The 72,089-nt window shown below is 35.1% G+C and overlaps 1 protein-coding gene across 3 annotated transcripts; it reads right to left on the bottom strand.

Annotated features, from left to right (window-relative positions):
* Window positions 1-26,074: 26,074 nt before the first annotated feature.
* On the bottom strand, window positions 26,075-34,736 carry LOC122293274. Of its 3 annotated transcripts, XM_043101795.1 has the most exons (7): window positions 34,504-34,735; window positions 32,832-33,358; window positions 32,423-32,572; window positions 29,251-29,355; window positions 28,191-28,232; window positions 27,627-28,066; window positions 26,075-26,796 (listed from the first exon to the last, which is right to left on the bottom strand). In XM_043101795.1, the coding sequence occupies exons 2-7, from the start codon at window positions 33,340-33,342 to the stop codon at window positions 26,212-26,214; spliced, it is 1,833 nt and encodes a 610-aa protein (XP_042957729.1). In that variant the 5' UTR covers window positions 33,343-33,358; window positions 34,504-34,735; the 3' UTR covers window positions 26,075-26,211. The 3 variants fall into 3 exon arrangements, with proteins under 3 accessions (XP_042957729.1, XP_042957730.1, XP_042957731.1); XM_043101796.1 differs by lacking the exon at window positions 29,251-29,355 and having other exon boundaries at window positions 34,504-34,736; XM_043101797.1 differs by lacking the exons at window positions 29,251-29,355; window positions 32,423-32,572.
* Window positions 34,737-72,089: the final 37,353 nt, after the last annotated feature.

The raw sequence follows: 72,089 nt of genomic DNA on the forward strand, positions 1-72,089 counted from the left end.
CTACTAAATCCAAGTTTAGATTGGATTTGATTTCAATCCTCGTCTTTGTAGCCATGTATATACTACAATTGGACTGAAAGATTTTGAGTGAATATATCAATGATTTCCATGCAATGTATGAATGTTGTGGATTTACCTATTTTATGGAGGGCTATGAAAGTAGTGGTACAATTGGATGCCAAGAATGTGTTGTTTTAGAGGAATTGGATGCTAACATTATTGTCAAATTAGAGGAATTTAAGATGATTGGCTTGTATTTAGGTGGTTTAAGATTATTGTGGTAAATGTTTAGGCAAAGTTTTTATTCTAACAGATTTATAGATCTATTATACTGGGCTTTATATACCTATATTTTAACCTTGAAAAAATGGAAGTTGGCGAGAGAATGGAAAGGAGGTTGAGGAAGTTGTTTTTTGAATTTTACCTCTTTGTTGGTTTTCATATTAAAATTGGATTAATATGAAATAGGACATAATTATATGACATTGTATATGGGGAGATATTGCACATAGCAAAAGATATGCGGATTACTATTAGTTGGGGAAAATATTTTGGAATGAACATCTAATAATAAAAAGTATAATATTTAAATGATATGGAGATATTATAGATAAGATGATACAAGGGTGTTATGTAAAAGTTACATATGTAAAAAAGAATCAGTGAGTTTTGCTAATGTATTTTGGAGGAAGGGAAATGAGAAACCATTACGAGTGCTCTAAGTGCATATACTCCAGGGAATGAACACAGTCTATCTCTTTAGACTGAGACTGAAGAGATGCTTGAGTGATTGGGCATACCTGCCAACATTCAGGTCATGTTCAAAGTATAATGACACCTAGGTATTGAAATTTAAACACACAAATCTCCTTACATTACATGACAAGAAAAACCAGCTTGAAGTCAAGGCAAGGAGAAAATTTCATGATATAGTCTATGACACACACCCTCAATCATAACTTAGCAAGGAATTAAACTTTTAATTAGGTAAGGTGGGGATCATAGACATAAATGGTATTGTTATTATTAGCTGTTGAGGTTTCCAAATAAGTAATAGGGGATAAATCAATGATAGGACACAATTAGCTTCATGAAAAAAACAAATAATAAAAATCCCATAAGCTCAATTGATGAAATCGGACACCGGAAGTGGAAGGATGTCAGCAAATAAAACTATGTTATTACTAGTACTGCTGCAGTTGAATGATCATGTATGTACTCCTAGTGTGTTTACTTATTCCTAATGATACTAGACCTAATTAATTCTGGACATACTAGTGTTTAATATATAAATGGGGCTTGCCTAGAGTATAGTATCACAGGCCGATTCTTCATCCACAAAAAAAAAATGGTATACAAAGAAGCAAAGTAGAATTGTGATCATCACTTTAAAAGATGATGAATTGCAGTCAATAGTATTGGTAAGCTCTAATATTATAGGAGGAAGAAGGTTGTAATATGCAAGTCTAGTTCAAAGATATTTGGGTGTTGATCTTTGAATCTATTTTTGTGGCAGTCGAGACTGCTCAAGATATTGGTGTATATATATACACATATATCTTGTTTTTATATATAAGTAAAGGGTAGAAGTAGCTATGAGAAATCATTTGTTAATGATGTATCAGAGTGGGTAAAATACTTTACAATTGCAGATGTAGTAGTTCTATATATAATCCTTTACAATAGAAATTGTTGATAGCTAAGGCTTTAAAGTAGTAATTTTATAATAAACTGTTAACTTAAACAGATATTTGATATATTAAATGAATTTTCTGACGAAGCCAGGCTGCATGCATGCATGATGTTCAAAGAAAGGATTTCAAGTAAACCTAACAAAATTTTATATAAATTTAAATCAAAGTATCTACATATCAAAGCTCCAGTACATATCAAAGCTCCAGTGCATGAGGGAAAGCATCAAAGCAAAATATATCAATAGTTATGCTCAATTTGCATACAGGTAAATACTTGTTATTGCCCCTACATGTATGGTTGTTAGAGTTGCTTAATTGCTAGATATGGCTTAGAAAAGTTTTGCTAAAAAAAATAACCAAACATATATAAGGTCAAAACACGTGTCCATGGTCTAATATATATTTAATTAAGGTAGTGTGACACAAGAATCTCAAAAGTATGGTTTCGGCCAGTGAAAAATCAGATCAAACTCGATCAAGGAGGTCAGGAAAAAGCCTTTAAGGACATGACATGAGACACTGACACCAAAATAGTATTAAACATTTTCATATGATAGGCTGAAATTAGCACTAAGCATTTTTTTGGTAATTCGCATATTCCTGTATTTTTTTCCCTTCTTTCTGTCGACATATATATATAGATCTATATATATAGCTATAGGAATATATGGCTAGAGATGGAGCTAGTGAGAGGTTTGGGGAGGGAATTTTGACATATATATAGCTAGCTATCTATAGGTGGTAGATTAGGCATATCCCAGGTCTGATTATATTTAACCTAAATTGCTCAATTATGTGTAGGTTAGTACTTCACTTTGAATTCTTGTTAGGTGGTTATATACATTAAGTAGGTTGCTTTCATCAAGAACACCTATGCAGCAACATAAGCTAGAAGGAGATGAAATTCATTCATTCCTACCGCTGAGACACATTAAGGAGGTTCATATACAGACTGTTGGGACCAGATTTTAGCAAGAAATTAACATACAGATAGTTGATAACCAAACTACTTAATTATCAGCTAGGCGGGAGATGAGCTGCAATTCCATCTATACCAGATCAGAATGCAAACCCTATCTGATCATGGGGTGGATAAAATTAACTCTCTCTCTCTCTATCGATCTCAAAATATTTACATATTATATACACACAAGTAGTACATGCATATACCTTTATGTATCATGGATGCATGCATGGATGTCATAATATAATAGAAGATATATACTTGATTGTCTCGTGTGAATCCAATTTTTTTACTCGTCAACTTAAGTAGAAGAGAAACTCTAGTGTAGACAACCCCTTCACCGAGGGGGAAAAAATATAACATGTTGCAACCAATCCCCACACTAAACTATTAACATAAATAATATATAATGTAATTATTCACACGAGTACATTTCTCTATGTCTGTTTGTGAATAAAATGGATCACCCTTCTCTTGTGTGATTTGGTAGCAGAGACACTTTATCCAATGCATATTCCGATCCATCAATGTAATGCTTTCACAACAATTGGCTAATGATTAATGTTGCATGAACAAATATATAATGAATCCAACCACATACAGGATATATGTTTGCCTAAATGGAAAGGAGATGATACGATACCTCATCACATGCCAACTGGATAAATATATTCAAATTTGCATTTATTATGTTATTCATGAATGAATTCCTAAAGGCAATAAGTTATTTTGAATTTCAAGTCTACATTAAAAAATGCAAAGCCTCAGCCATTGGATTGTTAGCTCATTAAACTTACTAGATTTATGAAGTTTATCTCATATTAGGGGGAACAGGAACAAATTCTCGAGACCTCCCTTTCCTAGAAAAGGAAGAGCAAAATAACTAAAGTTCCATAATTGAAGTTAATTTGGATTTACTCAGTATTCAGTACATTATACTTTGGGTGTGTATGCATGCATGTCTGTTTGAGAAAACAAATATGGGACTTCAGGCTCAATAAGAATTAGCATCACTCTCGGATCCACCTTATCATGAGCCAGCTGGTTAGATGGTTGAGGAGTGTGTGCGGGTATGTGACTCTTTGTCAGTATTTACGCTTCAGACCCAAAGTACTTAAAAAATATAAGAATGAGATTGCCAATCGTTGGGAAACACGGGGTTTGTTCCTCCTCAAGGATTTTATAGGTTCGGGGCTGCTCACTCACGTCATCTTCTTACCTAGGGTTATTTTGTCACCAAGCTCATCAAGTTCTCCCTCTGTTTTTCTTTTCATAAAAAGAAAGGAAAGAAAAAACATGTAGAGTTTTATTTTATTATATGTTTTTTGAAATGATAAGTATTTTCATTGCTGTAAACAAGTCCTTACAACATATTAGAACTTACAACATGTTGAACACAAAAAGGAATTTCTTCAAAATCATACACATCCTCACTAAGAGATAAAGCATTATGTGCTAACACATGGGCTGCTTTGTTGCCTTCCCTTTTGGTATGGACCGCATGCCACTCTGCAAAGTTGTTCAACAGCATCTTGGCCTCCTCAATTATAAGTCCACTGTAGCTCCAATCCTACTGTGTTTCATTTAGTGACTTCACAACCCGCATGCATCACCCTCAAGGATAAACTGATTCACCCCCACATCTTTGCAGAAACTTATACTCATCATCATAGCATGGGCTTCACCATTGAAGGCCTCCAATTTCAATTGTCTCTTGGCTTGTATGGTACCCAGCACCTGTCCATCACTGTTTCTGAGGATGCCCCCAATTCCAAGTTGGCCCTTAGCATCATTTATAGCTGCATCCCAATTCATCTTATACCAACCTATGAGGTTTCTAAGCCATTTAACAGTTACCTGGTCCTTGGTCCTCTGCAAACCATCTTCGTGTTGTCTCTAAACATGGTTGAACAACTCAAGCTCCCTCTTGGCTTTGTTGATGAGTTGATTAGGGTGCATGAAACCTTTGCCAAATATAAATTCATTTCTTCTAGTCCAGATTAACTTAGCAATCATAGCCACTTCCTCAAGGCTACTGTCCTGCAAATGCTTACACAAGTTTTCCCATACCTCTTTGAAGGATGAACAAAGGGTGCTCATCTTCTAGACTTGTTGACTGCCTTAGCTCCATATATCTTTGGCAGCCCACAACTCCATAGAACATGTTCTCATATTTCAAGTTCAATTAGATAGACAGGACATTTGCTGTTTTCAACTACCTTCCTTTTCATCAGGTTCACCATTGTTGGCAATGCTTCATTACATGCTCTCCATAGGAAGCTTCTAACTGCATTAGTGACGCCGAACAGAATAGCGATTATCTTGTAGGCTAGTTCCAACAGATGATTCACAAGAGAAAAATCACCCAAAACCAGAGAGAAACGTCTCTAGGGTTTAACTGAATATTATCAAATCAAGCAATCATGAAAATCAGTCCACAAGCCGGACTGTTATAGCCAAAAATCGTGTTTATCCGAATTTTGCCAAAAATAGCAAAATCTCGGAAATCACTCCAAATTGAAATTCTAAATAAAATAAGCAATATGCAAAAAATCCGGCCCAAATCAGGTTTAAAATGACTTCCTAACTGACAAGCGAAATATTACCATAAATAGAAAAGAATAACTAAAACTAGTGATTCAGAGGGGAAAACAGCAGAATTTGAGGTCAAAAAAAGGGCACATGGAGCTATGTGGACAGCGTGTGCGCCGAAAAGAGCTTTCCGAATTGGGGTCTTATGTGCGATTCCGACACCTGTAGCCAAAGTTATGGCCAAAAGACTGAAACGCACTCAAAACGGCCCCAATGAGGAACATATCACAATCAATTCCCGCCTTTGCGCTGATTTGCCAACTCATGGTATCTCAGCGCCATCAAGGTGCAATCTGACAGCTCAGCATCATCTGTCTCGGATCCCCCTGCATCAATTAGGCACTGGAAGCTTCCATATACCTTTCCAAGAGCCATCTTCCCGTTTGTCATTGGATGTTTCTCCTGTGGATCTTGCTATCATAGCCCTGTGTAGAAAATATGCACTTCTAACAGAGAAAATGCTATTTTTTGTGTGATGCCAAACAAGCTGATTCTCTCTACCCCCTATGCTAACTAGAATTGATTTGATTATATCAACTTCCTAGGCTGAAAAAAGGCTAACCAGAAGTGGTTCATTCCAGATTCTCAAATCATTATCAATGAGTTCAGACACCATCACTTGTGTTGCATGTTCCCCTTTAGTGGATTGGATTCTGAATGTGTGTGGCTTAGGAATCCACTTGTCCTCCCAAATTTTGACTTGCCTACCATTCCCAATTCTCCAAACTAGGCCTTCTTTCAGTAACTCAAGACCACTCATAATACTCCTCTAGACATAGGATGGCCTGTATCCCAGTTTGGCTCCTAGAAAGGCTCCATTTGGGAAATATTTATGTTTTAGTATTTGAGCTGGAAGGGATTGTGGTGATTGAAGTATCCGCCACCCTTGCTTGGCTAGCACGGCTATATTAAAGCTTTTGAAGTCTCTTAAGCCCAAGCCCCCTTTAGTCTTACCTTGGTTTAGCTGATCCCATTTCAACCATTGCATTTTGGAGTGATCCTCATTAAAGCCCCACCAAAATTTCTTCATGAGCTTGTTGAGTTTGTTTGAAATGGACATAGGAAGAAGGAATATGCTCATTGAGTAGGTTGGAATGGCTTGTAGCACAGCCTTAAGGAGGACTTCTTTGCCTGCAGCTGAAAGGCATTTGGTCTTCCAGTTTGTGATCCTGGACCATATTCTATCTAGTAAGGAGTGGAAAGCAGCAACTTTTGATCTACCAAGTAGGGTTGGTAGGCCCAAATATATTTCAAAAGAGCTTGAGGACTTGATCCCAGAAATCTGTAGAATGTTCCTTTGGATGTTCTTGGGCGTATTCCTACTGAAAAAGATTGAGGTTTTATCTTTGTTAAGCATCTATCCTGAGGCAATTTCATAGGTTTCCAAAATATGAAGCACTCTACACCATTCTAGTGAGTTTGCCTTGCAAAAAAGGAGACTATCATCTGCAAAGAACAGATGATTCACTAGGATTTGACCATCTCCAATGTGGATGCTAGATAAAATACCCTTGATTTCAGCTTCGTTCAATAGGTTAGAGAGAGCTTCAACACACATAATAAATAGACAAGGGGACAGGGGGTCCCCTTGTCTGATACCTCTTGTGGGAGTGAAAGAGGGGTCTGCCTCTCTATTAATTAAAATAGAGTATGTGACTGAGGTAATACAGTTCATGATAAGAGAGATCCATTGAGGTGCAAAATCCATCTTTTCCATCACTGCCTTTAGAAAGCTCCACTCCACTCTATCATAAGCTTTACTCATGTCAAGCTTGAGAGCCATTAATCTAGCTTTGCCTTTGATCTTAGAATTCATTGTGTGGAGGGTCTTGCATGCTGCAACTACATTGTCAGTTATGAGTCTTCCTGGAACAAAAGCACTTTGGTTCAAAGAGATGATGTCAGGCAGAATTAATTTCAACCGATTGTCAAAAACTTTAGCTACAATTTTATAGCTAACATTACACAAGCTAATTGGCCTAAACTCAGAAACTGTTTTGGGGTCCTTAACTTTTGGAATCAGTGTGATAAAAGTATCATTAACCCCTTTTAATGAGCCTCCTTGGTTTAGGATTTTAAGGGCAAAGTTACTAGTCTCCTTCCCAATGCTTTCCCAGTGATTTTGGTAAAAGTGGGTGGGAAACCATCAGGGCCTGGAGATCCAACAGGGTTCATTTGTGAGACAGCATCATGGACCTCCTTCTCAGTAAACTTGAGCAGGAGTTTGTTGTTCATTGCAGTGGTGACTTTTTGGTCCATACCTTGGAGGCATGTAGTGAAATCAGAGGGGTTAGAGGTGGAAAATAACTGTGTATAGAAGTCAGAGAAGAAACAAAGTGTTGTTCAAAAGTAGATCACTGAGGTAGTGGATTTTTTCCAGTTATGGGAAAGATTGCAGCAAAGGTTCGAGCAGAATAAGTTAGAGAAAATTGCTATGATTTTTGAAGGCATTTGGTTTAGAATAAACAGATATCTATTTGAGCAAAGATTTGATAGCCCGAGTAAAGTTATACAAAGTGCCTTATCTAATGTTAAAATTTTTTAAGAATCTAAAGGGGGAACAAGGGGTAGCAGATTAGAACTAGTTAGAGGAGGGATGAACTCAGATGATTCCCACAAATTGATGGCTCTACAAAGATCAACTTTGATGCTACCATGAATAAGAAAAATTAGAAAATGGGCATTGAAGTAATAGCTAGAGACCCCAAGAGAAGAGATTCTAATTTCTTTTTGTGCTCCAAAGGATTTCATTTGAGAACCTCATGACTTAGCAGAAGCTTATGCGCAGAAAGTCATTAAGAAGGAGATTAAGGCTGTGTTTGGGTGTTGAAGTATCTTCAACACTTCTCACTACTATTCATTACTTTATTATTACTTTTCACATGCTTTTTTTACTATTCATTACTTTTTACCTATTTTTTAGTACTATTCATTACTTTATTATTACTTTTCACCTACTTTTTATTACTATTCACATCTCTCCTCAACACTTCTCAACACCCAAACCCACCCTAAGAAAGTCATCTTTAAAGGTGATGCGCAGAAACTAATAAAGGAGATAAAGGCAAAGAGGTTACATATGCATGGATGGGACAATTGAAGAAAGATATAAGACACAGTTTCGCCCAAATACTAGAATAGGAAGTGAGATTTACCTATAGAGAAGAGAATAGTATAGCTCATGAGCTAGCTAAGAGGGCACTACATGTGGATGGAAAGACTTGCTGGATTGAAGAGGGTCCAATTGAGATTAGTTCTATTGTAGAGAAAGAGATGTCTTGTAACTGATTTTCATATGATGAATGAAATAAGAAGTATTTTGATGTGTCAAAAAAAAAAAAAATCTGCTAAACCCAAAATACCTTATAACCTCAAACATGTACAAATTAGGACAAAACTCCCATTCCATCTATCAATTCACTCACTAACCTCTGTTGTTTCTAGATTAAAGTAAAATGTTAAAAGACTATTTAGAACATTAGCAATATTGGTTCTAAATCATAAGTTAAAGTTTGTCTCACTTTGTTGCTTTTGACTATTCATTCAAAAATTGAACCTCACTTACATTACTCTTATTCCTAAAAAGCAATATCCTACTGTTGTTGCTAATTATAGGCCCATTAGTTTGTGTAATGTGGCCTATAATTTGATTTCAAAAGTTATTTCCAATCGGTTGAACGCGGTTTTACCTAGAATTATTGGAGAGAGTCAGAGTGCCTTTTTTCCTGGTCGTCTTATTACAGATAATGTACTAATTGCTTATGAGTTGGTGCATTTTTTAAAGCATAAGAAGATAGGAAAACATGGGTATATGTCTTTGAAACTGGACATAAGTAAGGCTTTCGATAGGGTTGAGTGGTGTTTTGTCAAGAAGGTGATGGAGGTGATGGGATTTTCCGTTGAGTTTATTTTGTTGGTTATGTTTTGTGTCCAATCAGTGTCTTTTTCTATGTTAGTTAATGGAGTCTCTAAAGGGCCTATCCTTCCAAGTAGGGGATTAAGACAAGGGGGCCCTTTATCCCCTGATCTATTTCTCCTTTGCACTGAAGGCCTCATTTCTTTACTAAATGCAGCAGGTTTAAGGAAGGAAATTTCTAGTATTAAAATTTGTAGAAGGGCTCCTAACATCAATCATCTTCTCTTCACAGATGATTGTGTTATTTTTTGCAAGGCTAAAGTGGAGGAGAATAGGGGGGTTCAAGCTTTATTAGATCTATATGAGAGTGTGTTAGGTCAGAAAATAAACAAGGAGAAAACTTTCTTGGTGTTTAGTTGCAATGTGCAGCAAGAATTAAGGGAAGAGATTCATTTGTTACGGGGTAATGGGGAAATTCATCAATATGAGAAGTATCTTGGGTTACCCTCTATAGTTGGTAGATCTAAAGTTAGAGCTTTTCAAGCTATCAAGCAAAACGTTTGGCAGAAACTTCAAAGTTGGAAAGAAAAGCTTTTTTCTCAAGGGGGTAAGGAGGTCTTATTAAAAGCTGTTGTATTGTCTATTCCTACTTATTCAATGAGTTGTTTTTTGTTGCCTATGAGTCTTTGTTTTGAATTGGAGGGTTTGATGGCAAAGTTTTGGTGGGGACAAAAACAAGAGGAGAAAAGAATTCATTGAGTTAGTTGGAGTAATATGTGTGAAGGGAAGTCTTGAGGAGGGTTGGGATTCAAGAATCTTAGAAATTTTAACATTGCCCTTCTTGCAAAGCAAGGTTGGCATTTATTGCAAAATGAAGACTCTATTTCATTTAAGTTGCTCAAAGCTAGATATTTTTCACAGTCCTCGTTTATGGATTCTAGCTTGGGTCACTGCCCTTCTTTCACTTGGAGGAGCATTTGGGAGGCTAGAAAATGGTTAAGGGAGGGACGTAGATGGCAGATTGGGGATGGAAGGATGGTGAACTTATGGAATGATCAATGGATTCCAGGTCATAAATACCTGGTCCAAGAACTCGGGCTAGAGAGGAATGATAGTGAAGATGTTGTGGCTACTGTTATTGATGAGGCAACAGGGTGGTGGGATATTCCAAAGCTTAGATCTCTCTTCAATCCAATTATAGTGGCTGATATTATGAAAGTGATGGTTTTTCCAGTAGGTACAGTTGATAAAATGATTTGGGGACAAGAAAGAAATGGAATTTTCTCTGTGTCTAGTTGAGCAGAGTCATCTTTAGCGGGCAGACAGCAGAAACTATAGACAGCCTTTTGGAGAATGCCAGTATCTAACAAGATAAAAGTTTTCACATGGCGTGCATGCAAAGATAGTCTACCTTCTAAGGACAAATTGACTAAAAAACATGTGATTACATAACCATCTTGCAAGTTTTGTTTACATCCAGTGGAGGACCTTCTTCATGCTGTCTATAGTTGTAACCAGATCTAAGATTTGTGGCTCCTGTTTATTCCATCTTTAGCTGCTCATAATTCTATTACCATTACTAATTTGGTTCTTCCATTTGTTGAGGGAAAAGATATGAATAACTTGGCACTATTTTTCTGTCTTGCATGGGGTTTTTGGTATAGGAGAAACAAGTGGGAGTTTAAAAATATCATGCTGAGTGTGCGGCACATTTCTAATCATTCTTTGGGGCTTATGCAGAATTTTAAGGCTGTTTCTATTAAATCCCATGTTCAACTCTGGGACCATCTCAGCTGGAAGCCCCCTTCTCCGGGTATATTCTAGCTCAACACAGATGGAGCAATGTTTTCAGATTTACAAAAGGATAGAGTAGGGGCTATTTTACGTGATTCCTTAGGGAAGATGATTATGGCTGTTTCAAAACTTGAATCAGAGATGGAAGAGCCAGAAGCAATCGAACTACTGGCTGTTTTCAGAGGCCTTCAATTGTGCTCCACTATGGGGATCTCTCGTATTCAAGTAGAGTGACTACTTGCCTTTAATTCAATCATTGCAGAATAATAATATGATGAATTCTCTGTTTGGGAATCTATTTACCATAGTGCATGCAGCTGTTGTCAAATTGTTTTGCTAACTGTTCTTTTTCCCATGTGAATTGGGAGGGTAATAGTGTAGCACATAAGCTAGCTCGTTACGCTTGGCGTGTCAAAAACATTGATATGTGGTGGGATATTATTCCAGACTTTCTTTCTCAAACCTTATGGTTTGACAAATGTCTGTAATTATTTTTATCCAATGAAGATGTCTATTTTTATCAACAAAAAAAAAAATTGAACCTCATATTAGATTAACCATCTTCCTGTATGTAATAATTTTTTAATATTTTTTCTACTTTTGAAATACCTATTTTTTTATTTGTTTTATTAAATAAATCTTTATCTTCATTTTCATAATTTTCAACAACCTATACATAAAAAGATATAAAATCCGTTGAGCAACCTAAATTAACTCCATTCTCAAACACAATGGATCAAAATATGTATGAAATTAGCTCATGATACTTATATCACACAACGTTCTAGAAATTAAAATATATAAAGACCCAAGAATTGTGAGATCATGAAGAGTTGTAGTGAAAATGATACTACTTATCCCGTGAGGAAGTGAGAAAATAACATGATTTAGATGACTAAGTTAACATTTACTTACGTGTATGAACAATTATTACATATAGCTCAACTCCGTTGGCCTGCTTATATATACTTGGCTATTCCAATATAAATTTACCAACATTTCCACATCTTAAACAAAATTTAGATAACACAGATATATGGCTAATTATAGCCTATCCTATTAATACTCTTAAGACTCATAAAGAACAAAATATCCAACAAATTTTATTGTTTTGTCTTTTATGTCTGGGATTAATAAAGTTTTGGTTTGGATCTTCCATCCCGCATTTGCTTATATATACACTTAGATTTAATTTAATGTGATTGCAGATTAAAAAATTGGAGCCTAAACTCATTAAATAGGAACTAGAAAACTATGGATTTATGTAACACCCGGGCCTAGCCATGCCAGCTTTCCAAAAATTTTGGGTTTTTAGGCATGAAAATATGCGAGTAAAATACTTTTTAAGAGACTAGGGTCTAAGTTTTTAATTTTGGTAGATATCCAACTTTATTGGGCTTGCCATTTTATTTAAAATCATTAAATATTTTGGTTTAGATAAAATCTTGGTATGAGCCGAGGAATTTATGAACCAACTATATTTCTTTTAAGGATTAGTTGAGACCCAAAATTCGGAGAAAAAGCCTAAGCCCGTGAGATCTTGCATTAGTCGCCATGCTCTACACGATTCACGTCCATTTGTCACTGCATGTAGGGCTTCATAGTGTCCGTCTCCTTCGCATGCAAGTTTGTATCTCTAGTGTTTTTATGTCAGTCACCTAAACACCTCTTGCACAGTCCTCGTGCATGCGCTACATTCTCGCACCCTAAGTTTTCTTTTTAGAGCCAACTGCACCACCTTCAAGTAACCACAACCCAACCACTGCGTAAAGCCACAGCAGTCCTAACTCTACACCATTGTTCAACCCCACACGGCCATCATCCCCACAAGAAGGCCTACCCAGATCTCACCGCCGTAGCCAACCATGAACACATGCACGGCAACACCACCACATGCAAGCTGCCAGCCCGTTTGGCCCCTATTTTTAGCCCCTGAAACATAGCATTTTGATTCAAATACCCACTACCCTTAAGCCACTACCCCGCCAGTTGCCACGGCAGCAAATGATGCCACTGACAACAGAAGACACCAGATGACAAGCTCTCACCTTCCGATGCTACCTTGGGTGAACCCAGTCCATAGCTCCCGATGTGCTTGGTGCTTAAGTCCTCCCTCTCACCGTGGTCTCTCTCTCTCTTTCTACGTTAACCCTCTCTCTCATCACTTCTCATCTCTTTCTCTCTCTTGATAAGCCTCTATAGCGTTCTCTTCCCTCTCGATAAGCCTCTGCCACTGTCTCTTCCCTCTTCTATTAAACTGGAGGTATTTGGTTAGCTTTTTCCTAATTATTCAACGTAAAGTATAGTAAAGCTTTTGCTAGGAAAATTACAGTTATGCCCTTGTAGTCACAAGTCAGAACAAATTTTTTTTTTTTTTTTTTTTTTTGTTTATACAGGTAATTTTGGTGGGGCATATTTTTTAAAATAAGCTTTAGTATTACAGAAAATTTTTATATTATTTTATGTGGGTTTTGACTCACTTTTTATTTATCCAAAAGGTTTGTTTGATAGAACATAGTTAAGGTTTTTAAATTACAGATGATATTAAGATCTAAAGAATTTAGAGTTGATGAGTTAGTTGAAGATATTAAGTGAGAATCGATATTTTCTAGAATATATGATACTATAGGGTTATGAGAGTTTTAGATTATTTTTAAGGTAAAATAGGTTACTTAGGCCTCGTTTGTTTTCAAATATGAGATAAGTTGAATAAAATATTATTAAAATATATTATATTTGTATTGAGATTTCAAAAAGTTGTATTGGGATTTGAAAAAGTTGAATTATTTATTTTATTTTGTATGAAAATTTGAAAAGGTTGTAATGATTAAGATGAGATGAGATAAAATGAGATGAGATGAAAGTTTTGTGAAAGTGAACAAGGCCTTAGTGATTTAGGTTTAAGCACTTGATGAAATACATGTTCGATTGAAAATTTATGGGAGTACATGACTATTTTATAGGTGACGATTGATTTTCATTCAATACTGTTGTGAAGAAATTCTGAAAAACTAAGAAGTTTAGGTAAGCAGGGTTTCTATGCTAGACTGTGCATAAAAAATAAAATGGTCTGAGGCTAATTTTAAAAAATATGCATGTTTTGTTATGAAAAGAATTGTGAAACAACCTTAGTTATTTGTTTTGTATTATTCATGAAATTATGTATAAAAATAAAGTATTTTCTTGCATGACTGGTGTAAACATAGCCATTTTGGCATTTTGTTTAGGAACTATCCAAAATAAAGCGAATATGAAATTTTGTGCATAAATTATATTTTTGTAATATGATTTTGTTCTATTCTGAAGATGTTCTGTACTCTAATATGATATGATGTGATTTCTAAAACTTTTGACATGACATTCTGTTTTTGTTTCTGTTCCATTCTGACCTTAGCATGGATATAAAATTGTGGCTTTTGATAGGATTGGTACCAACTTTTCTATTTCCGGTGCACCCACTTTGGAAGTAAAGTGGTTTTTTGCGTGGTCTTGCCTATGTGCATACTCGAGGCTCCAAGAATAATAAGGAAAAGATTCACATTCTGTTTCTGCTCGGTTAGCTATCGGGGTTTGCACAACCCTACCACGAGGGTTAAACATGGTCTATGCTATGATATGATATGATAAAATGAAGATATTTAGTTATGCCACGCCAAATGAACTTAAAAATATTTTCTAAAACTTTCGCTCTAATATTTTTGATAACATGTTTTGATTCTGCAATCTGAAAGTAAAAATATTTTGTTCTACATTCTAAATTCAGTAAATGCTCATATTTACACAATAGTATATGTTCTCTTCTTACTAACTTGTTGATAACTCACCATTTATCTCTACAACATTTTTCAAATAATCTTGATAGTTTAGCTGGAAAGCAAGAATAGACAATGTTAGAGAGGTTGATGATAATAAAGGAATAAATACTCAAGGGTAAGTACTTATTTGAGAGTCATAGTTAGTAAATTTTTTATTTTCGGTTATTTTGATATGTTGAGTTAAAGATATTTTCAAGTCTTTAGGAGTTTCTAATTTATTTTATTGAAAATTTCTTTGTTGTTCCTATAAAAGAGCATGGATATTTAGGTTGAGCAGATGAATTAATATTTTATAGAGTTTTTCAGATTTTATAATTATGATATTAGAGTTAATATTAAGTAATAAGAACTAACTCTCTGGATCTCCGAGATCAAGGCGTTACAATTTATATATTTAATTTCAATGTTTTCATCTTCCTCCAGCTCCTAATGAACTGACAAGTACAGCTTCATCACTCTCATGTAAAAAGATATATAATTAGCACTTCCGACGCTGGAGGGGAGGGAGGGAGGGACTTTCTCCAAAATTAACTGTCGGCTTCTAAGTCTGATCATGTAGTCTGCGGAAGATCACGACGATTGGTCTTGTAGAAATGATGACCTGTTCACGACTCAAATATGTTTTGGAAATCCTTTTTATCGCTACTTCAGAAGAAGACATGATCATTACGCAAATAATTTAATTAATCCTGTAGCATTCTATTCACTTCTTTTTTCTTGACTAAAGTAGATGTATTTGGAGTTTGGAATAGAAATTGTAACACTTGTCGAGCACCAAGCCTGCTTTCTCTAAACTTAATTTTTAGGTTCATATGTGTGGGAAGCTCATTTGAATTTTAGCTAGTAATTTTGTGTAGGCTGCGGACTCCAATAATTTGTTTTGGTGGGATATGAATTTTTGAGTATAAAATACGTTTAGCAGGCCAATATTTCGACAACTTCAATTGTGATATATTGGACAATTTTAGTTAAGCACATGAGCCATAATTTTAAGTTGTAGTTAATGATTTTAGAGAATATCAATGGGCCAATACTTTTTTGGAAGCCCAAATTATGGTAGTAGATTATAGGGGTATTATTGGGCTCAATATTTGGACAAAAGTCTATTAAATATTTATGGACTTAAGTGAGCCCTAAGTATTTAGCAAGGAGATATTATTGGACGATGACCTCAATACAAAACTCCTATGTCTATAGCAGCTCTTCTCACATCAAAATTTCACTTTTCAACAGACTTTCTTTCTGTCCATCTCTCTCTCTCTCTCCCTCCTTGCGATTCCTCAGTCGGCATTACTCAACGGCCAATGCTATTACCATCCGTGAAGCCCATCACCGACAAACTCCACTGCCTGAGTAGTGCCAAACACTCCCTTCGCCAACCACATCCTGTCATGTAATGGGCTTGGGCCTAAGGATAGGAATTGGCCTTATTGGTAGTGGCATTGTTATGTTTACCCATTCGAGTAGATTTCATTTTTCCAGTTGGAAATTAGTTGGTTATCTTATCCTCAAGTGTTATTCTGTTAGTCTGTAATGGGTTTGTAGGTTGGCTTTGTCCAAGTCTTGTGCTGCAAATCTGGATTCACGATTATTTTATTCCAGTATGTTGGTGGGTGTTATGGGGTAGTTAACTATTGTTAGTGGTCCAATTATTTAGGTGGTTGTTATGATTTCCAGTTGTATTTATTCTGTCATTATCAATGAAATTTGTCAAGTTGAATTTGGCAAACTATTAGTGGAGGATTTGGTTCCCTCAAGGAACCAAGTATTCTCAATTCTATTATGAATTACTTATCAGAAATGCTTTGAGACCGAATTTGGGTCCCGAATGCTCATTTTTTTTAACTTAGTGATTAAGTAAGTGTTTTTTAATAATGTTGTGAATTTTTTTTTATTTTTTAAAAAATATTTAAGAATATAAAAAAATAAAAGAAAAAAAATTAAAAATTAAAAATAAGAACCTTTTTATGCCTGACTCGGTAGGTCCTCAAGCGCACTACTCATCACTTATACGTAATAGAGCCACTCCGTGTCCTCAAATAAAAAACCTGGCCCACACACACAACCAAGCCTTCCTGCACCCAAAGCCACGGCAACCACCAGGCGGCACAACCATGCTCACGTCCAAACCCACCCCTGTTTTTCTACTCCAAAGGAGAGCAACCTCCCAATTGCCCAATGATAGTCACAGCACCATCTAAGACCACCACTGCCCAGTTGCATCATGTGTTGGAAACAAGATGGAGACAAAACAACAAAGAAAAAATAGAAGAGGAATATACCACTCTGTTTACATTCAACGAAACATAGTTCCAGTACATGACTACATAAATTCAAAAGAAAATTTTGGAGTCTAATTTAATGACATTTAATGTTATTCAAGTCCTCTATGTTTTACACAATTTCTTAATTGATCATAACATTCTCAATAAAAATCCAATTGATAAACTGTAGCCCCTTCAAATTCTGATAAAAATTATCCCTTCAGTTTCAGCAATAAAACTATGTTTAATTTTCAACACTCCCCCTTAAACTTGACATCTTTCCAACGCCGATCATCATCCTCAACTTTTGAAATGTATCATATTTGAGAGGCTTTGTTAAAATATCAACAACTTGATCAAGTGACTTCACAGACTTTGCCTCTACGTGCATGTTCTCAATGCATTGTCAAATAAAATGATACTTTGTCTCATTATGCTTGCTTTGATCATGAAACACCAGGTTCTTTGCTAGAGCAATGGCTAACTTAGTGTCCATCATTATCTTGGTAGCTTCACTTTGCTCAAAATGGAGTTCCTTTAGCAATATCTTTAACCAAATTGCATGACAAGCACAAGCAGTAGCAACAACATACTCAGCTTCATAGGTTGAAAGAGTAACTATGGGTTGTTTCTTAGAACACCAGGAAATTGCATTAGTTCCCAAGAAGAAAGCAAACCCAGTAGTACTCTTCCTATCATCAATATCTCCAACATAATCACTATCGCAATAGCCCATTAACTTGAACTTATTTGAAGCTGAATAAGAAATTTCATAATCAAGAGTACCTTTAAGATAACGAAGAATTCTCTTGGCTGCCTTCATGTGTGTCTCAGACGGATTTTCCATAAATACAATTTCAGGTCTGGTACAAGTCAAATATCTTAAGCTTCCCACATGGCTTCTGAACAATGTTGAATCAACCTTTTGTACCCCTTCCTCTTGTTTTGAAAGTTTAACTCCACACTCCATGGGTGTGTTGACATGATTGCAATCCAACATGTTGAACTTCTTTAGCACTTCCTTTGTATAGGCTTCTTGCGAGATGAAAATCCCATCCTTTATTTGCTTAACTTTAATTCCCAAATAATAGGACATGAGTCCCATATCACTCATCTCAAACTCTTGAGCCATAGCCTTCTTAAAACCTTCAAACATCATTTGATTGTTTCCTGTGAATATAAGATCATTCACATAGACACAAACAAATAATAGATCTTCATGTTCCTTTTTCACATAGAGTGCATATTCATGAATGCATCTAGTGAAGCCATTCTCTTTAAAATACTTATCAAGACGGCTATTCCAAGCTCTTGGAGCTTGCTTTAATCCATATAAGGCCTTTTTTAGCTTAAGTACATTGTCTTCATATCCTTCAACAGCAAAAGCTGAAGGCAATTCAATATAAACCTCTTCCTCAAGATGACCGTTTAGAAAAGCGGACTTAACATCCATTTGATGGATCTTCCATTGATTTTGCACTGCGAGTGATAGTAGTAGTCGAATTGTCTCCAAACGGGCAACAGGAGCAAAAACATCTTCATGGTCAATGCCTTGTTTTTGCTTGTAGCCCTTTGCAACGAGTCTTGCCTTGTATCTTTCTACTTCACCCTTGGAATTCTTCTTGACTTTATACACCCATTTGACTCCAATTGCTTGATTGCCACTTGGAAGCAAAGCAACCTCCCAAGTGCCATTCTTTTTAATGGCTTGAATTTCCTCCTCCATGGCTTGTATCCATTTTTTATCTTTCATAGCTTCTTCAAAACTCAAAGGTTCATCACTAGAATATAAACATAATAAATTCACATCTTCTAACCTTTCAATTTCTTCATAGAGATCCATGAGGCTTTGATATCTACGAGGGCCTTCACTTGAGCTAAATGAAGTAGAAGATGATAATGATGCTATAGAGGACGAGGTTGGTGCTGTTGGAGATACACTTTCGCCTTGGGCTTCTTGTATTGGAGTTTCATCTTCATCAAAATAGGGACGAAAATCAAAGTTGTTTCATTATGTGTACTCCAATCCCACGTTGTATCTTCTTCAAATTCAACATCTCTACTAATCATGACTTTGTTGTTGCTTGGATTGAAGAACTTGTAGCCTTTTGAGTTTTCATCGTAGCCAATAATTAAACACAACCTTCTTACTCCTATCATCAAGTTTTGATCGCTCTTGCTCCAGAACTTGAACATAGGCAACAAACCTAAAGACTCGCAAGTGTGACACATTTGGCTTCCATCCACTCCATGCTTCTTGGAGCGTCACATCCTTCAAACTTTTTGTAGGTGAACTGTTAGAGAGATAAACTACACATGCAACCACTTCAGCCCAAAACTCTTTTGGTATCGACTTGCTTTTCAACATGGTTCTTGCCATATTAAGGATTGTTTGTTCTTCCTTTCAATAACTCCATTTTGTTGTGGTGATCTCAGAACGGTCAAGGGACGACGAATTCCATGTGTATCACAAAAGGCCTTGAATTCATTGGAAGTGAACTCTCCACCTCTATCAGTTCTTAGAGATTTGATCTCGTAGCCACTTTCTTTTTCAACATGAGCTTTGAATTTTTTGAATGCCTCAAAAGCCTCACTCTTTTGCATCAAAAAATAAACCTATGTTTTTCGTGAATAGTCATCAATAAAAAGCAAAAATAAGAGCTTTTACCAAGAGATGAGGGCTTGATTGGGCCACAAACATCTACATGAATAAGTTGAAGTGGCTCAGTGGCTCTTGAATTGGATTGCTTGGGAAAACTCTTTCTTGAATGCTTTCTGTTGTACCTAAACTTTGACTCAAACTAATGAATAAAAAATTTAGTGCAGTTTTACCTGCAAGTATACAGATGTCGTAGTACTTCACAGGGTCGAATCCACAAGGATTGACTTTTGTGATAAAGAAAATAAATTCAAACAATGAACAGAAATTACTAAAAGAAACATGCAATCGAATATAAAATAAAATTACTGAGTTGAAGATTTGTAAAATAACTGAATAAAACTAAAATGATAAAATGAATTGATATAGAGAAAGACTAAGGTTTCAAGGATCCATCTAATAATTTATAATATTGTTTCCGATCGATTTACTTCAATTAAACTAGAATAATGATTCCGTTTAATTGGAAGATTTAGTATTTAAGGTCAAGAAAAATAGTCGCTAATGATTGAGCATGAACGATTGATGATTAAAACATTTACAAATCTATTTGAATATCACAGGGATTCCTCAAGCATTCACTGTATTCAGAAATTACAATCAATCGAGATAAATATATAGATAATCAAAATATTCAATAACAAAATCCTTCAATCGATCAAGCTCATAAAATAAATTTTACGTTGATCCAAAAACAATATTTAAATCATTAAACTTCACCTCTAAACTTAGAATGAAAATTTAGCCAACCATATTCATCACAAGTATTATAGAAATCACATAAATATTCTCTATTAGAAAACTAAAATAAAACACAAGAAATATTAGAAAACAACTTAGAAGTATTAAAATCTGGAAACGCAGCCGAAAACCAAATCCCGTCAAACAAAAACGTAAGTATAACAAAAGCAAAACAAATAACTAGCTGCCGAACGAAAACTGAAACAAAATAAAACAAACTGCGAAAATGAAAAATAAAATGATCACGCCGAGAGAGCTTCACGCTAACTCCCCTTGGTTCCTCCTCAAAACGAAAAGCATCCACCAAAAAAGTAAAAGTCAGGGAAAACCCAAGCTAGCCAATTAAATTCAAACCAGCTGAGGGCCCCTTGTTCTCCGTCTAGAACCCAAAAAGAACGAGAAGCCACTAAGACCAATAAAAATGATGAAACCGACCGACTGAAAAAAATGTAAAACTGAACTGTAGGAGGAAAAAGAAATAAACCAAGCTGCCGCCTCCAAAGGTCTGGACAAAAACTCCCTAAGACGTCAAGACCCCTCTTCGTCCATGCCTTTGTTTTCACGTCCAAAGACTAGAACAGTTCTTTTTACGTTCTGCCCTGCCTTGAAGTCACTAAACCTACCAGTCCCAACTCCACCCAGCTGGCGTACACGAAACTACTCTCTACTCTGTTCTACTCCTCCAAAACAGAGTAGCTCTATATTTTTTTTCCTTTTGCAGAACGTCCCAATGGGAACCAGAGCTCCGTTCAGCCCGCTGCTTCAGTGTTTTATTTTTTTTCTTCCATAAAAACCTTCTCAGCTTTACGTCCTCTCTCCAGCCTTACGTCTAACTCCTCTTTCTTCAACATCACTTCACGTAAGTCCTCCCTCGTTTTCGTCTCAGCCTTGCCTTCTCCATCTACGCTTTTATTTTCTGGTTTTCCCTAAGCGTCTGTCCCTCTCATCCCGTGTAAAAGTCACCTTCCAGCTTCTCTCACTCTAGCTTTGAAGTTCCGCTCCCCGTCACCTTATATGACTTTAACGTTGCATGTGCTGTCCGCCGAAAATTATTTTACGTTCAAAGTCATCTGTGTTTATTTTTTTTCAGCTTCCCAAGTACACCGCCTCCTTCCTTCTCTTTGTCTTCTCTTCCGCATATCTTTTTGTATTTCCTCTTAATTAGCATGTACTTTTAGTCAAATGTTTTAACCAGATCCCATGTAAATTTTATTTAAGCTGATAATAAGGAGAGAAAATTAACACTCGAAAATAAATTAAAAGAAAAATAGATTATCAAAAATATGTTATATATGTGAGGAAATATTATCCAATTAAATCATAGTTATAAAATTAAACATAAACATGATATCAATCAATTAAAAATCACAACTCGTATTTATACTTACTAACCATTTTTTCATCTAAAATCAGTAATAATGTCAGAAAGCATTTAAAAGACATTGGTTTTAAATATATAAAATATGCAATATTTCAGCTCAATTATTTGCCTAATAAGCAAGCTTCACATAAATTATCGGGGTGATCAATTGTTGGAATACCTTTCACCATCTTCTTTGCTCCCAAATCTCTAAGCCCCCCAAAATTTAGATGTCCATATCTCATGTGCCAAATCCATGATGGATCTTTAACACAAGTCTTTAAACACATGGCTTCGATGGTCTTCATATCCAACAAGAACATGTGATTTCTTGTCATAGAAGCCTTAGCAATAAGATTCCCTTCTTTATCTCTAAGCCAAAGAAAGCGATCTTCCATGTTTATTTTGCAACCATTTTCCATAAGTTGCCCAATACTCAAAATATTATTTTTCATCTTAGGAATGTAGTAAACATTAGGAAGAACCTTATGGCTCCCATTCTTTACCTCAAACAAAATTGTGTCTTAGCCTTTAATCTCCAACTTTGATTCATCACCAAAGCACACATGGCCCGTCACTTTGGTGGCAAGTTCCACGAATTTGCTTCTATCGCCAGTCATGTGGTTGCTAGCTCCATTATCTAGGTACCATGTACTCTTCTCACCATTGGGTTCTTCCTTAAGCATAAGGAATAATGAGGGCTCCTCCACATCTTCCTTGTGCAAAATGAGCTTTGTCTCCTCTTCTACTTTCTTGGTTTGACACTCCCAAGAATAATGCCCATATTTTCCACAAGAATATCATTCAATTTGACTTTTGTCATTCTTTACCTCATTGTATCTTTCATGGTTGCCTCTTCCTCTTCCTCTTCCATGTCCTCTTGAAGAATTTTGATTTCTTCCTTCTTGAGAAAAATTTTGCTCAGCTTTTCCTCTTCCACGACCTGGTCATCGTCCACGGCCTCAACCTCTTCCATGTCCTTGGCCTCTTTTACTGTTTTCATAAGCTTCTCCTTTATCTTTCAATGAAAGCCTTGCTTGCAAGGCTTGCTCTTGCTTGCCTCAGTTCATTCTTTTTTCATGAGCCCGTAAGGATCCATTTAATTCATCAATGGACATGATCTCCAAATCTTTAAATTCGTCAATGGCTACCACTATATGGTCAAATTTCAAGTTGAGAGAGCAGAGAATCTTCTCAACAACACAAACATCTTCTAATTTTTCTCCAAGCCTCTTCAGTTGATTCACCACTACCAAGACTGTTGTCAAGTAATCTGAAATAGATTCACTCTCTTTCATCAAAAGAGTTTGAAGACACACTTTCTTTACTTTTTCAACTCCCATGACGGAATTTCAAAGATTATCCCATGATTGCTTGCAGTTTGTTTCGTTGGCAACTTTCTCGAACATGTCATCATCTAAAACAATGATCTTTCTTCCTTTCTTTCTCCAAGGCTTCCTTTTGGGCTTGATTCAAAGGCTCCTCATTTTGAGGTTGATCAAAACCTTTCTCAACAATCTCCCATAATCCTTGGGAACCAAGGATAGCCTTCATTCGAATTGCTCAATTCTCATAATTGGGCTTGGGGAGTTGGGGGTATTGAAAAGAAAGAGTGGCTCCTTTAGAAGACATTCTCTTGAACCAATGCTCAAATGCCAATCTATTGGAAACAAGATGGAGTCAAACAACAAAGAAAAAAATAGAAGAGGAATACACCACTCTGTTTACATTCAATGAAACATTGTTCCAGTACGTGACTATAAATTCAAAAGAAAATTCTGGAGTCTAAGTTAATCACATTTAATACTATTCAAGTCCTCTAGATGTTTTGCACAATTTCTTAATTGATCATAACTTTCTCAATAAAAATCTAATTGATAAACTGTAGCCCCTTCAAATTCTGATAAAAAATATCCCTTTAGTTTCCGCAATAAAACCAAGTTTAATTTTCAACATCGTGAACCCAATCGGTCTCTTTTAGCTTTCAACTCCTGTACTTGAAATTGTTGCATCGGAGAAGCCAACGAGCTGCCCTCCACATCGCTGCAACCATGCCAGCATCCCTTAGGAAGAGGACCAAATACCACTATTTTTACATCACTGAAATAGAGAGCTATGCCCACCATTTAAAAAAAAAAACAAAAAAAAAAAAAAAAAACAAAGAAACGTTCCCTAACCCGAGAGCAATCGAAGTACCACTCCACGTCTGCCCAACGCTACTAAGCTGTACCAGCACATTTCTAGGTTGCTTCCCCAAAAGGGCCCTTGCGCTGCTAGACGCTGCCCCTGGTGGATCGCTGTTACACCGTAAGTCTCCTTTTATATCCCACGTTTAACCGCCTCACTTGGCTGTTAGCCACCGGTGACACCCACAACCACGTCGAAGAATCACCAACGTGCACCGTGAACAACCAATACACACGCAACGCCTTACGGGAGACCCTCTCTAACTCTCGGTTCCACCTTCTCCCACCACCTATTATCCCTCGACGAGCATCTATGCCTCTCAACCTCAAATTTTATTTTTGGTTTTGTAGTCAACTGGTTAGTCGTCTTAAATGCAGATTAAAAGAGATCAAGTCAGGCATGTATTTTAAGTTTGACTTGGTGTTGTATTATTTTTAATATATATATATATTTTAAGTGGGTCAATTTTTTTGATGGGTTAAAATTTTAAGTTGGATTGATATTAATAGCAGCAGAACACCACTATAATAATTTGTAGTGGGCTAGGCTGAGAAGAGGGCCCATGTAGAAAGCTCGTATTAATGTTCTAGCAGCATAAGATACTGGCATGGAGCATGATCTAGCTTCTACTAGTGCCATTGTTGATAGACAAGTTCCAGGGGCTACTATTACGGAGATACGATCACTCCTCAATGAGCATCGCACACTTTTGATCTAGGAAATGAAGAAGATCACTGGCCCATCATGGTTCTCGACTGCAAGAGATTGAGGGACGTATTGTTGTCATTCAACAGGACCTGGATAATCTTACACAATAGTTTTATTTTTTATTTGATTTTTTGTTTTGTAATTAACATCATGTTATCGATTTAATTAATATTTCTTTTTTATTCATTATATAGTATGCTTGTTCTTTATCCAAAATCATTTTCCTTATTTTACTTCCCAGTTTATGATAATATAAAAATGACACTCCGTAGAAGGTAATGCCTTTTTAATTGTAAATTTTTATTTAGCATAATAAAATTTATTAATTAATTTTTAAATTAATTATATAAAATTCCTAGGAATATGATATATTTTTAGGTAGATTTTTTCGCTTTTGAAAATAATAATTAATAAACTCAAATAATATTTATTTTTAATATATTTGAATGCATCATTTGAATGCGTATTATAAAGATTCAAATAGTTTATAGCTCTATTCGAACATAATAATACCATTCGAACTATGTAGCAACCATCCAGATTTATTTATTACTTCCCACCAAAACATTCATTCAAATGGTCCTGTCAACATTCGAACATGAGTTAAAATACTATTCAAACTTTTATGGGTTAGTTCGAATGGTATAACAACTTCTCCGCCAGGATTATGTGCTACTTCCCATCAAAACTGTAGGTCGAATGGCTAAATTTCTTGTTTGAACAGTTTTTACCTTTCCCTGTCACAATTGTATATATATTCGCACCACGACTATTATTGGAACCATTACGTAACCATTTGAATGGTAAGTAAAACATGTTTGAACGTTTTTTGAAGTGTTCGAACAGTTTTTTTTTTTTTAAGACGACATATTTCATCCTAAAAAGTCTAGTTCGAACATATATTTATTTGTTCAAACACATAAAAAACTGCTTCCATGTTTTGAGATGAAATTTAATTTTCGTCCCAAATAAGTATTTTTAGGAAAGAAATTTAATTCATTCCTAAAAAATTTTGTCTCTAAAACTCTGATGTCATGTAGTGATACTTGGTTATTTTACACGGTTATCGTTATGCTCTTTATCTTTCAATGAGATAGTTTTAATCCTTGAATTTGTAATTCTTTTAATTGAGTCCCTTCGTCAAACTTCCATTTGAAACTTAATTTAACAAAAATGTAATGCAGCATGCCACATAGCGATATATACAAAATAATAAGAATTTTAAACAAATCTAAATGAAAGTAATTAGGTGAATTAGGAAGTAATTAGGGTTGAGCCACTGTGGAAGTAAGATAAATTAGGAAGTATTTTCTTGTTTCTCAAAATTATTGAATAGAAACAATATCAACAATGTATGTAAAAACGTTTAAATATCACAATAGTTGAATAATGTATTGATGAATTAATGATAATAGGTCGAAAACAATTAACCATAAAACATGCAAGAAAAACCTATGTTGAAAATCCATCCATTGGTTATTGGCCCAACAAAAGGGAACAAATATTCAGTTTTGGCTGATATGCCAATAATTCATACAACAAATTAACATACATGATGATATCCTATTGCAGCTAATTTATAATTTGAGTTTCATTTTCCTGTCGAAGATGCTTGGCCCATAGGTTGAAATGATCATATCTTTAAGAATAGGGAACTGAATCCATAAGAAGAAGAAGATTGGAACACCACCCAAACAAATAAGAGGAATTGAAATCCTTAATTGCTCATTTAGGATAATTAAAAGGGCACTGGCAAAGGTTATCATCATGGTCGCAATAGAGCAAAAGAGTGTGAAAATGCCTATTATCATTTGCCTTGGCAAATTCTTGAGAAAATCATCTTCTGTGTAACGTGAGGTAAGGATTCCCAAAAAGATCAAGACAGAAGTTGAGGATAAAAAGAAGGACAAGGCATCAGATATCATAAAGACCCTAAACAGGCCCGAATCTCGGTTGTTATCACCTGGAAGGGTAAAGGCCACTTGAAACATAATGGTAACAATGAGAATACCCACCACCATACATGACGTTGCTGTGTCCTTCATCGATTTCTCTCCCTCTTTCATCATGTTCTCATGGTTTTTCGTAAACAATTGTCGGGGAGTGAAACCCTCATTGTTGGTACTTTCCTTCTGCTTGCGATGGACAATTCTCTCGACCTCCTGCATGTATAGTATTAGAAAGACAGTGAAATCTAACCTCACATAGAAGAAATGGTAATTTAACGAGGTCAATGCTTCCAAATTAGATTAATCTACCTAGTCCATGCTAAATCGTCATCAGCTCCATTGAATATATAGTGCTAAGTGCATATATAAATATATATGTATATCTGTATATTTCGGACATGTACAAGGATAGAGGAAATGACTGGAATTGATATTCTATAAGACCATTAATCCTTATATATCCCAGTACCTCAACCTCTGCCTTCTACGACCAGATCAAAAAATAAAGATAGAAAAGGTCTCATGACAATCTTTCCTTTCATGCTTTTTACTTGTTAAAATATTGTTCAACATCTGAAATGCCAACATGCCTGGAGTCCCAATTTGGAAAAAGATCGGACCGCAACAGGATGATGTTGCATTGGAAGAATTATAAAAGACTAATATTTCACCTGCATGTAATAGATCTTCAATGTGGCATTGATGTTTCTTTCTCTATACCATATATGAAGCTGAAAAGTTAATGTAGACTCGGGGTCGAGTCTTGTTGGAAGGGCCTACTTCATATTTTTATTTCGATTTCACTTGAGGTACTCAAGTTAGAATTAACAAGAACTTGAGAGAATCTTAGTTAACTATTGCTCCAATCTAGGAGTATGATAAGGAATAGTTAATTAAGTTCAACTCTCAAACACTGCACAAATCTCAGGCAATTATTGTACAAGGCTGCTGATTACGAGCTAGTCATTTTATAAACTTATTTTTTTTGCTTATCACCTACGACATGAGAGAGAGAGAGAGAGAGAGAGAGAGAGAGAGAGTACCTTGAACCATTGTAACTCTCTTTGCATTTGTAAAGCTACCCCTGGGATTTGATTAACCCTAGTGGAATGTTCCATCATCCCTGCCATATGTAATATGTTATTTTTATTGACATCTAATAAACATGTCAAGGAGTAGTACTTCGTCATCATATCTCTGGAGTATAGAATGCTAAAGATTTTTTCGTGACGATGCAAGACTGCAAGCATAAATATGTTTCTTTCATATTTATCTCGGGCCCATATAAATTGTAGGTCTACTTCAAGCATCTTAGAAACAAACTCGAAAATCCCGTTCTCGGCAGCCCGGCAAATGGCAGAATAAACCAGACCATCAACAAGTTGCTTATTAGTTTTTGATTCTGATACCACTTCACACATGCGAGAAAGAAGTTCATTGTACTGGTCGTGGATCTTCTTCATTTCGTACAACTGCATGATTCCTTTGACAATTATGATCGAGACATTGCCAATTAGTTAACTAGATGAAAATTATAAATAAACTAATAAGAATTAAAAAAAAAAAAATTAGTGAATAATTAATTTGATGGATTGTACGGGGTATACCAAAGAAGTTGAGTACTCCTACGGCACAACTTCTTGAAAGTACTGCAAAGAAAAAAAAAAAATTGTGAAGTGAGCTGGAACTTTATTATATTCAACCAAGCTATAAGCAAAATATTTATTCTTTTACATACTAATTCGCAGGTTTTGCAAGTTCCCACTAGTTTCTGTGTAGTGAGGAACTTTAATATTATATGCAGCCAGTAAATTAATAATTAATACTTTAATATTATATAGCTTTAATTAACTAATTAAAAATAATAACATATCAAATTAAATTACTAACTTGTAGCTAGCATATTTAACTTAATAATTTGGAAGTAGGGCATTTGCTCATATAATTTGGAAGTAGGGCATTTGCTCATATATTTTAATTAGAATGAAAATTTAGTAATTCATACCGAGTAGTACTTTAGTAATCGAAGTAATGAAAAATTTTATTTTATTTAAAAATAAAAATTTTCTAGTGCATTAACTGTTATTTGCTCTATTTTTAAAATTATTAACTAGATTTGTTGAAAAATGTGACTTGCATAATTTAAATTATTCAATTAAATTTTTTTTATTTTTTTTTATTATTTTTTTTTTGAAAAATATGTTTGTGAAGGCTTCGATTAATGACCATCGTTGTAAGTTTGTAACTACTTGAACATGTCTTATATGTGTTTTGATTATTCATAATTAATTTAGATTCAATATTTTAAATAATTAGATAATATTCAGAGTACTGATATTCTTCCTATAACTATTTTACATAATCGTATTTTTCAATCAATCAATATGTTTTTTATTTGAGTTTCAAATTTGAAATAAATATGACCCTCTATTTAGAAAATAGAAATTGTAGAAAAAAAAATTGCAAAATTGAAATTTCATAGCTGCATCAATCATTGCTCTTGGACTAAATAATCGTCGTTTGATAGGAACAAATTATGTGGCTTCAAAGGATCAGTAAAATTCCATGCTATCAAAATCTTATATGCCTAGTATTAGATCATAGCTGATTATCATAAAAGAAAAATTGAAGATTATGGGAAAGTAAGCTAAGAAAAAATTAGCACACCTGACATGATATTTTGATCTTTTTGATTCCTTTGGCATTGTTCTTCATTTAAAACGTTCAAAGGAGTCTCACTACTAGTCGGAGGTACAGATGGAATGCGCATACCTTTTTAGCAAGCAAAAGTAATTAACAAATCCAATTAATAATATAGTACAACTTATTATATTCTCGGTTTTGAGTGATCAATCTTCTTTATAACGGCAAATCAAATGTTTAGTATGCCCTAGGATAACAAAGAAATAAGAGAATAAATAACTTAAAGTATAGCATCAACTTTATAACTTAAGTATATTTTCTTATTTTAGTAAAAGAGAATCTTTGCAAAACTATGATGATATTTGAAGTAAAATACATTAAATGCCTTCTTATTGAAATTATTTAGATTCATATTATATTTATTATTCTTGAGTTGCATTGTATATAATTTTAGATTCATATTACCTTCACTTTATCGAAAGTAGTCATGGATTTATACTTCAAATTCATTTATATTACCTTCACTTTAGTCTAATCTCAAAATTTTGGTGGGTGCAGCAAAGACAATGAGAGAAAGATTCACTAGAAGAGTTGAGGCACAATGGGGAAACCAAAGAATGAGGGTGGTATAGGGTTTAGGGACTTGGAGAGCTTCAATGAAGCTTTACTTGCCAAGCAATGTTGGTGCATGATGTAGTGTCCTTCCTCTTTGGTTGCTCAGATTTTTCAAGAAAAGTACTACAAGTAGAGGAATATCATGGAGTCTAAGCTGGGTATGGGTCCATCTTTGATTTGGAGAAGCTTATGGTAGCAATTGGGTTGTTGAAAGAAGGTCTAAGGTGGAGAGAGGGTAATGATCAGAATGTAAAGATTTTGGGGCATAAATGGCTTCAATCTCCAACTACTTTCTATGTTCAATCTCAAGTAATGTCTTAGATCAAGATGCATGTCTTCAGACGCTTATTAATGTTGATGGCCACGGATGGAACAAAGAACTAATAACAGAGATTTTTGAGAATGAGGAAGCTAAGCACATTTGTAATTTACCCATGAGTCATCTTGGAGGTCCTAATAAATGTTACTAGGGATATACAAATGATGGGTCTTATACTGTGAAAAGTGGGTATTATACTGCACTTCAACAACAGAGAATGAAGAGGAGTGACTCCTTAATGGTGAGTGGATTAAAGAAATGTTGGAAGAGGCTATGGAGCTTGGAGGTTCCAGGGATAGTGAAACACTTTTTGTGGAAAGTATGTCAAGATGTGCTGCCAACTAGGTAAAACCTTTTATGAGAAACATTTTCTTAAGGATCTTTTGTGTATGATATGTAAGGAAGAGGAAGAAACAGTCACTCATGTTATGGAGGTGTATTGTAGCCAATGACATGGGTGGACAATACCAGCCCAATTTATAAATTGAGTATGAATGAAAGTGAATTCAAGGAGCTATGGAAGAGATTTAGTGATTGTTTGACATAAGCTGAACTAAAATGGGTAGCTATTGCTATATGGAGGATCTGGCTAAGAAGAAATAACTTTCTGTTTCAAGGCAAGATGGTGGTTCCTAGGAAGATAATCCAAGGTATTGATGAGCTATTGGAGACGTTTCATGAAGCACAGGAGAAAGGGTAGGGAGTTCATCAAGGGTGATCCGAAAGGCATATTGCTCAAAGATGGAAAAGACCAATTGAAGGTTTTATTAAGGCCAATTGGGATGTAGCAGTTGATGAAGGTGCAAGGAGAATGGGAATTGGGGTGATTGTGCATGATCACGAAGGGGAGATATTGGCATTGTTGTTTGTCAACAAGCCATTTCATTCAAAACCAGTTTTAGCCGAATGTTTTGCTTTGAGTAGAGCTATGGAACTATGTAGTGAACTTAACTTTGGTAATGTTATCTTTGAAGGTGATGTATAGGTGCTTGTGAAGGCAGTGAACACTAAGGGTGAAAATTGGCTTTGGTTTGGACAAATTGTGGAAGATATACAAGAAATACTTCAAAGGAGGGTAGATTGGAAGGTGTCATGGGTTCCAAGAAATAGAAATTGTGTGGCACATCAGTTAGCTAAGTTAAGTTTCCGTTATGAGAGTGAGATTGTAATGATCGAAGAGAGTCCTGAGATTATCTTAGGTAATTTCTTATTAAACCAACTCTGTAATTGATCTATTTTATCAATGAGATGTCCTTTTCAAAAAAAAAAAAAAATCATTCATATATATATATATATATGTGATTTTAAATACATGAAATTGTGTTCTATATTTATAGGAGAAAATATACAAAGCCTCTCAAACTACCACCCAATTTACAATCACATCCACAGAGTATCAATTTTGACAATCAATTCCCTTAAACTACCAAAAAATTGCAATGTAGCCTCTTTTCTCTTAAGAAGACAAAATTACCCCTAAAAATATTTTTTAAATTACAAAATAACTCTATCAAATAAAAATAATAAGTTTTAAATACTATTTTTTCCACATAAATATTCTTTAAGATAAAAATAATTATTCTAAAAATTAAAGAGAAATATTGTTAAGAAATATATTTTGTAAATTAGACAGGTTTGGAAGTAAGATAAGATACAAAATTCTCTTCCCATCTCATCAATATGATTTTTTCAAATTTTCACTTAAAATATAATAAACAATTCAACTTTTTCAAATTTCAAATTGCCTATTTTTTCCAAATCCTAAAACAATAATAATACTAAAAAATAATATTTTAAACTTTCACCTAAAACTAAAAATTTTCATCTCACCATCCAAATATTTGAATTTTTTTGAGTATTTTTTTTTCTAAATATTTGAATTTTTCAATATTTGTTGTTCAATTTCTAATGTTTTAACAAGGGGTATCTGCCAATTTTTTATGGAGGGGGGGAGATTGCTAACTTTTCATAATTTGAGGGAACAATTGTTAGAATTGACAATTTTGGGGGTTATAGGAAATTAATGTTGTAATAGTTTGAGAATCTTTATATATTTATCCCAAATTATCTTTAATAAACACATGCAACCGCAGGAGAATATATGTTTAGGAATTATCATGGATCGCTTGATTTCTTTTTTAATTACTAATTAGAAAAAGTAATCCAATACATATTATTGATGGTGTTTTTTAAAATGAGCCATTAATATTGAATATTATTAAAATGTAAAGCAAGAGAATTAAAGGATCAGGGTGGTAATACAGAAGTAGATGCGTTGCTTCCAAAACCCGAGCTGAATTCCACTTGGGACGGAATGACGCATAGAGGCCAATGCTAAGATGGGAGACTCGCCATCCTTGTCAAGAGCCAGTGCCAAATTTTTGCAGATTCGGATTAATCCCAAAGCAATATCTGTTAATGTGTCGTACGTACCAGACGCATCACGTATAAAATATGCATAAACATCGTCAAAGAGGAATTATCATTATATATATGGCAAGAAAATAACGACAGCCAATTAATCGATTAGAAGTTTTAAGTTTAGACTAAAACAAATTTCTATATTCACGAGGGTTGTAATAAATTAACTAATTCCACATGATATTGTATAGAAGTTCTTAATATCTTATCAAACATTTCTATTACCAGATAGTAAAACACGAGTTCTTACCCAAAGTTCCAGTATATATGGCACGGGTAAAAAGCGTAGCACAGTCTTGAATCTCCTGATTATCATTCTGTGAAATTAAACCTTTATTTGCAGCAAGATAATACAAATTGCGCGCCATTTCTATTTGCCCGAAATCAATAGCCATAACAACTGGAAGATCTTTCTCTCTGGAATGTCTAATGCTAATCAAGTCAAAGTCTATTCGAAGCATGCACTTCACCATTCGCCAATTTCCAAGCACGGCTGCCAAGTTTAGAGCTGTGTAACCGTCACTATCATACATGGCCAAGCTCTCATGATCATTTGACATCTGATTCACCAGCTCCTCCACTATATGTTCATGTCCAAACGTAACAGCAGTGTGAAGAGCCGTTTTGCCTTTATCTGGGATTTCCAAATTCAATGCTTGGGGTAGAGACTTAATAATCCCTTTTGTCTCATCCAAATTACCGTCTCGCACAACATTGTACAATTTTAAAAGCATCTCTTTATCATCCCAAAGTTCTGCCATTTTTTCTTTACTTTCTCTGCAATGTTAAGTATTCAAGAACTAAGAATTCATTTGTATTTCAAACTTATGTAAATAATAGTAAAATAATTTAATCAATTAAGATGTTTTAACGGCCTGATTTTATTCAAGTGGTGTTGAGAAACTAAATTATGAAAAACTTTAATAATTTTTTATTTTATTTATGTGTCCAAATAAGTTATAAACATACATACACAAGGAACCTACGTATGTCATAAATATGTAGTATCAATTAACAAGTCAAGCTGGCAGACATTTGGATGCCAAAAATTAACGTTTTTATAGCATTATATTAATATAATATTCTAACGTATGGAGAGAAAAAAAAAAAAAAAAAAAAACTAATTATACAAGTATTGCAACTATTTTCTTTTTTTTTTCTTTTTCTTTTTTTAATGAGAAAGCCGCATTATATTTCTTTAACGAGAGATATATAATTAGGGATGGGGGATTCAACAACTTATACCTTGTCACATCATCACAAATATGATCTCAATTCGTAGTTTGTGGATTAAAGAAAAAAGTTAAAAAGACTCTTTAGACTCTTTAGGTAAAGTTTCTCACTTTTTTTGGTTTTTGAAAAGTGAGATCATCAGGATCGGAGTTGCAGTGAAAATTAATGTTACTGCTTATCCCGCGCGGGAGTGAGAAAATAACAAGTAAGATTTAAATGAACTTACTAACATATATGAACATTTATTATAGCTCGACTCAGATGGCTTTTATATATACTTGGCTATCCCAATATAAATTTACCAATTTTTCCGCATCTTGAACAAAATTTATATAACACAGACATGATATGGCTAATTAATACTCTTAAGACTCGTCAAGAACAAAGTATCCAACAATTTTTGTCGTTTTGTGTTTTATGTCTACATTATATCTTATCTGTTGCAAATAATAAAGTTTTGGTTTGGATCTTGATCCATCCCGCCAATCGCTTATATATATAAAAAAATATACACCCTTGGATTTAATTTAACGTGATTGCTGATTTTAAAAATCGGAGCCTAAACTCATTAAATAGGAACTTGAAAATAGTAGATTTATCTTTAATTATAGAAAACAGCTCTTATGAACTGACAAGCACGGCTTCATTACTCTCATCATGATGTACACAGCTAGGTAATTAATACTTACGACGCTGGACTGGATCGGAGGGATTTTCTCCAAAGTTATCTGTTGGCTTCTTAGTCTGATCTTGTAGTCTCCGAAAGAGCACTGACGATCAGTCTTGCAGAAATGATGACCAGCACACGACTCAAATATGCCTTGGAATTCCTTCTTTATCGCTTCTTCAGTAGTGGAAGACGTTCGTGACCCAAATAATTGAATTAATCCTGTTGGGGTCTATCATTTCTTTTTTATGTCTAAAGCAGATGCCCTGAGATTCCGAATCATCTTTTTGCATTTTAAAATTTTGCTTTTTTACTGTAAAAAAAATAGACTTTTACTATCAATTTAATCTCAAAAATCATTTGAAATCATTCAAATCATCTTTAACCGTGCTGTAACATTTTGAAAAGATTCGGAAGTACCATAATCATTACCAGCTGGCCAGTTGTAATTATGTCGTGTGCGATAATATCCAAATCATCATTTTGGAATTTTGCATTTTGGAATAGAAATCATTCAAATCATCTTTATCCGTGCTGTAACATTTTGAAAAGATTCGGAAGTACCATAATCATTAAAGGCTGGCCCTTTGTAATTGTGTCGTGTGCGATAACATCAACAGCCTTGAACTTACTTTATGGTATATTATATGTTATCGTTGGATAAAAATTAACTCCTTCTAGTTTATTGGAAGCAGCTCATCAGGAATAAAAGAAGTTGACATAAAATATGACTCAGCAATCATAAAGAAGGAAGAAGATAATCTTTAGATAATTACAAAATTCAAATATCTTAATAACAATAAAATTAAATCTTAATTCTTAATTTCCTGAAAATTAATCCAACATAAGTAGTCCTTCAACAAAGAAGAGTTAATTTGCTGGTCATGAAGATGGAAATATCATGTGCTTCAATGACAAAGTCGAAATGTGAACTCGACTAGGCATTGAAAGATTGGTGATGGTCGCTGTAGAGGATGTATTTCGGACCTTGGTTCGATACTAACTTGCACCAAGAAACGATCTGATCCGGTGTGCCTAATACATCTCTGATGTTCAAGTTAGAATGAAAAATAGAGAGAACCATTAATTATGAAAGATCTATAGAAAGTTACATCAAATTTACCACCGTCGACCATTTATATAGAAATAAGTATTATTTAAATAATAGTATTATCTTTTCTTTCAATCTTGATATCCCGATTATTGGGAGAGGGAGTCATATTCATAAAGGAAATGATTATCATCCTTGGACGAGTATATTGCCCTTTCCTTATGTGGGATATGATCTATGGTCAATGGTAACAATTATCATACTTACTCAGGATTGGGGAACACGATCCTCTAAAGGCGGGAATACCATATACTCCTTGCTTGCAGAGTCAATGGGATTTTATTATCCATAGCAAGCCCAACCGATGGGGATAAAGGCACCCCTCCAGTTGCGATGACATACACCTATCAGCAAAGGATATGACTGTCACAGCCCATTCCTTAAGATTAGGAGTGTCACCGTGTTTACATACATATATTCAGATATGAAATTTCAGGATTAATAAATCAAACTAAATAAATAATTAAAGTCTAGAATTAAATCCAATTGCTTCATCTAATTCTTGTTTGCCTACTCGTACTGATTATCTTCATCTGGATAGTTAAAAAACATGAGACAAAACTAAAATAAATAAAAAATTCAATTAAAAAAAATCATCACAATGTAAACATAATAAACATAAAATTTTCATAAAATTTTTCATGTTGAGAATTTAAAATCATGATATAATGACCTGACCTAGTAATTCTAAAGTCGAAATATTGATAACTTTTATTGAGTCTAATTTATATTCAAGGAGTTTAATTTATATTTAATGAATTATATTAGATAAGTTTACGAGTAATAAATTATACAAATTGTCTAAAAATTTTAATTAGACTCAATAATCACATCAAATCTCATTTATTATTTATTAATCGGGTTAAAATTATTTTAGAATTTAAGAATAAGACTGTCACTTTTCATCGTTCTTTTTTTTAAAAGTAATATTATATACAGTTATAAAATATATAAATATTACATAATCATTTTAAAAAAATAAAATTAATAATTAAAAAAATTAATTTTTATTATATAAGTTCCGAATTAATTTACCTTTTTGAAAAGATTATAAGATAATTATATAACTACAATTACAAATATCGTCAATTGGAATTGCATTATTGCAGTCGTCGCTCAGTCCTTCTCTCTCGATCTCTGTGCCAAGCACCACTGTACTTCTTCTCTGCTGTTATCTTTTAACATCACGTACTTACTGCTTAGTGATGGTTGCTGTCAGTCCCTTGTCAAAAGTGTCGTCTGGCTTCCGTAAAGCACAAGGAGAATTTGAGCAAGGATAGCTTTTACCATTCATTTACAAAACTTTTATGTACACTTATTTTTATAGACTTTTTTATACATTTTAATGAAATGATTAATTATATATTAAAAAAATTTATTTTTATCAATTATATTAACAGAATATATAAAAAATATATAAAAATAATTATATATAATATTACTTATTCATTTATAATTTTTCTATAATTTTTTAATAAAATAATATTTTTTTAAAAAAATTTTAAACGCATTAAATCAAAATCAAAATTAAAATAAATATTTAAGATAATATTATTGTATTAATGCGTTGTAGAAAATTGTAGAATGTAATAATGCTGTCATTTCTCGGTGAATTTTAATTTCAATTACATTCTTGTCCTTCGTTTTCTCTTCGCTCCACATAGCCCAGCTTACTTTTTGAAGGAAATTACTGTAGCTTTTCTAAACGACGAAGACATTATGTTTATGACTGATTACTGTAGCTTCCCCTAAACATGTCAGGTAAATCAATCAAGCATAACATAAGCATCACTATAATCCGTCATAATTTTAATTCTCAATATAAAATATTTTATGAAGATATTATAATAAGTAAGTTTAAATTATTATGAGTTTTTTATTGAGTCATAGACTCATTTTAATTTATTTTTTTAAGTTTTTAAACCATCCTAGATCAAAATATTTGTGAAAGTAGAGTTAATATATAGGACTTAGTCTAAAGAGACATGACGGTGGCCTAGATCATGTACAAAGATTTTAAATTATGATTGTTATGACATAAATTTTGAGAAATTTTAATAAATACTTTAGTGCAATATCTTATGATCTCAGTATTTTAATACAAAATGATTTTATTTATAGAATTTATGTTCCTAGCGCTTCCTTCAGAGTAAAAGAAAATAGTTTTTAATAATTTAAAAAAAAAAATCTAGAAAGAGAACCTCAAACTTCTTTCTAAAAATTCCTCCAAACCGAAACTAGTTTGAGAGGGAGGGGCTCCCTCCCCCCTCCCCCAAACCTCCAACCTCTTCGTTTTTTTTTTCTCTTTTTTAAGTCTGTGTTTTGCTCTCTGTTTTGTGTGTTTTTTCTCTAGTCAAATAAAGGACTGAACTATAATTTCCGGTGTTCCAAGTCCGACCCACAACGCTCCATGGTAAAGATGAGCAGATCGGTGCTTGTAGTGGTGAACCGCAACTCTCCAAGCCCAACCCGCAACCATCCACTATGAATGCATGTAGGATGGACTGAGTGGAGTTGAACCTTTTGCTTGAAACGTTCTTGATGTTACATATGTCAAAGTTAGTGGTAAGATGGTTATGGCTCGGAGAACACACACATACTCTGTGGATTGTTATAGGTGGATTGATCTTGATGAGTTATTGAACTCCTTATATTGTTTTGACATGTGAATTTGGAAAGTGTGACTTGGTGGCCTTTGTGTATGATTTTCTTTGATCTATTTCATTGTTTTGACATAAAAATTACTAGGGACTAGCAATGAGTAAGTTGGGGGGTGTGATGAGTGCGTGGAAGTGCACTCTAAATACTTATTATTGGATTAAAATGTTAAAATATAAATAGATATCATAAGAATTAATGTGTATTCTTGAATTGAGTTTCTATTTACGTTGGAATACTCCTAAACAGTTTTTTTTATGTTTAATTTCAGAATTTATAAAAGAGCAAGTCAAATCTTAGTCAAGTTCAAATGAGAAGTTTCATGGGGTTTGAGAGTAATTTTGATAAAAATAATAAATAAATAAATAAAAATCACAAAAAGAAACTGCAAGAAATCCAAATTCCAAATTTGCTAGGAGACAGTTTGGACATACTTTAATATTTTGATTGTAACTTTTTATTCAAACATCAGATTAATGTGATTATTGATACATTAGAAATTGATCTTAAAGGGCTATAAATTTATTTATAATAAGGATTTCTAAATTCAAATATAGTGAACATTTTTGGCGATATTTGTTGCCACAAAAAGTCATATGTCGAGCCGCAAAACTGTATAAAACATGGTTACAAAAGGTCGCAAATATCTTTTTATGACAATTTGTGTGGCCGCAAATATTTATTGGCTTTGATTGCCGGAAATAATTTTCTACAAAATATAAAATAAAAATAGTATTGAAACCTATTACATAAAAGTAGAAAACTACACATTTTACATTATATTATAATACATAAAGCAATTACACAATTGTCTGACTACATAACGCCAATCGATTTCAAACCATAATTTAAGAGAAAAGAAAAAAAGAAATCATATTAGAGACGTAATCCAAGACATAGACTTCGAACATGAAAAAGCAAATGCAAAAGCCTAATAAAGCAGAACCTATGTTTAACAAATAAAAACTACAACAAGAAATAAAGAAAACTTCAAAAACTCAATGAACAGACCAGAGCAAATAGAAACATGAAGATCTTCAAGTTTCTATCCAAAGAATCCTACATTGACAATGACACTAATATATGAGCTTTTTAATATTAGGACCCTACATTCACAATGATAGTCTGATATTCAATATTCAGAATTTTAAAGCTATTTAGAATATTTATTGCTTAATAATTTGGACTAAATGGTGTGAACCTGACAAATAAATAAAAACCACAATTGAGAATAACAAGGACGTGGCTCTCAAAGTCTCTCTCCCTCATTTTATCTTCTTCATTTCAATTTCTTTTATATTTTATATTTTATTTTTCATTAGTTTTAAATTAATGAGAAAAAAATTAAGGACTATTTTTCATTGGACTATCGAAATCTTTGTGGCAGAGCATGGATGGCCTTGCAATGGGAAACAAAAAGTGGATAGGAGAGTGATAGTGATGATAACAAAACACACTAAAATCTTAATACATCCTATTCTTACAAAACACACTAAACACAAATTCGTGCCAAACAAGAAATATTTAAAATTTCTCTCAAGCCCTTAAACTTGTGAGATAATGAAGAAAGTTATGAATCTCTATTATTCTCACAAACTTCAAGCCTTCTTCCTTGTATCCTCAAGCCAGCTAGAAGCATGCAATCTCTTGTTTTGCTAGCCACCGAAGAGATCTTAATTTTAGATTGCAAAACACCATATTGCACAATGGATTACTAAAAATCAAGCTTCATCTTTCTATTGAAGATGCTTGGAAAATAAGTTGACATGAACATATCTTTAAGAATGAGAAACTAAATCCTTGCGAAGGTGACTGTTGGAACACCAATGAAACAATTGAGAGGAATTGCAATTGGTAATTTGTCACATAGCATGATTAAAAAAGCAGTAGAAAAAGTTATCATCATGGTTGTAATAGATAAGAAAAGGGCGGAAAGACCTAGAATCATCTTTATCGACAAAGACTTAAGAAAATCTTCTTCTGCATAACGTGATGTGAGAATTTTCAAAAACATCAAAATTGAAGTTGAGGTAAAAAAAAGAAAAGAAAGGACAATGCATCGAATATTATAAAGACCATAAACGATGTTTTCTTTAAGAATATTGGAAGGCCTGAAGTTTGGTCATAACCACTTGGAACCGTAAAAAGCTACAGTAAACATAATGTAACAATTAGAGCACCCACCACTGTACATGACGATGCTGTGTCTTTTATCCATTTCTCTTCCTTTTCCATCATGTCCTCATGGTTCTTTGTAAACAGTTGTCATGGAGTTAAATTATCTTTGTTAGTACCTACTTTAAGATTGGAGTACTGGATAATATTAGAAAGACCAAAAACCTAACCTTACACAAAATAATATATATATACACACACATATATATATATATAAGTCATAATTTTCAAGCTTTCAAGTACGAACACATAATTTGAATAAAGTAGAAACCTAGCCAAATCTGTATTTTGATCTTAAAACTTCTAAAACTACATAATTTGAATGCATTATTTTTTATTTCATTAAAATATTTTTGTGTGCAGATATAATATATATGTACCTCAAATGTGTAAATTAAAAAGGATAAAAAGACAAGAAATGATTAGAAGAGCAATTCTAGTGAGGGAGGGGAAGCAGTGTTTTTAAAATCGTACCGTATTGGCCGGTACGGCCGGTATATTCCGTACCGGCCACCGGACCAGTACAGAAATTCTGTAATTTCGTACCGGTTCAAATACCGGCCGGTACCGGCCGTACCGGCCGAGATTTCGGCCTGTACCGGCCCGTACCGGCCGGTATTTCGGTTTCGTTTTTTTTTTTTTTTCATTTTTTCAAACTACAAATTTATTTTTTTATCCTTAATTTAGACTAAACTATTTATAATTTATATAGATATATGTATTTATGTATAATTTATTTATATATAAATTATTCTTTTGAAATATAATTAATATATATATTTATATATATAATTTATTTATATATCGACTATTTCGAAATGGTACACGAAACGATACCGGTATCGAAATATTTCGTTTTAATACCTTGATCGGTACGCATCCGGTACGGTATTCAAAACATTGAGAGGAAGAAAAAGATTGTGATGGGATTAACTACTAAGGGTTAAGAGAGAGAGAAATAGTGTATTGCAGTCGTCGCTCAGTCCTTCTCTCTCGATCTCTGTGCCGAACACCACTGTACTTCTTCTCTGCTGTTATCTTTTAACATCACATGCTTACTGCTTAGTGATGGTTGCTGTCAGTCCCTTGTCAAAAGTGTCGTCTGGCTTCCGTAAAGCACAGGGAGAAATTGAGCAATCATAGCTATACCGTTCATTTACAAAAATGTCATGTGCACTTATTTTTATATATATATATGATTAATTATGTTTAAAAATAAATTATTTCTATTAATTATATCAATAAAATATATAGAAAATATATAAAAATAATTGTATATAATATTATTTATTTATTTATAATTTTTCTACAATTTTTTAATAAAATAATATTTTTTTAAAAAAATTTTAAACGCATTAAATCAAAATCAAAACTAAAATAAATATTTAAGATAATATTATTGTATTGGTGCGTTGTAGAAATTTGTAGAATACTAATAATGCTGTAATTTCTCGGAGAATTTTAATTTCAATTACATTCTTGTCCTTTGTTTTCTCTTCGATCCACATGGTCCAGTTTACTTTCGGAAGGAAATTACTGTAGCTACCTAAACTATCCACATTTATTTCTTTGTATATTACTATAATGCCACTTATCCCACCATGAAGTTTCTTTTCCAAAGGGCATCCTAAAGTCTTTTAAATATCAAAAATTTTTTGTTCAGTTATTTTTATTTATTTTTTATACACTCAACTAATATGATTAATTTTATTATTTTTTTTAATATAAAATAAATATTTTAATCAATCATATCAATAAAATATATACAAAATATACAAAACTAACTATATATAACAAAGCTCTTTAAATATTATTACGTTAATGCCATAAACATGTCAACGTACTTTAAACTTTGCATTCGGGATTTATTATTTGGAGTTTGTTCTAAAGGGATGAGGTAAATTCACACTGACAAGCAATATTTATGGGATTTAAACGATTAAGTATAATTTTTACAACCAAATTACTATAATAAATTGTAAGAGTTAAATTTAGTAACGCACAGTATATTGTATGGGTAACATGTTATGAAGTGAGGTTTTGGAAGCAACACTATGAAGTAAGGAACTTGATCATTAATTAGGATTAACATACGTTAGCTAGTTATATATATTATTATTAAAGCCAGTTCTCGGAAAGTCAATATTTATATACCATGCACGTCCTGATATTTGCAAGTATGTCATTCATCATATTTCATTCTGTATATTATAGTATGTATTATACATCTTACATTGTATAAGACATGTAAACTTTCTTAAGATCAAGTACAAGATAATATCAGATAAGTTCAATCAGATGGCCATTCAGATGCATTTTACCAATGTAGTTTTAGGATGTATGTGCAAGTTACGGACTCAAACGTGGTCCACCATAGCCAAAATACTATCAGTGCTCCCTTTGCGACCGAGGGACATGGGACTAGTGCATAACCTTGCACACAGGGTTAAGTATATTGGCCAATCATATCAGTTAAATAAATCAGATTAGTCAATTAATTCTAGTAAATCAATCAAGCATAACATAAGCATCACTATAATCAGTCATAATTTTAATTCTCAATATGAAATATTTTATGAATACCTTATATTAAGTATGTTTAAATTATGATAAGTTTCTTACTGAGTCATAGACTCATTTTAGTTTATTTTTTAAGTTTTTAAACCATCCTAGGTCAAAATCTTTGTGAAAGTAGAGTTGTTGGATGGAACTTAGTCTGACAGTGGCCTAGACCATGTACAGAGATTTTAAGTTATGATTTTTATGGCACAGATTTTGAGAAATCTTAATATTTTGAAAATGATTTTATGGCACAGATTTTGAGAAATCTCTTATGATCTCAGTATTTTAATACAAAATGATTTTATTTATAGAATTTCTGTTCCTGGTGCTTCCTTTAGAGTAAAAGAAAATATTTTTTAATAATTTCAGGAAAAAAAACTCTAGAGAGATAACCTCCAACTTCTCTCTAAAAACTCCTCCAAACTGAAACTAGTTTGAGGGGGAGGGACTCCCCCCTCCCCCAAACCTCCAACCTCTTCATTTTCTTTTTCTCTTGTTTAAGTCTGTGTTTTGCTCTTTGTTTTGTGTATTTTTTTCTGCAGTCAAATAAAGGACTAAACTAGAATTCCTGGTGTTCCAAGTCTGACCCACAACCCTCCATGATAGAGATGAGCAGATCAATGCTTGTAGTAGTGAACCGTAACTTTCCAAGCCTAACCCGCAACCATCCACTATGAATGCACGTCGAATGGACTAAGTGGATTGTTGTGTTTTGGTGGCGGTGATAAATCGTGCATGTGGAGGGGGCTGAGAGGCACAATTGGTTTGGGAGGTGGAGGACGATTTGGCTGGTGCAGATGTGGGCGAGAGGAAGTGGCAAAGTTCGTACACCGAATGGGTGAGCTGCCTGCCAGTGGTGGCTATGAACGCACCAAGTGATCTGGCTCATGGAGAGTTGGGCTCTATTTTCGACAAGCTGGTGCTCGTGCGGGCAAGGGACGGTGGCGCTTTGGCTGACTGGTGTTCGTGCTTGAGGGTCAGTGGCATTGGCAGGCTGGCTTGTGCTTGGCGGCGAAGGCTGGCTGGCTCGTGCTGAAGAGGTCACGGGGGAGAAGTAGGAGGAATAAGGAAAAAAGAAAAATAAAAATAGAAAAGAAAGAAGAAAGGGGGGCGGCGTGAAGTTTAGAGATGAAACCCTAGAGCTGGGCCTACATGTTCCTTTCAGTCCATGTGTCCCTTTTATTTGTATTATTTTTATTGTGCTCTTTTAGTTTTTTCAATGTATTTGAAATTATGTAGTCCATAGTAGTAGTGTTCAATAAAAAATAGAAAACATTGTCTCTAGGACTAAGGGTCCGTAGAGTTTGTACTCCACTCTATGGGAGGGAGAGTTTTGTGGGCTGTCTTAGATAGTGGTCTAAGACAGAGTTTTTTCTTTTAGATGGTTAGGCTAAAGGTTTTGAATAAGAACCTATCAGCCGTAAAGAAATTTGTAGGTTGGAGAGCAAGAAAATGTTTGAATTTGGCTTATATTTTTTATGTTAGAAGTTGTAATTGTCCGTTTTATAAATGAATGAAACAATGTTTCACTATAAAAATAAAAAATAAAAATAAAAAGAAAAGATCAGATCAGTTTAATCAAATGACCATTCACATGCATTGTACCAATGTAGTTTCAAGATGGATGTGCAAGCCATGGACTCAAGCGTGGTCCACCATAGTATGCCAAAAATACTATCAGTGCTCCCCTTGCGGTCAGGGGACATGGGACCAGTGCACAACCTTGCACACAAGGATAAGTGTATTGCCCAATCATATCAGTTAGACTAATCAAATCAGTCAATTAATTCAGGTAAATCAATCAAGCATAGTATAAGCATCACTATAATCAGTCATAATTTTAATTCTCAGTATGCAATATTTTGTGAAGACCCTATGTTAAGTATGTTTACATTCTGATGTGTTTCTTACTGAGTCATAGACTCATTTTAGTTTATTTTTTAAGTTTTTAAACCATCCTAGGTCAAAATATTTGTGAAAGTAGAGCTATTGAACGAGACTTAATCGAGGGAGACATGACGGTGGCCTAGATCATGTATAAAGATTTTAAGTTATGATTTTTATGACATAGATTTTGAGAAATTTTAATAAATGCTTCAGTGCAATCTCTTATGATCTCAGTATTTTAATACAGAATAATTTTATTTATAGAATTTTTGTTCCTGGTACTTCCTTCAGAGCAAGAGAAAATATTTTTTAGTCAATGTTTACTAGTAGTACTACAACTCCCATAATTTTCTAAAAAAAAAATAACGTCCTTCTTAATTGTGGGGAGCAGGATGTTACAGTTGATATTAGAGTCTTGATCGAAGATTATATAGACTATCATAAAATTGAGCCCACCATGTAAATAAAGCCCATGTGAATTTAAATAAGCTCAACTAAAATAATTCAAACAAGAGATGCAACCTGACTCAATTAAACCCAATTAAATCAAAGGCCCATGCGAATCGACCCTTTTTCACATTAGGTAACAGGTGTACAGAGACTCATTTTGACTTGAGAGTATCACACATGAGAGAGAAAGAGTGTCGGTGGCAAAGCATACCTAGAGGGAGAGGAGGACACAACGGAGCTGGATGAGACAAGGTCAACGACAACAAAAGCTACAAAGCAATGCGAGGTGTTGGTTGCGCTCTGGCTTCATGGATCCCTAATGTGAACTGGCATGCATGGTGATCTTTTGGTGCAGCAACAAGGTGCTCCAACTATTGGTGTAAGGTGAGGTCATGATGGCAGAAGCTTTAGAAGGACACGAGGAAATCCCCTTGCGACAGATCTGAGGTTGGCTGAGCTGTGGTGGAGACTCGTCAACTTTTGAGCATGGTGGTTGGTGTCAAATGAATAGAAATGCAACAATGGTTGATGCCATGGGTTGATGGCGGTTCACAGAGCAAAGTAAATGAGCAAGGGTGGCGTTCCAATTCTGTTTGCAATGGCGCAAGGTCGTGGTTGTTACATTTATTATAAATTGTGATATTAAATATGTGAATTTATTGTGGGTTATTATTTATTTTCTTAAACAACTAATTTAAGGAGAAACATTGGTTCATTGGTAAGAGTGTGTTGTTTTAAATGAAAGGGTATGTATTCGAACCACCATGGCTACACTTTAATGCTTTAATTTTAACAAGGGTATGGAATAGCCCAAGGGGAGCATGGGCTAAGCCCGAAGAGGCACAATACTTGGGCCGAATAGGCACCACGCATGGGCTGAACCAGTTGGGCCGAAGAGGCACCATGCATGGGCCAGTTCGACCCATGTTAAGAGCCCCTTGGATGGGTGCAATGCTTTAAAATTAATTCAACTTAAAAGTTGAATAGGTATTTTTCAAACCCCTAACCTCCCTTGGGCAAGGGAGGTGTCCAACCACTTGACCAGGCATGTTCTTTGGTCTATAAATGAAACAACATGACCTTTCAACTATAACCACCAGTTGAAAAGTCACAAGTTAATAGTTGTGATTTTTCACGTGGCTGAACCAGTTGGGCCAAAGAGACACCATGCATGGGCTAGTTCGACCCATGTTAAGAGCCCTTTGGATGGGTGTAATACTTCAAAATTAATTCAACTGAAAAGTTGAATAGGTGTTTTTCAAACCCCTAACCTCCCTTGGGTAAGGGAGGTGTCCAACCACTTGACTGGGCATGTTCTTTGGTCTCTAAATGAAACAACATGACCTTTCAACTATAACCACCAGTTGAAAAGTCACAAGTTAATAGTTGTTTTTTCATGTGGTGTCACTTTATTCTATATAAATAGAGGATGAGACCCACGAGTTTATTCATTTCATTATCTCATTTTCCAGCCACTTACACAATTTTATAAAGAAACACTGGCGGAAAAATTTTAGAATTGCTATATGCAATTGGTGACTTTATTGTATCCTTGAGATGAATTGCTTGTAACTCGGTAGTAAACTCTTTCAAGTGTGAGCAATTATCACCATAAAGATAGTGTTCTACATGTCTCAAACTCACATTTATTTTTTCAGATTACCATATCTGCACAATTTTTATTCAACAATGATCATGTATGGGTACACAACAATGTACATGGGCATGGAATGCAATGATATCAAATCGATTTCTTGGTTCCACTTGTTGGCGTCGATTGGTGGTTGTAGGGAGGAGTTGGGTTATGGTTGTCTGGGTCCCAGCAGGGAGGGAGGTGCTACATAAAGGGTCTGTTGGAGGAATGTTGTTGTTTGTGATTATTGTGGTGTGGAGGAATCACGGGTGGTGTTGCTCTCTTCATAGTGGCATACATTGAAAGCCATCTGGTTGTATGTGGTTGTTAATGGTCTAAATGATTGAAGTAACTACGGTAATTTCAGCGATAACCAATGGTGCATGGTGGTGTTTTTAAGGGTGGCATGAGCTCTTTTTTCGTATTGAAAACTAAGCTCTTGGTTTGGATGTGGTGTTGCTGTCATGAAGATGGTGATCAGCATTATGTGTGGTCGGGGAAGGAGACGATTAGGGGTGGTTCACAGAGAATGTTTCTTAATGGTTGTAACAGACTCACTGTACGCTGGGCATCCCTTACATTGGTTGGATGCATGCTTGTTGGGCGGACATCCATGGTAGCTGCTAGCTATGTGGCTTAGAGGTTGTTGTTCTGTGCAACAGGGCGTTGAGGGTAGGCTGTGAGGGTGCTGGCAACTTGGTTACGGTGATCATCAAGAATACAAATCTTGGAGAAGGTTGCTTGGTGTGATGAGAGATCAATTGCATTAAGAGATATATAAAAATGCAAACGGTTATAGATTATGCATAACGCGCATGCTTTGAAGACTCTTCTAAGAGCAATGGAGAACGTAGGGTAGGAAGTTTAAACTATCCCACCATCTTCATCCTTTTATTAATAATAAAGATAATAATAATTGGATTAAAAATGAACCACTTATTAAGACAAAAAATTTGAAAATAGTAATATATTAACAATATTGATACTATTTTAAAATATAGTTAAATAAATAAAATTTATTATATGGTCTAATTTAGATTCTACATGATACAAACCTCAATAAATAGTAGTCCATCCTCTAATATCAATGCTGATTTGGATCTTGATTCGGTCAACCTTTGTTTACAATAGTCTCTTATGAAACCTAGTAGGGTGTCCATGTGGAGAAGGTAAGCTAGGTGAAAAAGTATTGTTAACATGGAAAGACTAAAGCCTCTCCGCTTGGAAAATGTAACAAGAGGTCTATGGTCATTAGCAAAGGAAATTTGGTGCACTCATCTATGTCCAAAAGGCTTAAAGCCCATCTCACGCCCACAAGGAGTTCAACTTAGGATGGTTTGGTGGAAGTTGCTATGCAACCCAACCACCAACAATGACTTGCTTAAGCTGAAACTATCAAGAGCTTGGGAACCGCTTCACCAACTAGTGAAATCCAAGTGTCTTACTCATGGAGACTGTGCTGTAGAGATAAGGTGAAGAGTATCAGGAACAAATTGGGTTTGATATAAGTATTGTGATCAATAGCAGAGGTTTGAGGGGGGGTTGAGCTTTGCTATGGAAATCCAATGTGGTGGTGGAGTTGGAATCCTACATTGATTGGCACATTTCAATCTGGATTCATTGTCCAACAGATGGAGTGAGATGGTTATTCACTAGTTTCTATGGTAACCTTGACACTGGACAAGTGATGGAAATTTGTAAGCTGCTTCAAGCACTGAAGCCCCGAGGTAATATGGCCTGGCTTTGTGTGGGGGATTTCAATGAGATTTTCAAGCAATCTGAGAAGTTTGGTACTGCAAGAAGACCTACTAGACAGATGGAGAATTTTTAGTCTACTTTAGAGATACGTGAACTGCATGACCTTGGCTACATTGGGGATAAAATTACCTAGAAGAATAATAGAGATGGTGCAGCTTTTACTAAGGAAAGGCTTGATAGAGCCTTTGGTAACTCAGCATGGATTAACCAATTTGAAGACTACTCAGTGCACAATCTAATGGCCAGCTACTCTGACCATGGCCCCATCCTGACTTATTTACAGAACCAAGGTCCTCTTTGCTACAAAGAAAGCATTTTTAGATTGAAGCTACCTGGTTTGAAAAAGCTGAATGCAGTACCTTAAATTCTTAATACAAAATGCATGGTTAGCAAACACAAGTTCCTTGACTAAAATTGAAGTTGCCATTAGAGGTTTGAAGAGTTGTCAAAGTAGACTTAAGCAATGGAGTAAGAATATGCACAGAGACATAGGCAAGGTGATCAAACTCTAAAATATTGAGCATGTTACAAACTGGTTAATCCATGCTGAGTTAAGCAGTTGAATAATGATATTAAGCAACTGGTTAAGGAAGAACAACATAATTCACGCTGAGCTACTAAGCAATTGAATAATGATATAAAGCAGTTGGTTTATCCATGTTGAGCTAAATAAGGGCAGTTGAATAATGATATTAAGCAGTTGCAAAGGGAAATTGATTGTCTACTTGAAGATGAAGATACAAAGTAGAAACAAAGGGCTAAATAGAAATGGCTCCAGGATGGGGACAGGAATACAAAATTTTTCCACAATTGTGCCATTCAGATAAGGAAGAACAACATGATTAACCAGATCACCAATGTAGATGGCCAGCTGACTAAAGTACTTGAGGAGATCAATGACATGTTTCAAAACTATTTCAAGAATTTATTTGAGTCTTCCAAGCATACATGCATTGACTCTTGTTTGGAATCTTTAAAGGCTAGTGTTGCAAATGCAATGAATGCTGATCTAACTAGGAAGTTTACTGTTGAAGAGGTTAAAGATGCCATTTTTACTATGAATTCATTAGGAAGCCCTGGTCCTGATGGGTTCCTTGCAATTTTTATCAAAAGCATTGGGATGTTCTAGGCCCTGGTATAAGTGTTGTAGTGTTAGTGTTGTAGTGCTTGAAGTCTTAAATGATGGGAAATGGTTAGCATGTTTAAATGAAATGTTCATCACTCTTATCCCTAAATCCAAGTCTCCACTCCAGGTAACAAAATTTAGACCCATTAGCCTCTACAATATTTTATACAAGATCATTACCAAAGCTATGGCTAATAGGTTAAAAGATATTCTTCTTGCCATTATTTCACCAATCCAAAGTGCCTTTGTACCAGATAGACTTATTACAGACAATGTTATTGTTGCTTTTGAAGCAATGCATTGTATGAAGACTCGGATGAAAGGAAAGGAATGGTTCATAGCTCTTAAACTTGACCAAGGCTTATGATAGAATAGAATAGCCATTTCTAAGATTTGTTATGGAGAAAATGGGTTTTGATCAAAGGTGGATTGGCCTTGTTATAAGATGTGTTTCTTCAGTTTCATACTCACTAATTATTAATGGGGATCAGGCAGGGTGATCCTCTCTCACCCTACCTGTTCATCATTTGTTTTGAAACTCTAAGCACTCTTTTCAACATAGTTGAAGCCACAGGGTTGAGCACTAGCTTACCACTGGCCAGGGGTCGATTGCATATTAACTACATCTTTTTTGCAGATGACAACCTTATCTTTTGTAAGGCTAATTCATTGAAGTGGAGCAGGTTGTTCATGCTTTTAGAATCTTATGAAAATGCCTTAGGTAGAAGACTCAACAAAGACAAGACTTCCATCTATTTCAGCAAGAACACTCAAGAAGAGATTAACAAAGCATAACAAGCATTGCAGGGGTAAGGGCCACCACCACTTATGAGAAATATTTGGGATTACCAGCACTGGTGTAGAGATTTAGAGTTACTTCTTTCAAAGGAATTGGTGACAGAGTGCAAGACAAATTGAAGAATTGGAACAAAAAGTACCTCTTATAAGCAGGTAAAGGTATCCTTCTGAAAGCTGTCGTGCAAGCAATTCCCACGTATAGCATGGATCTATTCAAACTTCCTAAAATCCTACTACAAACTCTTAACAAAACTATGAGGAACTATCGGTGTGGGTTGCAGACTTAAGGGACTAGCAAATGAGAAGAGCTAAGAAGCTAGCAGGCTTGGGATTCAAGGAATTTGAAAATTTCAATACTACTATGTTGGCCAAAAAAGGGTGGAGATTTCTTCAAAATCCCAATTCCCTTGCTGCTAAAGTTCTTAGAGCTAAATACTTCCCAGCTACGGGTTTTCTAAAAGCAAAGTTGAGCAATAATCCCTTTTATATTTGATAAAGTATTTTATCTGCTAGAACTTTGTTGGAGGATGACCTTTTATGGAGAATCGGTAATGGAGATGTAGTTAGTATCTGAACTGATAAGTGATTGCCTCAGCATACACCTTCAAACCTCAAAGCTTGATTAGGTTTCTATAGGCTTATACTAAAGTTAGTAACCTTATTGATTTAGATACTCATTAGTGGAAGGATTCACTGGTCAATGTCATTTTTTCTAGAGAAGAAGCAGTAATCATTAAAGCCATCCTTATTAGTCACTATAATAGGTCTGATAAGAGAATTTAGAGTTGTACTTCAAAGGGTGATTTTACTATCAAAAGTGCATACAATCTCTGTGGCGAACTTCAAGATCCTGACAAAGGACAAACCTTAGATCTACAAACTAAGCAAGATGACTTGACGAAGATATGGCACCTGCAAATCCTAAATGCTCATAAAACTTTTCTTTGGAGAGCCTATCTCAATGCTCTTCCAACAAGAGTTAACTTATCTATCAAAAATGTTGATGTTAACTCTGAGTGCCCATTTTGTAAATAGCACCCTGAGATAGTGAAGTATGTGTTGTGGGATTGCATTGCAGCTAATGATGTGTGGAGACAGTGCACAATTAGTATTCAGAAAAATAGATCACAAAGCTAGATATCCAAAGAATAAGTGGAGAAGTCGCTTGCTACTTTAAATCAGTCTGATATGGAGGAATTTGCTACTGTTTGTTGGTTGATCCCCTATTGGCTGAGGCAGTAGGTTCTCTCCATGCGATAATTTCTTTGTCAGGACTTGGGCTTTAGAGATATTATATTGGACGAAGATTCTTTGCAAGTAGTTCAGGGGCTCACAAATTCTGAAGAATATGGAACTAGTACTAGTATGATGTTGGCAGAAGCTAGGTCTCTTTTGGAAAAATTTGATTCTTGGACTGTATAGCATACTGAAAGGAACAACAAAAGAATTGTTCATGCTCTTGAAAAAGATGCCTTGGGTTTGAATAATTCTCTCATTATATTGGAGGATATTCCTCCTTGTATTCTTCCTCTTTTATAAGAGTTAATGGAATAATACAAGGTTTTTCTCAAAAAATAAAAATAAATACATAAATAATAGTCCATCAACTGATTCGAAATGACCCATTAAACTTAATGTTGGTTCAATAAGATTATTAAAAATATTAGTCCGGATTATTACAGTGACTAGCATCTAGAGACATAGTCAATGGCTGGATACAGTTGCCGGTGTAAAGATTGGCGATAGCTTAAGCCAATAATGATGGCTAAGAGCATTGGGAATAGACTAGCTAAATGCCAATGCAAGTCCATAATTTGACTATATTTGTCAAAAAATTCTCACATTGGACTAGCTAAACTCCCGCTATTTTGAATTTGTGCTACAGTAAATTGGTTTTCCTGGCCATTGTTGGTGAGTTGCCGTAGAAGGATCAAAAGACAATTTTATTATTTTCCGTCTAACAGCCACTCTCTCTTTCCCTCGTATTTTTTCAATATTCATCTGGAAACCCCATAGATCAAAGCTCAGATCCTCAGAAACTATAAACATCACAGATAAACTTCAAAAAAAAAAAATAGAAACATCACAGATAGAGCTTGGAAAAAAGCTGGCGACCATGAAAATCGAAGAAAACCATAAAATAAAATTTAAAAAAAAAAACAAAACTGAGAAAATGAAGGAAAAATAATCGGGGATTTTTCTGACAAAAAAAAGAAAAAATACTAGCACTGCAAGAGGTAGGAGGGTCTTTCATCTAGAGGTCCTTGAGCTCCTTTAAGATCTGCTTCAAAGCCATGGATGAAGCTCGTAGATCGCCTCTGATAAAAAAGATAAGAGTTTAAAGAGAGAGAAAAGTATATCATCTGCAACTCCTAGTGCCAATTAAAATATATAATATATTATACTATTTTGCTGAGATGATTTTGGGCTTTTGATGCAGACGACTACTTTTCTCAATAAATGAACGAGTTTAATGTGAGAAAAACTTCATCTGCAAGTGTCTATTAAAATATATAATATAATATTATTATTTAAATTTTAAATGTCTAGTTTAATGTGAACTTCTTTAACTAAAAATTAATATACTAATCAAAAGATAAAATTCTAGCTAAACTTTAGATTTGATAATGTTTGGCTTCAACCACAATTCTAAATATAAAAGTTAGGTAGAATAAATGTTGATATGTTTATATATGTGATTATTGAGTGAATGGTTGGTAAAATATATTTATTGAATAATTAAATCGAGGGAAAAAATAATATATTTATAATAATTTGTAGTTAAATAGTTAAATAATAATTTATTTAATAAAGTTATTAACTAATATATGAAGTGTATTTGTAAAATATATAGAAAAAATTTAATATTATTAAAATATATAATATTTTATTATTATTTAGACTTTAAAATAGCTAGTCCAATATAAACTAATCTATCTAAAAATCTATTTTAGAATTAAAAGTTAACATTCTACCTAAATTATAGACTTGGCAATAACTAATCTATTACCAATGCTCTAAGCCTTTAAAGTGTAATCAATATGCAAACGGACCAACAATTGACCAAATATGGGCCTTGGTCAACAAACAAGACCAATAACGAAAATGAGCCTAGCACTTCAAATAATAAAATACCTACCAGACTAAACAAAAGGTGATCAATTTGAAAAAAGAAACGAGGTGGTTGAGACAATGTAGATTTTTTTTTTTTTTTTTTTAAAGAGGCAAAGAACCTTTCATGGTAGTGGAATCGAGACTGGCATATATGGTTAGGATGTATATACTTTTAAAGAGAGCGAAGAGATTGGTATCACACGGGATTAGAAGATTGATGGTAAATTTGCTTTGTGGTATTTTTCAATTTGAGTTTCAAAATTCGAAATGGATCATGGAACCGAGTGAGTTGAAGTGAAGATAAATGTTATGTTTGAGTAGTAGAGTGATCTGAGTTAGAATTCAAGGGATACACTTGGAGTTAAAGTGAGATCACTCTATTACTATTCATTATTATCTAATATTTTATCATTACTATTTATTATTATTTAATATTTCACACCCGCCCTATATAAATCACTTGAAGTTGTTTCTCTATTCGCAAGTGGCTGTTGAAATCAGTACCACTGATAATTGTCTCAAATAGTATTAATTTGAAATTTAAGAACAATCATGTCATGAAATTGGTGTTCTCAAGGATATGGAATTTCTTATGTTCTGCGAAGTGTTTATGGATAATAATATGAGTGCACCTTGGATCCTGAATTGGTGTAAACACCATCCGATAGATTGCTGAGATGTTAGCATAACACTTTTTTTAATAAGAATCTCAGCATAACACTTTTAATAAGAAGATTAAGGTGCATTGAATCATTTCCACCCTCTAATACTTCCTCCGAATTGGATATATTGTTACTTGTCTCTCATCTCCAGCACCTCACAATTAAAAATCCTTACGTTCAGGAATCAGAGTTCAGACCAAAACAACTCATTGGCAGGTTTGGAAGTAAGATGAGATAAAATTAATCTCATTTTATTTTATCTTATCTCATTATTATAATTTTTTTAAATTTTTATTTAAAATATAATAAACAATTCAATTTTTTCAAATTCTAATTCTACTTTTTCAAATTCTAAAATAATAATAATATTAAAAAAATAATATTTTAAATTTTTATCTAAAATTAAAAATCCCCATCTCACAATTCAAACCTTGCTCAAATTAGAAAAAATAAGAATCCTTAGCTTTCACCTTCTGAATTTATTTCTCCTCTCTCTCTCTCTCCTTTCACCTTCTGAATTTATTTCTCCTCTCTCTCTCTCATTTTTAGTTTAATAAATGCATGTTGACTTGAGGCTAGTCTATTAATTAGGTTTCAGTTTGCGGAAAAAAGCATTTCCAAAAATTCTCTCTCTGGCTTTAGGGCTTCGTAGAGGGTGTTTTTTTTTTCTGCCTAGTGCAGTTTCTATTGTCGTGGGGTACGATGGATGCGAATCTAGAAGTTTTGTATCAATGTTTACCATTGATTGCTAAGGAGGAGGAGGAAGTGACCGTGGATGATGGCCGTTTGGAGGATATCTCTCTGTGTGGGGGGAGAGGTTTGTTCATGACTCTGTTGACTGAAAAGCATTTTAATAGGGACTCTTTTAAGGTGAATATGTGATGTGCATGGCGTCTAGTGCAAGGGATCCGGTTTCGTGATCTCAATTCTACTCTGTTTCTGATTGAATTTGATTTCTACTCTATTTCTGGTTGAATTTGATGATCGGTGAGATAAGGAACGAGTTATCTGAGAAGGGTTGTGGGCTTTTGATAAGTATTTGGCCGATGTTGATGCAAGAGGTCGATGGCAGTAAGCAAGTTCATAAGGTTATTATTAAAGAAGATAACTTTTGGGTGAGAGTCCATGATCTCCCTCTACGGGCAAGGAATGAGTTTGTGGGAGGTTTAATTGGAAGGAAGATTGGGTGGGTTGTGGAGGTGGATTTGGAGGAGGGGGAGTTGGCTTTGGGGAGTTTTTTAGAGTGCAGGTTACTGTTGATGTTTCAATGCCTCTGCTAAGAGGTAAGAAATTCTCGATGGAGGATGGGAATTCAATTTGGGTGAGGTTCTCTTACAAGAAATTGCCTTATTTTTGCTACTGGTGTGGCTGTTTGGATCATGGGGATAAGGATTGCAGTCAACGTGCATCTCCGGCGGTTTTAGCAGATCCGATGGGGCTGTTTCAATGAATATGGTTGATTTAACCACCACAGTTGGGGTAGCGAAGTTAACGGAACCAGAGTTAGTGAGGCCCGAGTTTCTAGTAACAACTTTGGAGGGTGCAAAGGAGATAAACTTGGAAATGCTTTTTGAAGTTGAGGTTGTTGACGGGAGCGAGATTTCAGGAACCATTGATACAAATCTTCACAGGTATGTAGAAGTTGATGTCGAAGCGGTAACCATTGATTCAAAAATGGGGTCATTTTCTACCTCATCGCTAACTGGGCCAATTGTGAAAACTGTGCAAACTGGGCTAAAGGTTAAATGAGGGTGAGTTGCTGGGCCACAAAGGTGAGGTTAGGTCTGTTGGGGTGAAAAATCGTAAGTGGAAACAACTCTCGTTTCCATCTTCTTCCCCAGAGTCCATTTTAGAAGGTAATCAACGGTATTCTCCTGCTAAAAAAAGAAAGGGAGTGCTTCGAACTGATGAAGGTTGTGGGTGGCTGGTGAAGAGAAGGATTTTAGATGCGGAGGCTATTACTGATGGGTTTGAAAATTAGCATCTCCGAAAGCTATGAAGATTTTAAGCTAGAATGCCCGTGGGCATGGGACCCTCGGGGCATTTAGACCCTTCGCAATCTTGTAAAGAGGGAAGCTCCCGAAATCCTGTTTTTCTAGGAGACACGTCTGAAAGCTAGAGATTTTGAGGTATGTAAATTTAAGTTAGGATTTGCAAATTGTTTGGCGGTTGAATGTTTTGGAAGAAAAGGGAGACTTGCGTTGATGTGGGGAAGGGAAATAAGTTTGTCTGTTCTTAGTTATTTGAAATGTCATATAGATGCTCTAATTGATGATAATTGTGATACTCTTTTTACGTGTATTTTTATTGAAAGAGTATTTTAATTTAATTAAAATATTGGTTCTTTTATTTTAAATTTATCAAATTTTAATTAAATTTATTTAGTTGTAAAATTTATTTTAAGGTGCTTTCTTATTATTAATTATTGTCTTGTGTTTAAATTGCTCTTTAATTTAATTTAATTTATTTTTAGATTTTAAATTTTGTTATTAGTTTTTACTAGTTATTTATTTTATTTTAGCTAGATACTGTGTTTAAATTATTTAATTTAATTTATTGCTTTTAAAATAGTTTTCATTGGATCGATTTCTTGACTCAAAATGTGATGACTGGATCTCATTTTCTTTTCCTTCATTTTTCATTTTTCATTTTTCTTTTCTTCTATTTTTCTTTTCTCTTTTTTCTTTTTCTTCTTTCCCTTTCCTTTCCCCCCAGCCCATGCAACCCTCTCTCTCTGCCTCTCCTTTTCTGTTCGTTTCTTCCCCTCGCCCCAGCCGCCGTCGTTCACCGCTGTGACTTACACCACCCCCACCTTTCGACTCCCCACTGGCTGGTGCACACCCCCACCAATTTCTAGCCCAACCCGTGCCACCGTTAGCCGCCGTGAGCCCCACTAATCCGTACGGCTTTTCCTCTGTTCTGCCACCATTGTGCCACCCTATGCTACCATCTCTTTACCACTTCATCACTAACCCCCTGCCGACCTAACCCACTCATTTCCAGCTCCGATTCGTCGCCGGAGCAACCACCACGAGCTCAACTCTGTTTTGGCCACTTTTCACTTCCACCGCCGTTTTCGCCACTACCCACTGCCAACCACCACTTCCACGAACTTTACAAATACCTCTAAGTCATTCCCTATCAATCTTAAGTCTTGGTTCATCCTCACTCAAAAGTGAGTATTTTATAACCTACGGTCACAATGCTTTTACACTGTTATGTTGCTTTTTTGCCACCTTTTGCAGCCCCTTGATCATTCAAAAAATATTTTATAGCCTGTAAGTATTTTCCAAACTTCATTTTAGATATAACAATAAATTCTGATTGGTTGGTTATGCCGAACTGAGTCCGAGGAGTCAGGGGTCGGATGGATTTTAGGATGAAGTTATTTTATATTTGGATGATGTTGGATATTTGTGTCTTGTCATTTGCATTGCATGGTGCATGCATGTACATGTGTTGGATGTTGAAAACTGGGTTTTCACATGTAAATAGATTTTTGGGTGCATGTGTATCATGACCCCAAGCCGAAATGTGGCATTATCTCGGTGGAGCTCCTCTGGTCACTCGGGAGCATAATATACTGAGTGACGTCTCCTGGGTTGTCGCTGGGCAACAACGGGATCGGACGAGATGGTAATGCTCTCGTGCCAACTCCGTGGCCCCTCTGCTGGCGGGGGCTAGAGAATGCTTGGCTACGTACGTGCTGGGCGCGAAACTGGGCATCACTCGTGTAGATGACACATGCGTAGTCATTATCTACGGTGTGGCAAAGGAGATAGGGTGTGCGGATGGTCCCTAAGGGAGGCCATGGTGCATGCAGATTAAATTGGATATTGGTTTTGATATTGGATTTTGGGCTCTTTTTTCAGAAAATAGCGAGGAAAGGTTTTAAAAGAAATATTTTGGACCAAATGTGATTTTTGGCGTGAGTTGGAAAATGAATTATTTTGACAAAGGTTCATTTTGGATTTCATGCATATGACATCCTGTTCATGCATATTGTTGATGTTTTAATGTATTTTTATCTTGTAGATTGCTTGGAGTAGTACTTACTTGCGGTACCGTAGATTTTGATGCAGAAAACGAGGAGGTTGAACCCGAGGAGGCGGCTTCGCTGAAGGAGTGATCGGGGATCACTCGTGGTTTGTGATATATTTCCTGCTTTTGATTATTGTTTTGATTTGTATTATATTTATGTTGGTTAATTGTAATATTTTTGATACGCTTGTTTTAAGTGAGTTTGTATTTAAATAAAATTTTGATACTTAGTTGAAAGACTTTTATTACCCACTGCGTTACTTTTGAGTACACGTGTTGCATGCGCACACACTTGGTACTTAGTGACGAGATGCGTGACTCGTGTTGTCATCATCCCGAAACCTTGATTTCCACGTGTCCGTATGTGGAAGTTGGGGGCGTCACAATGATCCTGTGAGAGGGTCGTTGTATCTGACTAGAATTTATGGTTAACCTGAGATAAGCTCAAGGTTCCGAACTTGGAATCTATTACCATCTTTGGGTAGGCAAAATGGGGAATCGTGGCTAGTGCTAGGTGATTTCAATGAAATCTTGCATCACCATGAGAAATGGGGAGGTAACGTTAGGTCTAAATGGCAAGTGGTAGCGTTTAGGGATGTGATGAGTGATTGTTCTTCGAGGGATATGGGATATAGAGGAAATAAATATACATGGAGTAATAAGATAGGAGGGTCTCAGTGTGTTTGTGAAAGACTTGATAGAGTTTTGGTAAATACTCAATGGTGGGGTAGGTTCCCAAACGCCTTTGTTACGTATGGTTTGGTGGCCTATTCGGACCATGTCCCAATCTGGGTTACTACTGTAGGTGAGGGGAGTCAGATTAGGACTAAAAGACAATTTAAGTTCGAAGAGATGTGGGTGGGGGAGAAGGATTGTGAAGTTATTATTAGAGCTACGTGGAAATAGGTATGCCTAATAGCATTATGGGCGAGGTTATGGATCTAATAAAAGAATGTGGGATTGAGTTGCAAAGATGGAATAGAAACTGTTTTGGTAGTGTTCAATAGCAATTACAAAAAGCTAAACAAAATATGGAGCTTTTGAGTGTAGAGGATCCGACAGGTCAACAGAAGTCAAATCATGATCAAGCTAGAGAATAAGTCCAAAAATAGTTGGATAGGGAGGAGGTGATATGGACATAGAGGTCAAAAACTTTATGGTTGAAAGAAGGAAATAAGAATTCTAAGTATTTTCACATGAAGGTATCTCAAAGAAGGATGAAAATTTGTTTGGCAAAGATTAAGGATGATATGGGAAATGGCAGTTTGGTAATCAGAGGGATAGGGTTATTGTCTATTATTTTCAAAACCTGTTTACAAGTTCTGACCCTAATGGCTCCACTAATTTTCTAGGTTCTGTAGCTGGTAGAGTTACAACCTTTATGAATGAAGAGTTGAGTAAGAGATACATAGTAGAGGAAGTCTTAGCATCTTTATCAATAATGAATCCATCAAAAGCCCTTGGTCCGGATGGTATGTCTCCAGTGTTTTTTCAAAAATACTAGCATGTGGTGGGCAATTTTGTTCTCGCAGCAGTGCTTGAAGCTCTAAACACAGGTCACTTTCTAGCCTCTCTTAATCATACTCATATTACTCTTATTCCAAAGAAAAATGATCATTATACAGTTGTTGATTATAGGCCCATTAATTTATGTAATGTGGCTTATAAATTGATTGCTAAAGTTATCTCTAATAGATTAAAAGCTGTGTTGCCATATGTTATTGGAGATAGCCAAAGTGCTTTTGTTCCTAGGCATTTAATAACTGATAGTGTCCTTATATCTTATGAGCTATTATTTAAAGCACAAAAAGATGGGGAAAAAAGGGTATAAGTTTTTAAAATTGGATATGAGTAAGGCTTATGACCATGTTGAATGGAGTTTTTTCAAAAAAGTGATGGAAGTGATGGAGTTTCAGCATGATTTTGTTTAGTTGGTGATGTTTTGTGTGAAAACAGTTTTCTTTTCAGTATTAGTTAATGGATAACCAAAAGGGCCAATTATCCCTAGTAGGAGGTTAAGACAAGGGGACCCTTATCTTTTTCTATTGTGTACCGAGTGTTTAACAGCATTATTGAAGGTAGCTGGGATTAGAAGAGAAATTTCTGGTATAAAAATTTATAGGGGTGCTCCGAATATCAATCATATGCTATTTGCAGATGATAGTGTCATTTTTTGCAAGGCTGAGGTAGAAGAAAATAAGAGAGTTCAAGACCTTTTAGACTTTTATGAATGTGTCTCAGGTTAGAAAATCAATCGAGAAAAGATTTCAATGGTGTTTAGCGGAACTATGGGGAGAGATGTTAGAGAAGAAATTGGTTAGTTGTGGGAAAGTAGTGATGTCCAACAATATGAAAAGTATTTGGGTTTGCCTCCAATAGTTTGTAGGAATAAATCTAGTGCTTTTTAGTCTATTAAACAACAGGTATGGCAAAAACTTTAAAGTTGAAAGGAAAAACTGTTATCTCAAAGGGGTAAGGAGATCTTATTAAAAGCTGTTGTATTATCAATCCCTACTTATACCATGAGTTGTTTTCTTTTGCTTGCCCAATTTTGCTCAGAATTGGAGGGGTTAATGTCCAAGTTTTGGTGGGGTCAAAAATCTAATGAAAGAAGGATTCATTGGGTTAGTTGGAATAATATGTGTGAGGGGAAGACTAGAGGTGGTATGGGTTCTAAGGATCTTAGAACTTTCAATCTTGCTCGTCTTGCTAAGCAAGGTTGGAGGTTATTGCAAGATGAGGGTTTTGTTTTACATCAGCTCCTTAGGGCTAGATATTTCTCAAAGTCTAGTTTTATGGATGCTAGTTTGGGGAATTGTCCTTAGTTTACTTGGAGGGAAATTTGGGAAGCTAAAAAATGGTTAAGGGCTGGATGTAGATGGAGGATTGGTAATGGGAAATCAACATTGTTATGGACTGAGCAATGGGTTCAGGTTATAAAGCTTTAGAGCAAGAAAATGGGCTTGTTGTGCAAAACAGAAAGGATGTTGTGGCGTCTTTAGAGCAAGAAAAAATTGCCATAAATATGAATTTTTACGGCTATTTTTTGTCAACACAAACAAATGCTAGGGAATGGAGCAGAAATCACAATCTCTTCCGGCTACAGTATTGTCCTTCCAACTTGTTGCAGTGCTTTTTGTGCCTTTTACAGCGTCATTATCTTGCCGCTAAAACTTGTTTCATATAGATGCATTTTGATACTTTTGATGGCTTTCAAATACTTTGTAAGTCTCCAGAGAGGTTATAAAATAAATATAGAAAACACCTCATTCATGCCATAACACCAGAAAAAACTCTATAATAGATTAAGAGCAATACTACATATTAATCTAATTAGTGCATGTCCCACAATGACTATTTGAAAAAAAATGGAACCCAATCGAAAACTTTATTATAAAATTACGTTATAATAATATTTTATTTAATTTTTAATAAAACATCTCATTTCATCTGTATTACATAACTAAACGAGGCTGGGATTTCACTTTTATCCAATGGGTCATATGGGATTTACAAATCTTAAATTAAAAGGGTTGCACATTTAGCAGTTAGCCCAACTCGAAATTCTCAATGATTCCGATCCAAAATGAAATGGGTTAGGAACGAAATAGTTCTGAGTCCACAATAATTCAGTTCGGGTCGGGTAATACCCAATAACCAAAATAAGATGCTCCAATACATGTATACCCGCTTTGAAACAGTGCCGTTTTTATATGTTTACTCTAATTTTGTTTACCCGATAACGGAAACACTACTCTCCTTCGATTCCTCTAATGTAATTGTTCTTATTCTTTTGAACTCACTCTCACTTGCATTCTTCAATTCATCTCTCCCTCGATTCCTCAAATGCCCTTAGGAAGGATTTTTCTATCTCACTGGCTCTAGCTCGCAATTCCCTTAATGACCAACTTCTTTTCTCTCAATTGGTCACAATTCTTTGATTTGTGTTTTAAACCTCAAAGCTATGTTTTTTTTTCCTGGTAAGTTTTTTAAACGAAACCAGTGTTTTAAATTGATCAAAATATTTAAATGTCTAAAATTATTTAAAGAATGGTATTTTTGATATTATTGAATCAAGCCTAATATTAAGTTAATCTTTTTATATTGAAAAGCTCCAAAAATAATATAGTTTAGAAAACATTTTATTTAAATAATTTTAATTCTTTAATAGTATTATTGAATATTCCTTATTTTATTTTACGTTAAAAGCTCTAATTATTTAGATGGTTTTATTGCTCTTAAAAAATATCTAGTGAGTCTTACTATTTTATTTTATGATGAAAATTATTATTTTCAAAACTAAGACAATAAATTGAATTTTTAAATCTATTTTATTTTATTTTTATTTATTTTATCTAGCTTATTCTTATCTTATTTTATTTTTTATTTATTTTATCTAGCTTATTTTTATCTCTTTATGGATTTAAAACTCCATCATGAAATTAAAATTAGGAACTCCTAGACATACGGCTAGGATTAAACACCCTAATTTTCTTCCTATTTTCCCCTCTCCTCACTCTCTCTTCCCTCCAACAGCCTCTCTCCCTGTGGTTTTCCCCTCCCCAACACCACCCTCCACTTCAGCCACCATCGTCACTGTCAACACCGACGACACTGTCCCCCACAGATGTGTTTGAAAGCAATTCCATTTTGGGTATATGTTAAGCGTCCTTGCTTGTCTGAATTACTGGTGGTTTTGATTAATTAGTTATGGATTTATTCCCTTTGTTCTAGATTATTCATGTCCCCTTTATTGATGCATTGTTTGTGTTTGTCTGCTTCGACTGTCTTTGAAATTCCAAACTGCCACCCATTCAAAATTAGTGAAAATGCTGGGTAATTGTAGAGTCCTTTAAACAACCAACAATGCCTTTTACTTTTATGCTTGTTTCAAGTACAAAATTGTTAGAGTATTGGCGCTGGTACTAGCTTAGCTATCCTTGTATTATGTCATAGTTGTCTTTGCCTATTTTAATGAAGCCCCTTTTGTCCACACATTTGAATAATGCTTTCTTTTTCATTCTCTCTTAAGTTTTGCAATCAAATACAATCTTGCTTACTGGAAGGAAAGTATATATTATGACTCAAGACTTGTGCTTGGTTTCGAGTTACTTAGTCTATATTGTGCAACTGATTGTAGTTATAAAACATTGAAATATTTAATTCTTTGCTGTTAGGAACAAATCTCTTAGTAAATATGTAAAAGTGAATAATTTCGTAATTCGAGGAACCACAGCCTCCACAATGTAATTCTGGATAATACGTTTGATGCCTTTTCATTACTGACTTGAGGAATTAAATACATGAATGGAAATCAATAACTGACAGAACATGCAGGGTACACGTTCAACTCCAAGACCCACTAGTGGACATACTGGCCCACATCTCACTACTCTAAGACTCGGTCTACATTGACCAGTTCAACTGAAACTAAACCCAACAATTGAAATAAAACACATTGTCACTTCTACCCTTGAATAAAATGAAAGAATACATAATAGCCCACATATAAAACCCATCGCATTCAGACAATACCTAATATGCTGCACGTAACACACCCTTCCTCCTCAGAGAATCTTGCCCACAAGATCTGCAAACTTGCATTTCAGCACCTCTAAATCCTCCCAAGTAGCATCTTCTGGTGTGGTTCCCTTCCATTTTGTGATTACTTCAACCCCTACTCTTGATCCTCTCTTCACCAAACGCCTTTGGAGAATAGCTTCTGGCTCAGGTGCTAAAGCCCTTCTTCCGTCAGCTACGGTAGCTCCAAACTAGCCTGAATCCAAGCTCTTAGCTTAGGTTTGAGGCACAATACATGAAATACCGGGTATGCTACCTTAACCACATGACGGAGAATCTAAAATGGCCTGTAATAGCGAGGAGATAGTTTGAGATTTCTCCTCATTGCGACAATCATCTGATAGTATGGCCTCAGTTGTAAGTACACCCAATCCCCTTATGGTATTCTCTATCCGTCCTCTTCTTATCAGTGTGCCTCTTCATCCTTACTTGTGCCTCTTGTAGATTCTCTAGTACCAGAGCATAGATAAAATCACGGCTGTGTAATTCCTCTTCAACTGCTTGCACACGGGTTCATATGGTAAGAGCTCCATCCGTTTGTGGATGGTATGCTGAACTCATTAGAAGGTCTGTACCATAGATATGATCTAAAATAGTTCTGTCCAGAACTGATTGGTGAATATTAGATCCTGGTCACTGACTATGGTTTGTGGCATCCCATGCAGTCGAAATATGTTGTCCATGAACACCCTTGCTATTGTCAATGCTGTATATGGATGGGAAAGTGGCATGAAATGGCCATACTTGCTTAACCTGTCAACAACAACCATTATTACAGCTTGAAGCCCTGAGGGTGGCAACCTCTCTGTGAAATCCATGCCTATGTCTACCCAATTTTTCTTGGGTATAGGAAGAGGTTGAAGCAATCCCCTTGAGTGAAGAGTTTCAACCTTGTTCCTCTGACATGTATCACACTTCCTGACGTATGCTTGAAGGTCCCACCTTAAGCCAAGCCAGTAAAACTCCCTTTTTACTCTTGCATGAGTCTTATGTACTCCTGTGTGGCCCCTTAATGGACTGCTGTGAAATTGCTGCAGGATCTGCTGCTGGAACGGCACCAATGTACCCAAGTAGAGTCTACCATTGTAAAAGAGTAGCTCATTGCAGACTTGGTACTGAGATGGGTCCAAGGTCCCTTGATGGTAGAGGCTGAATAGCTTCTGCAACAGGGGATCTTGGGGGTACGCTTTCTTCAACTCTTCGATCCATAGACTTCATCATACTTACTGCTTGCACTGTTATTGTTGGCTGCTAGTTGGTATGGTTAGGGTTATGAAGCTGGTAGTTGGCTAGATGGTTGTTGGCTGACTGTTGTGGTATTGGGTTGGTATTTTCTGTGGAGCGTAAATGGGATAGTGCATCTGCTACTGCATTAGACTTGCCACTCTTATATTCAACACTGAAATCATACCCGAGAAGTTTGGAAACCCACTTCTGCTGGGCAGGTGTCCCCACTCTTTGTTATAGTAAATACTTCAAAGCTTGTTGATCAGTACGTACCTTAAAGGTTTGACCTAACAAGTAGTGTCGCCTCTTCCTTTCTACCATAACTAGGGCCAATAATTCCTTCTCATAAGTTGATAGTGCCAATTCTCCCCCTTCAAGGCTTGACTAAGATATGCTATGGGCTGTCCCTCCTGCATCAGTACTGGCCCTAAACCATCTCCCAAACCATCACACTCCACAATGAAACTTTTTGTGAAATCTGGTAATCGTAATACAGGGGGCTTGAGCATAGCCTCCTTGAGCTTGTTAAAGGCCTACAAGGCCTTATCCGACCACTGAAAAAGCTTTATTTTTAAGTAGAGATGTAAGAGGTGCTGCTATCTTCCCATACCTGTGTATAAATTTTCTGTAATAACCTATTAATCCCAAAAAACCACGTAATGCCTTAATACTCTTGGAAACTGGCCATTGTTGCATAGCCTCCAACTTTCGGGGGTCTGCCCTTACTCCTTCCTCAGAAATCAAATGCCCAAAGTACTCCACTTCCTTGCTCCCAAAAATGCACTTAGAAGCCTTAGCATAAAACCGATGAACTTGTAAAATTTCCAGAACAATATGTAAGTGTTGGATATGTTCCTGCTGCATCTTACTGTAAATCAGAATATCATCAAAAAAGACAACACAAACTTCCATAAATAGGCCTAAAAACCTCATTCATCAACCCTTGAAAAGTTGATGGAGCATTGGTGAGGCCGAAGGACATCACCAAGAACTCGTAGTGACCCTCATGGGTCCTAAAGGCCGTCCTAGGAATATCTTCGGGATTCATCCTGATTTGATGATACCCCGATCTCAAATCCAATTTAGAAAAAATAACTACACCATAAAGCTCATCTAACAATTCGTCAATGTTGGGAATGTGATACTTATCATTTACTGTATCTTTATTAAGAGCTCGATAATCTATACACATATGCCAACTCCCGTCCGCCTTTCTTACTAAAAGAACTGGTGTTGAATATGGACTTTGGCTGCTTCTAATAATTCCACTTGTCAACATATATGCCACCAATCGCTCAATCTCTTCTTTTTGATAATACAGATACCTGTATAGCCTGATACAAGGAGGTTTTGAATTGCAGCTGTATTTTATGATCAAAACTTCAGGGAGGAGGCAATCCCTTTGGCTCCTTAAAAACCTTTTCCAAATGTTTCAATAAGCTGCCTCATTTCAAAAGGAATCTTTGACTTCAGATCTGGGCTGATTTCCTCTATCAACTGTAGCCAAATACCCCTTACCGCAGCCTTCTTCATTGGCCTAGTGTCCTCTTCTTCCTCCACAAGATTAATTGGCAACTGTATTCCCTAAAGAACAACCTCAGCATTTCCAACATTAAATTTCATGGTTAAATTAGTAAAATCCCATACAACAGACCCTAAACTTCTTAACCAGTCAACTCCTGAAACAACTTCACATCCACCTAAAGTAAGTGAATAAAGATTAAGTAGGATGCACAAGTCCTACAAATGTAATGGAATAGCCCTACATAAACCCAAGCAAGGTAGGCTAGCCCCATTAGCCACTTTAACTGGCAGCTGGCTTTTCTCCACTACCATTTTTGCTTTCCTTGCTACATGTGGATCGATAAAACTATGAGTGCTTCCTCTATCAATGAGTACCACCACTTTTTGCTGATTTATGCTTCCCATTATTCTCATAGTCCTAGGGGCCAAAGTCTCTGCCATGGCATGTAATGATATGCCTAGCAGTTCCCCAATTTCTTCCTCATTCTCCTTAGGGCCATCGGTTTGTATTAGAGCTAATGTCCTTTCAGCCTCTTTTTCCTCCTCTTCTTCCCCTTCTTCTTCTCCATACCTTCTAGTAAGAAAATTTTGGGTCTTATGCATCTATGTCCAGGTTGGAATTTATAATCACAATAATAACACAACCCTTTTTCCCTCCTTTCTTGCATTTGTGCAAGTGTCACTCTTCTAATAGGTAGGTTGGCCTTCTGTTTAGGTTAAAGGTCTATATTTGGGGTTCGTGTTTGTAGGTTTTGATCTGTTAGGTGGAGCAAGTTGTGTCAAAAGTGGCTTGGGTGTTAGTAAACGTGGGGTTTGGGTTAAGGTATGTTGGCTGGTTGTTGGAACTTTAGACTGGTACCCTGAACTTCTCCTCCAAACTTCTTCTTCCTACAGTTTAGCCAACCCAAATGCAGCTGAAAGGGTTGTAGGTTTAAACATAGTCACCATGATCCTAAGATCATCTCTTACCCACTTATGAATGTGCCAATATGAAATTCCTCCATAAGGCCATTAATTCTGTTAGACAATATCTCAAATTGTCACTGATAGTCCTCCACCATATTGGTTTGTTAGAGCTTAGTAAAGGCTCCAACTAGGTCTTCATAAGTTGAAGGCCCAAATCTAATTTTTAAAGCCACCACAAACTCTTCCCATGAATGGACTGGACTAGAGTCCATTAGCCAACAGTACCATGCAAGGGCTTTGCCTTCCATATGGAAAATGGCAATTTGTAACTTTTGTTCCTTTGGGGTGTTGCAGTAAGAGAAAAATTGCTAAGCTTTTAAAACCCATGCAACAGGTTCAGATCCATCAAATTTTGGAAAATCTAATCTGAGGGTCCTAACCTGGATTCCCCCTTGGCCTTCAAATAAAGGGTTGCCATTTAATTTAAATGCATTACCAGCTGAACTTTCACCTGTGTTTTGATTGGCAGTTGATCATAACTCGTTGCTAAGCTATTAAGCTGCTGTAATACAGCTTCTAGCATTTGTTTCTGCCTCTCCTGCTCCTCCTTCAAGTGTACTGACTCTCCCTTCAACATTGACATTGCCTCAGCCAATTGAGCATAACGAGTGCCCTCAGCCATGTCGCAGGAACGCGGTTATGAGACCACTGTTAGGAGCAAATCTCTGAGTAAAATATGTAAAAGTGAATAATGTCGTAATTTGAGGAACCACAGCCTCCACAATGTAACTCTAGATAATGCATCTGATGCCTTTTCATTACTGACTTGAGGAATTAAATACATGAATGGAAATCTAGAACTGACAAAACATGTAGGGAACACATTCAACTCCAAGACCCACTAGTGGAGATACTGGCCCATGTCCCACTACACTAAGACTCGGTTTACATTGACCCATTCAACTGAAACTAAACCCAACAATCGAAATAAAACACATTGTCACTTCTACCCTTGAATAAAATGAAATAATACATAATAGCCCACATATAAAACCCATCGCATTCAGACAATAACCCTAATATGCCACACGTAACATTTACTTATTTCAAAGCGAAGTTTCTTGGGTGCCGAAAGAAGGTTTAGTATGTGTAGGTGGGGAAAAAGGAACCCTTGAGGCATGCCATCCCTCTACTAATTAATACCGGTTAAACAATTCAAAATAAGCATATCATCAAATTGAAAAGGATGATTGTGAATAGTTGCAATAGAAAAATTATGAAGACCCTAAAATAGAGAAGTAATGTATTTTACCCAATAAATTAAGCTCTATGATATTTTTTATTTTTTTATTTTTTTTATATTGAGATGGTAGTTTAATCAAGCCTGCAAGAGAAAATTTAGACTTCTTTTTGGGGTTGGTCCATATTCTTTGACATTATCTCTGTGAAACAATGCACTACTTGTCAATCATACATTGACCAAAAATAAAAAGAAATGATACGGGCATTAAATAGAGCTAAATAATAGAGGAGCAGTGTCGGGAGCAGGGATGCTATCAATAAATTCTCTCATGCTATCCCATGGCCCATCTCCAACCCCAACTAGAGTAATTGACAAAGGATACTTACTGCGACTTGTAAGGCACATTAAATAAGTGGCTTGAAGCAATGTGTATGATCATAAACAGGAAATCAAGGCATTACCTCACCTTTACTATTGCATCAAAATTTTTCCCCTCGGTGTGCTAACTGCAAAACAGTTGAGTCAAAAACTGGAGATTTTATAGTTGTAAGTAATAGAATACTAATATTGACCTTTTGTTTACTTGAACTTGTCATATTTTAATTCTTAGTATCTGTTAGCTCTTACTTCCTCTAAGACAACTGTTATTGATCCATTGACATGTTATTCAACTCAAGGATTCTGCTTCAACTGCTAATCCTTTCATCAATGAGGGAATTCAATGGTAACTACTACTGTAGCCATTGGGCATCTGCAGCATATATGTATGAGTGGAGAATCTTTTTATTTTTATTTCTTTGATAAGTAAATGGGTGGTGAATCTATATGATTTGCCCTCAACAAAGATATCTACAATTCTTGGTGCCTAAGGACCTATGCAGTTTCTAGTCTTACCCTGTTATCTCAATTTTATACAGCTTAAGTTATTCACAACACAAAGCAAACTTAACAATCTCTTTAAGTATGGAATTCATGCCATAATTATGCTATTTAATACGTAGTTGTTTTTTCTAATGGATACACTGATCATATTGACAATTTCTAGATGTTTATTTCTGAAGTTCTTTGGGCCATAGGTCGATAAGTACTGAAACATATTAGAGTTAAAAGAAAACTTCTTAATTTATTGAACAATAGCCCTTTCACTATTTAAAACCAAAACCTAGGAGCTACTGATAATTACAAAATCATTTTGTTTTGTAAACTGTGTGCAGCTAGATTAGGATTCTTGTCATCTGGTGATGAACTAAAGACCAAAGACGAAGTACCTTTCCATCAGCTATTATCAATAACACATGATACTCACTTCAAATATATAAATCATATATTTTTTTATTGTTGTACTGTAATAAGTGAATTGAGTCGGACTCAATTTTCTTCAAACCAAACTTGGGCTTCTTCTCAAGTAGCCTTATTTATTTTTATGCCTATTTATTTATTTCCATTTTCCCTTACTCGGGTATTTTACATCATTCTCCCTTAGAATGACTGTCATTGACCTTTGAATTTGGAATGATGTTGTTGAGTATACATTTTTATATGTTGCTGCTTCCTTCCAAGTTGAAAATTTACTAATGTTAAGAAATCTAACAAAAATGTTTGATTTGAGCTTGTAACAAGAGGACATTGCCTACTTATAGCTCTGCTTGGTATTTGTATGTACGTACGTAGTTGTAATACACAAGGGGAACACAAGTGAAACGATGAGTCATAGTTTTCAACAGTATTGATAAAGTTTGTTCTAATTGTGGTTTTATTAAAATCTGAACATTTTGAAGTGGTATTAGTAAGTAAATATGTACGTTCATGCAGATATGCTTCTTTGAGTTTTGAGGTTGGGAGTTTCGGTGTAAGGTTTTGAAGCATGGGTTTTGGCATAATTCTGACATAGCTAAATGTGGAAGCCACAAAACTCTATATTTTTTGGGGTTTCTTCAATGGCGGATGTGCTAATCATATTTTAATTTTTGAAATATATTTATAGTATAATTTCATGTAAGTTTGCCAGTCTTGGTAATTTCTACATGATCATGGGTCAAAATCCGATTCTTCAAAAGTGTATGGGTCCAATTACAACCATGACCAAATTGCTGTTTTTTGTACTCTAGGAATTCTCATGCTATATCTTCTTTTTTTGAATGGCAAAATAACGTGAAGTTGCAGTGTATAATTTTAGAACTGATTGCTTAAAGCTTCTTTCTTTTGGAGTTTAGGTGAAGAATTTCAGAGCTAATGAGCTGTTGGAGTTCTACAAAGTGAGTCTTAGTATAAGATATTGGTGATTGCACCAACATTGCTTGTGCACAATTCGTAGGAGCTTCTATATTTTAATTTATATTGGTTGTGGACATATTAGAATATATATAATTTCTTGTTCTACGTTTAATCTTGACGTGGGAGACAGATTTGAAACTAAAGAAATTTTTTAACATAATTGAGAGCTCACTAGTGTTCCCTCGATTTGATTTTTTTTTATAATTTCAGTTTGGTTTAGGTTAATGTGATAGAGTTTGTGCTTGTTTATTTTCTCCTTCACTCATTTGTTTCATTGGTCTGATTTGCTTGTTTCCTTGTTTCATTAGTCTGATTTGCTTATTTCCTCCTTCACTCCTATACCTCCACATGGGTTCTTGGCTTAAGTCCCCAAGCTCCCCCATATATGTGGAGGGTTCAAGTCTATGGATTGTGTGTGATATTTCTGCATTGATGTTATAGAATTGTCATTGTGATGTAAAAGCATTTCTCCTTTGATGTACACTCATATGTGTCAAAATTAAAAAGAAAACCTGTAAAACAAGGTATGGAAATCACATAGGAAGCAAATGGAATTTTGTTTAAAAATCAACAAGTAGTTGTAGATCACATTTTCTAAAATATGTGATGCAGGAATGACTTGATGGAATAAAAAGTACTGATGTCCACAAAATACACATTGAAATATCCCACCTCAATTTTGGTAATCATTGTTTAGAGAGTTGCTGATCTTGCATGGTTGTAGTGATGTTGAAACTATTCCACCCACCCTTGCCAGGAGCATATTACTATTGTTGCCTAGCATCTGAATTTGATTAGAGGAGCAATTACTTTTAACTTAATGTGACATGGATATATCTGTTAGGCTATGATGTTTCTAATTGCCTATGGATGGATCAT

This window comes from Carya illinoinensis, chromosome 14 (assembly GCF_018687715.1).
Source record: "Carya illinoinensis cultivar Pawnee chromosome 14, C.illinoinensisPawnee_v1, whole genome shotgun sequence".
Taxonomy (NCBI): domain Eukaryota; kingdom Viridiplantae; phylum Streptophyta; class Magnoliopsida; order Fagales; family Juglandaceae; genus Carya; species Carya illinoinensis.

Bases quoted from the DNA above. Each gene is read 5' to 3' on its own strand.
- LOC122293274 (XM_043101795.1), bottom strand. From the start codon at position 33,342: ATGGCAGAACTTTGGGATGATAAAGAGATGCTTTTAAAATTGTACAAT. The intron at 28,067-28,190 runs GTATACCCCGTA...TAATTGTCAAAG, and splicing joins AGGAGTACTCAACTTCTTTG to GAATCATGCAGTTGTACGAA. The intron at 26,797-27,626 runs GTACTCTCTCTC...CTATACATGCAG, and splicing joins GAGAGTTACAATGGTTCAAG to GAGGTCGAGAGAATTGTCCA.